Consider the following 72,089-nt stretch of genomic DNA (forward strand, 5'->3'; position numbering starts at 1 on the left):
AATAAGTAGGCCGTTAACTGCCGATATGATCTAACAGTCAGTTTCTCCTTACTGTTTCGATAGATAAGGTACGACCATTGACTATTTTTCGAATCAAGGAATAACCCTAGATACGACTATAAGATTTAATTCTCCAATTGCATTAGAACTAGAGAAACCCTACTCTAATCAATAAACACGCTACGAGAGTTTATTTAAATTAGATTGTACGTTTCTCCAACACATACCCAATTATGCCAGTTGCTACCGGGATGAGAGTAATCAAATAATTACGGATTTAACTACTCTCAATTAACAAATAAACTACGTGAATAATTAAATATTGCGCAACTATGCAATCATACATAATAGTCATAGCCACTAAAAGCAGAAAACATACAAATACCAATGAACGAAAGAAACAATTAAAATAATTTAGATCTCACAGTTATTGTTGAACCAAATCTTCAGTTGTCCCCTTGACTAGAAATATGAAATTAGTTCTCCATTAATGGAGAACAAGCCATCCAAAAATCTATTCAAAGCTTTCAAATTGTTTTCCTCTCCCAAAATCGGCTCAAAAAAAAAAGAAAAAGTCAAGACAAGAGCACTATGCTCCTTTTTTTTGTCTCCGGCCAAAAGATGATGTCTACCCAATTTGACTTGGCTCAATTACCTAATTGATTGGTTTCCTAATACCAATCCAACTCCTAAAAAGATTCCTATTACAAATCAATTTCCTCCAACTTTCCTTTTCCTTGAGAATGATCCTCTGAAATAAGAAAAGTCCTGGCAGCTAACAAATTAGGAAGTTGACTCGGATTGGGAAACTGCCCAATATCAATCCCGACTTTCTGGCTTTGAGCAGTGAGTTTATGTGACGGCCCCACCTCCCCCTAAGGTGAACAAAAGGGTTCGGCGGACCGCCTACCCAACTCTCGCCGGGACTCACTCACTTACTATAGACAAAATAAGATAAAATCTCGAGGAAAAATAAAACAAAACCAATTCCCAAACTTAAAACGCATACTTACATTCATTTCTTTCCCGAAATAAAATACAACCCAAATATAACAAGAGTTTTAAGTTCCCATACTTCCAATCCCTATTCGAGCACTAGAGCGAGTACAAGTTGCAATAAAATTCGAAAGGACTAGACGATGTTATTCTATACAGGTCTCTCGCCCTTACTCGCATCCCCTATAAGGAGTACAAAACTAACGGAATGAGCTAAAAGCCCAATAAGGTCTCGTACGTACAATTAAAGCAATTAAACAAGACATTAATCAGATAATAACAAGTCATTTAGAAAACATTCACAATATAAAGCAATGATAATACATTCATTAAAAGGATACATGCTCACATGAAGCCCTTCGTTCTTTCATTCACCTTTCATTCCCTTATTCCTCCAATCATTTTAAAATGCATTTTGTAAGTGAAAACCCCTCCATTTATATTGTCACTCGTTCATTCGTTTCTTTCTTCCCCCTTCTGGACATTGGTCAGACTCCACCCGACAACGTGGTAATACTCGAGCATATAAATAACGTCCAAAGTATTCGTCCGGGTGATACCCTCAATCACCAAGGAACCCTAATATAATCAAAAGAACACATTATGCTTCAATCATCAAAAACCTAAGTGATTCAAAGAGAATCCAAAGACGTACTAGTGCAATATATAAATATGAGATTTAAAGTAAAAAGTGTACATTTAGATTTTACGGCCGAGAAAAGAAAAATAAAGAAACGCTAAATGCACACCTAAAACCTCGCTTGATAAAATTAGGTTTTGCAGCCGAGAAACCCTAGGCAATTCTTATTTGTTTCGGAAAGAAAATGAGTAAACATTTGAAATTCAAAACTTGACATTTGTAACTAAGTATCATACTTAAAACGGTTGTCACATTCACCATGCGAAAAGGTACAAGTTCAAATGGAATCTAGTTCAAGTAACACCATTAAAGTGGACCTACGTAAGTCTAAGAAAAGTAAGTCCAACACATCCCCAAATCACATTTCAAATCTCGCTTTTACTTATTCAAACTTCAAGAAAATAAACGGACAGCATTTCCCCTTAATTTCTTCACTTTCCATCTTACAATCAAATACCAAATCTCATCCCAAGTCAAATACAATTTCACATACAAATCATAGGCGATAAAACACCATTCGGCATAACAACCACAACCGAAGCTATACTTATCGGATTGAAACGAATCTTATGGCATTTCGAAACCAAAACATAAACCTACATTTATTATGAAGACCTCCAAAGCCAAATCATGCAGTTTCATGGTCAACAATGGAAATTCCCACGAAAACAGAAATCTGTCCGCGAAACAGGGTTCATAGGCAGTCAAGGGTATTTCGGTCATCTAACCATATCAAGCCATCATTCATGGCCAACCAATAACTATCATATAAAACAGAAAAATTCCAAAAAAAAAAAAGAAATTTATCTAACTCTACCTCAAACCATAAAATCTTCCATACAATAACATATTTAACCACCACAAACCACTAATTTGACATTAGCATGAACAAAGAGGAAGTTTGTAAGCAAAGTACCTTAACACCTCAAGAAAGATGATAACTTAGGATTTTTCTTTCACAAATCCCTCCACTATAAGCTTTAATCCTCCTTATCTAGCAACTTTGATGGTGTATTTTGCAACTTACTTGGTTAGAACTCAAGATTGAAGCAAACTGAAGTTTGAAAATGAAGTTTTCTTCCTTGGTTTTTCTCTTCAAGAAGCTCAGCCAAGAAGGTAAAGAATGAAGTAAAATTTGGTCAAAATTAAGGTTTTAGTAAAGGTAAAGAAAGTTAGGCAAGTCCAACTTTCAATCGTGTCGCGACACATGGCACTTTTAATGGTTCAAGCTTATCTTCTTTCTTCCAATGGTTAATCTATCTAGTTAATCTCGAATTATCTCCTAACACCTTGTAAAATAATATCTCTGTATAAAAAATTCAATTAATCGCCAAAAATTTTATCGTACTAAGCGCACTTGCGGGTCCCACGTCTAGAATACACTCCAAATTAATTTACACTAACTCATACTAGGAAAAATGATTTTAAAACTGTACTTACTTATAAACATGCATCGAAAATTTAATATTTCCAAGGAAAGTATAAAATGTAGGCAAAGAAATAAAATAATACTGAGCAAATGTGAAAATTTTTGGGTTCTCACACTTTCTCCTCCTTAAGAAATTTCGTCCTCGAAATTTTTACCTTCTGTTGCCTCAGATGACCCCGGAACTTGTTGCTGGTCTACGGCATAAATCTGTGCTGATACTTTCGTTCGATTTCCTCTTTCATTAGTTCGTTTCGGTTTGGTTCCTTCCGCTTGTTGAGTACTACCCTCTCGTGGCTGTTTCTTCGGGCAATTGCTAAGTTGATGATTGCTACTCCCATAAATCAGCACTTTCCCCCTTTCCGCCAGCAAGCATTCTCAGTGTGATTTGCCTTTCCACAGTATCCACAGGCCAATCAAGGAGTTACTGTTTGACCTTCTCGAGAAATTTCCTTTGATCCGATCTGACTTCCTTTCGTAGACCCTTCATCTAATGTTTCTAATGTCCAAGGTGGGCGAGGTATATGGTTCACTTTTTGCACTTTGGAGGGCATTATTTTTTCTCCAGATTCCTCAGGTATGCTGCTAGATGTACCTCTTTTCCGCGTTTGAAAGGCTTTTACTTGTGCTTTCGCATCCTCAATTCTTTGAGCCTTCTCAAGAGCCTCCGTAAAAGTATTTAACTTGCACCGCCGCTAATGCCTCCTGGATTTTCAAATTCAATCCCTGGATGAACCGTCTTACTTTTCGCCGTTCCGTGGCTACCAGTTCAGAAGCAAACTTGGATAGTTTCATAAATTTTGTTTCATATTCGGCCACACTTTGAGTTCCTTGTTGTAGCCCAATAAACTCCTCCTCTCTCCTTTCTTGGACTAAAGGTGGAAGGTATTTCTCGTTAAATTCTCTTATGAAATTCACCCATGTCCATGCAGTCTGTTCTCTCTCTCACTTTGCCCTAATAACGTTCCACCATGCTCGGGCCGGTCCTTCGATTTGTTTACTTGTCCTTGTTTAGTGTAGTTTAAAACTGTGAAAATATTAACCATGGCCTCTAACCATTGTTCAGCTATGTCCGGATCAGGCCCTCCAACGAATTTTGGAGGTACAAATTTTTGAAATCTCTCAAGAGCCTTATCCTCACCTATCTCCAGATTCTGGGGTTGGTTCACGGCCATTTGGCCTTGTTGATCCACCAGTCTTGCTAAAATCTGTGTCATTTGTTGTAATGCCGTTGCCATTTGATCTCCGGTTTCAACCCTCGGTCCTTGTTCTTGCTCAGCAACTGTTTCTCTTTCTTCTCTTGGTTCCCGGGCTTGCTTAGCTCCACGGCCACGACCACGTCCACAACTACGTCTTCCCTCCATACTTTTTTTTCCTCTCTCTCTTCTTTTCTTTCTAAAAGGTAATTTAAGAAATAAACGAAGTAAATTGACTAAAATCACAAGATCTAACGCACCAAATACGCAGAAAGATATATATACGACATAACACTCCATATATACAAAGGGACATATCAAGTTAGACAGATAATCAAAACCAGTCACTATCACACATGTAGGTATTAACATACCATAAACAAAAGTCATGTAGTAACGATACAAGGCAAATCAAGAGAAAAAGGTGATATCGTCCCAGTTTCAGGGAAAAGAACCCCGTCCGGTCTCTCACGTCACTTTCTATCCAACTAGACGTCCATTGACCTCTTGTAATCATTCTAGCCAAACAAAACCTGTTCCTGTTCCCAAAATGCAGGTCACAAGTACTTAGTATAGCCTCAACTCTGGAGTACTCGGGCATGAGAATCCGAAATAAGATAATTCACATCTCGAGCTGGCCAGTCCCAAGAGTAAACTATCTACAATCGAAATTCCTACCTGACGTACCTATCTATGATTTTCAGATACGATGAGAAAGATTTAAGACCTATAACATTTATGATTCATAGCTTATGTTCGAACGAGCACTGAGTCCATTATACATATTCACAACTTAGCCCAAGCTCACTCCGCGCTGAGACCACGCGATGCAGGTTCTGATACCAACTGTGACGGCCCCACCTCCCCCTAAGGCGAACCAAAGGGTTCGGCGGACCGCCTGTCCAACTCTCGTCGGGACTCACTCACTCACTACAGACAAAATAAGATAAAATCTCGAGGAAAAGTAAAACAAAACCAATTCCCAAACTTGAAACGCATACTTACATTCATTTCTTTCCCGAAATAAAATACAACCCAAATATAACAATAATTTTAAGTTCCCATACTTCCAATCCTTATTCGAGCACTAGAGCGAGTACAAGTTGCAATAAAATTCGAAAGGACTAGACGATGTTATTCTATACAGGTCTCTCGCCCTTGCTCGCATCCCCTGTAAGGAGAACAAAACTAACGGAATGAGCTAAAAGTCCAGTGAGGTCTCGTACGTACAATTAAAGCAATTAAACAAGACATTAATCAGATAATAACAAATCATTTAGAAAACATTCACAATATAAAGCAATGATAACACATTCATTAAAAGGATACATGCTCACATGGAGCCCTTCGTTCTTTCATTCACCTTTCATTCCCTTATTCCTCCAATCATTTTAAAATGCATTTTGTAAGTGAAAACCCCTCTATTGATATTGTCACTCGTTCATTCGTTTCTTTCTTCCCCCTTCTAGACATTGGTCAGACTCCATCCGACAACGTGGTAATACTCGAGTATACCAAACTTTCATCCAGGGTCACCAAATCGCCCGATCGAGTCCGCTTCTGGCTCGAGTCGACCGGCAACGAAGGGCAAGAGCTCAATTCAGCCACAAAGCTTACATTCATGCACAACTAGCGCATAATCAAATAATCATTGAAAATTTCACATTTATTTAGGTCGAGTGCGATAAAGTACACACTCGCCTAGCAAAACTCAATTTCAGCAATCATTGAAAACATTTAGCAGTTAATCAACATCCACAATAAGTCACATAGTCAATGGAAACATAACGTACAAAAAACACTCACCTATTTAAGCAAAATAACGTCCAAAATATTCGTCCGGGTGATACCCTCAATCACCAAGGAACCTTAATATAATCAAAAGAACACATTATACTTCAATCATCAAAAACCTAAGTGATTCAAAGAGAATCCAAAGACGTACTAGTGCAATATATAAATATGAGATTTAACGTAAAATGTGTACATTTAGATTTTGCGGCCGAGAAAAGGAAAATAAAGAAACCCTAAATGCATACCTAAAACCTCGCTTGATAAAATTAGGTTTTGCGGCCGAGAAACCCTAGGCAATTCTTATTTGTTTTGGAAAGAAAATGAGTAAACATTTGAAATTCAAAACTTGACATTTGTAACTAAGTATCATACTTAAAACGGTTGTCACATTCACCATGCGAAAATGTACAAGTTCAAATGGAATCTAGTTCAAGTAACACCATTAAAGTGGACCTACGTAAGTCTAAGAAAAGTAAGTCCAACACATCCCCAAATCACATTTCAAATCTCACTTTTACTTATTCAAACTTCAAGAAAATAAACGGACAGCATTTCCCCTTAATTTCTTCACTTTCCATCTTACAATCAAATACCAAATCTCATCCCAAGTCAAATACAATTTCACATACAAATCATAGGCGATAAAACACCATTCGGCATAACAACCACAATCGAAGCTATACTTATCGGATTGAAACGAATCTTATGGCATTTCGAAACCAAAACATAAACCTACATTTCTTATGAAGACCTCCAAAGCCAAATCATGCAGTTTCATGGTCAACAATGGAAATTCCCACGAAAACAGAAATCTGTCCGCGAAACAGGGTTCATGGGCAGTCAAGGGTATTTCGGTCATCTAACCATATCAAGCCATCATTCATGGCCAACCAATAACTATCATATAAAACAGAAAAATTCCAAAAAAAAAAGAAATTTATCTAACTCTACCTCAAACCATAAAATCTTCCATACAATAACATATTTAACCACCACAAACCACTAATTTGACATTAGCATGAACAAAGAGGAAGTTTGTAAGCAAAGTACCTTAACACCTCAAGAAAGATGATAACTTAGGATTTTTCTTTCACAAATCCCTCCACTATAAGCTTTAATCCTCCTTATCTAGCAACTTTGATGGTGTATTTTGCAACTTACTTGGTTAGAACTCAAGATTGAAGCAAACTGAAGTTTGAAATGAAGTTTTCTTCCTTGGTTTTTCTCTTCAAGAAGCTCGGCCAAGAAGGTAAAGAATGAAGTAAAATTGGTCAAAATTAAGGTTTTAGTAAAGGTAAAGAAAGTTAGGCAAGTCCAACTTTCAATCGTGTCGCGACACATGGCACTTTTAATGGTTCAAACTTATCTTCTTTCTTCCAATGGTTAATCTATCTAGTTAATCTCGAATTATCTCCTAACACCTTGTAAAATAATATCTCTGTATAATTCACTCCAAATTAATTTACACTAACTCATACTAGGAAAAATGATTTTAAAACTGTACTTACTTATAAACATGCATCGAAAATTTAATATTTCCAAGGAAAGTATAAAATGTAGGCAAAGAAATAAAATAATACTGAGCAAATGTGAAAATTTTTGGGTTCTCACACTTTCTCCTCCTTAAGAAATTTCGTCCTCGAAATTTTTACCTTCTGTTGCCTCAGATGACCCCGGAACTTGTTGCTGGTCTACGGCATAAATCTGTGCTGATACTTTCGTTCGATTTCCTCTTTCATTAGTTCGTTTCGGTTTGGTTCCTTCCGCTTGTTGAGTACTACCCTCTCGTGGCTGTTTCTTCGGGCAATTGCTAAGTTGATGATTGCTACTCCCATAAATCAGCACTTTCCCCCTTTCCGCCAGCAAGCATTCTCAGTGTGATTTGCCTTTCCACAGTATCCACAGGCCAATCAAGGAGTTACTGTTTGACCTTCTCGAGAAATTTCCTTTGATCCGATCTGACTTCCTTTCGTAGACCCTTCATCTAATGTTTCTAATGTCCAAGGTGGGCGAGGTATATGGTTCACTTTTTGCACTTTGGAGGGCATTATTTTTTCTCCAGATTCCTCAGGTATGCTGCTAGATGTACCTCTTTTCCGCGTTTGAAAGGCTTTTACTTGTGCTTTCGCATCCTCAATTCTTTGAGCCTTCTCAAGAGCCTCCGTAAAAGTATTTAACTTGCACCGCCGCTAATGCCTCCTGGATTTTCAAATTCAATCCCTGGATGAACCGTCTTACTTTTCGCCGTTCCGTGGCTACCAGTTCAGAAGCAAACTTGGATAGTTTCATAAATTTTGTTTCATATTCGGCCACACTTTGAGTTCCTTGTTGTAGCCCAATAAACTCCTCCTCTCTCCTTTCTTGGACTAAAGGTGGAAGGTATTTCTCGTTAAATTCTCTTATGAAATTCACCCATGTCCATGCAGTCTGTTCTCTCTCTCACTTTGCCCTAATAACGTTCCACCATGCTCGGGCCGGTCCTTCGATTTGTTTACTTGTCCTTGTTTAGTGTAGTTTAAAACTGTGAAAATATTAACCATGGCCTCTAACCATTGTTCAGCTATGTCCGGATCAGGCCCTCCAACGAATTTTGGAGGTACAAATTTTTGAAATCTCTCAAGAGCCTTATCCTCACCTATCTCCAGATTCTGGGGTTGGTTCACGGCCATTTGGCCTTGTTGATCCACCAGTCTTGCTAAAATCTGTGTCATTTGTTGTAATGCCGTTGCCATTTGATCTCCGGTTTCAACCCTCGGTCCTTGTTCTTGCTCAGCAACTGTTTCTCTTTCTTCTCTTGGTTCCCGGGCTTGCTTAGCTCCACGGCCACGACCACGTCCACAACTACGTCTTCCCTCCATACTTTTTTTTCCTCTCTCTCTTCTTTTCTTTCTAAAAGGTAATTTAAGAAATAAACGAAGTAAATTGACTAAAATCACAAGATCTAACGCACCAAATACGCAGAAAGATATATATACGACATAACACTCCATATATACAAAGGGACATATCAAGTTAGACAGATAATCAAAACCAGTCACTATCACACATGTAGGTATTAACATACCATAAACAAAAGTCATGTAGTAACGATACAAGGCAAATCAAGAGAAAAAGGTGATATCGTCCCAGTTTCAGGGAAAAGAACCCCGTCCGGTCTCTCACGTCACTTTCTATCCAACTAGACGTCCATTGACCTCTTGTAATCATTCTAGCCAAACAAAACCTGTTCCTGTTCCCAAAATGCAGGTCACAAGTACTTAGTATAGCCTCAACTCTGGAGTACTCGGGCATGAGAATCCGAAATAAGATAATTCACATCTCGAGCTGGCCAGTCCCAAGAGTAAACTATCTACAATCGAAATTCCTACCTGACGTACCTATCTATGATTTTCAGATACGATGAGAAAGATTTAAGACCTATAACATTTATGATTCATAGCTTATGTTCGAACGAGCACTGAGTCCATTATACATATTCACAACTTAGCCCAAGCTCACTCCGCGCTGAGACCACGCGATGCAGGTTCTGATACCAACTGTGACGGCCCCACCTCCCCCTAAGGCGAACCAAAGGGTTCGGCGGACCGCCTGTCCAACTCTCGTCGGGACTCACTCACTCACTACAGACAAAATAAGATAAAATCTCGAGGAAAAGTAAAACAAAACCAATTCCCAAACTTGAAACGCATACTTACATTCATTTCTTTCCCGAAATAAAATACAACCCAAATATAACAATAATTTTAAGTTCCCATACTTCCAATCCTTATTCGAGCACTAGAGCGAGTACAAGTTGCAATAAAATTCGAAAGGACTAGACGATGTTATTCTATACAGGTCTCTCGCCCTTGCTCGCATCCCCTGTAAGGAGAACAAAACTAACGGAATGAGCTAAAAGTCCAGTGAGGTCTCGTACGTACAATTAAAGCAATTAAACAAGACATTAATCAGATAATAACAAATCATTTAGAAAACATTCACAATATAAAGCAATGATAACACATTCATTAAAAGGATACATGCTCACATGGAGCCCTTCGTTCTTTCATTCACCTTTCATTCCCTTATTCCTCCAATCATTTTAAAATGCATTTTGTAAGTGAAAACCCCTCTATTGATATTGTCACTCGTTCATTCGTTTCTTTCTTCCCCCTTCTAGACATTGGTCAGACTCCATCCGACAACGTGGTAATACTCGAGTATACCAAACTTTCATCCAGGGTCACCAAATCGCCCGATCGAGTCCGCTTCTGGCTCGAGTCGACCGGCAACGAAGGGCAAGAGCTCAATTCAGCCACAAAGCTTACATTCATGCACAACTAGCGCATAATCAAATAATCATTGAAAATTTCACATTTATTTAGGTCGAGTGCGATAAAGTACACACTCGCCTAGCAAAACTCAATTTCAGCAATCATTGAAAACATTTAGCAGTTAATCAACATCCACAATAAGTCACATAGTCAATGGAAACATAACGTACAAAAAACACTCACCTATTTAAGCAAAATAACGTCCAAAATATTCGTCCGGGTGATACCCTCAATCACCAAGGAACCTTAATATAATCAAAAGAACACATTATACTTCAATCATCAAAAACCTAAGTGATTCAAAGAGAATCCAAAGACGTACTAGTGCAATATATAAATATGAGATTTAACGTAAAATGTGTACATTTAGATTTTGCGGCCGAGAAAAGGAAAATAAAGAAACCCTAAATGCATACCTAAAACCTCGCTTGATAAAATTAGGTTTTGCGGCCGAGAAACCCTAGGCAATTCTTATTTGTTTTGGAAAGAAAATGAGTAAACATTTGAAATTCAAAACTTGACATTTGTAACTAAGTATCATACTTAAAACGGTTGTCACATTCACCATGCGAAAATGTACAAGTTCAAATGGAATCTAGTTCAAGTAACACCATTAAAGTGGACCTACGTAAGTCTAAGAAAAGTAAGTCCAACACATCCCCAAATCACATTTCAAATCTCACTTTTACTTATTCAAACTTCAAGAAAATAAACGGACAGCATTTCCCCTTAATTTCTTCACTTTCCATCTTACAATCAAATACCAAATCTCATCCCAAGTCAAATACAATTTCACATACAAATCATAGGCGATAAAACACCATTCGGCATAACAACCACAATCGAAGCTATACTTATCGGATTGAAACGAATCTTATGGCATTTCGAAACCAAAACATAAACCTACATTTCTTATGAAGACCTCCAAAGCCAAATCATGCAGTTTCATGGTCAACAATGGAAATTCCCACGAAAACAGAAATCTGTCCGCGAAACAGGGTTCATGGGCAGTCAAGGGTATTTCGGTCATCTAACCATATCAAGCCATCATTCATGGCCAACCAATAACTATCATATAAAACAGAAAAATTCCAAAAAAAAAAGAAATTTATCTAACTCTACCTCAAACCATAAAATCTTCCATACAATAACATATTTAACCACCACAAACCACTAATTTGACATTAGCATGAACAAAGAGGAAGTTTGTAAGCAAAGTACCTTAACACCTCAAGAAAGATGATAACTTAGGATTTTTCTTTCACAAATCCCTCCACTATAAGCTTTAATCCTCCTTATCTAGCAACTTTGATGGTGTATTTTGCAACTTACTTGGTTAGAACTCAAGATTGAAGCAAATTGAAGTTGGCAAATGAAGTTTTCTCCCTTGGTTTTTCTCTTCAAGAAGCTCGGCCAAGAAGGTAAAGAATGAAGCAAAAATTGGTCAAAATTAAGGTTTTAGTAAAGGTAAAAAAAGTTAGGCAAATCCAACTTCCAATCGTGTCGCGACACATGGCACTTTAAATATTTCAAACTTATCTTCTTTCTTCCAATGGTTAATCTATCTAGCTAAGCTCGAATTACCTCCTAGTACCTTATAAAATAATATCTCTGAATAAAAATTCAATTAATCGCCAAAAAGTTTATCGTACTAAACGCACTAGCGGGTCCCACGTCTAGAATGCACTTCAAATTAACGTACACTAACTCATACTAGGAAAAATAATTTTAAAACTATACTTACTTATAAACATGCATCGAAAATTTATATTTCCAAGGAAAGTATAAAATGTAGGCAGAAAAATAAAATAATGCTGAGCAAATGTGAAAATTTTTGGGTTCTCACAGTTTAGGCGCGCCCACGTGCAACCATTAGATGTTTTTTACTAGAAAATCTTCATTTAAGCACTTTTCATTCTCGCTTCTGAAATAAGGACAAAATACCAAATATAAGTAGAAATCGACAATTAAAACAATATTTGGTTAAAATCAAGGGAAAAATAATTATAAATTTAGCAACAAATTATGTCCTATCAGCCAACGAGGGAGTTATTGAATAAAACAAGAGTGCTGGTGTAATCTCATCAAGTTTTTGGCATCGTTGCCACGAAACACGGCAATATTAGGATCGAACAATTTTATTAATCTAGACTTTGATTGTAGTGAGAGTTTGTATATAAGTTTTGGTATAAATGATTACTATTATTAAAGTGATTGCATTTATATTGGGTAAAATTCATCTTGATTTATCTTCTTGGCTTTTTGTAGTGTATGCACTGAGTCTTAAGGACAATTGTATCGCTAGAGCTAAAAATTGAGAGGACTTTTAGGAGAACAAAAAGGTGTACACTACAAGATAACACGAAAGATTAACAAGGAGAGACACTTTACATTGAATTTCTCCAAATAGAGCAAATGGCACAAGAGATTAATAAAGGAGCATTAAGGGATTTTGTATTATCAGGATGCAATGGTCTACAAACAAGCATCACACAATCCACGGTAAATGCTAATAACTTTAAAATTAAACCTACACTAATACGAATGGTGCAGCAATTTCAATTCGGAGTAATGCTACCGAGAAACCTAACTCTCATTTAGTCACTTTTCTTAAAATTTGTGATACCATTAAATTTAATGGGGTTAGCGAACATGCAATTCAGTTGAGATTGTTTCCATTTTTACTGAGGGAAAAGGCAAATTTGGTTAAATTCACATCCACCTAACACTTTCACTAGTTGGAATAACTTGTCTCGCTCATTCTTAAACAAATATTTATCACCAACAAAAACTACTAAATTAAGAATGGATATAGCTAGTTTTTGCCAGTAAGAGGAAGAATCTTTATATAAAGCATAGGAGCAATTGAGGGAGTTACAACAAAGATATCCACATCAACGTTTTTCCGATTGGCTCATCATGAGGACATGCTACAATGGATTAAATTTCACTATAAAAACTTATGTAGATGCTGCAGCAGGAGGAGTATTAATGGATAAACCCAAGCCACGAATTGATTGAAAAAATGGCCATGAATATTATCAATGGACTAACGAGAGAGGTAACACTAGAAAAGTGACATGTACGTTTGAACTTGATAGTCTTAATTTATTGAATGCCAAGATGGACAATGTGAAAAGATGTTAAAGGCACTTGTGACTAATGTTGGTTCTAGTTTGAGTTCACATGTTAATATGAGTTGTTGTACTATGTGTGGAAGAAATCATGATAATTCTAGTTGTATGAATAAACAGATGCAGTTTGTTAATAACTACTATCAACCTCCATAAAATACCCTTACTCGTGTACATCCTGGGTCTAGAAATCATCCAACTTTTAGATGAAGGGATCAAGTAGACCAACCAAGACCACAAAATCCATTAGGTTTTCAATCAAGACCTATGAATATGGAGACTAAGCTTGCTTGGAAGCTTGCTATAGAAAAGCTAGCCAATGCTATAAATGATAAAATTGATAGGTTAGCTAGTGCAACTTTTGAGAGATGTGAGAGAATTGAGAGAAGATTGGACCAACTTAATACAATGCATAGAAATATTGAGATCCAAATAGGTTAAATGGTTGGTGCCTTGAATCCTAGGAATCCAGGGGGAGCTACCCAACAAAGTCGAAACAAACCCGAAAGAGCATGTCAATGCAATAAACCTTAGAAGTGGTAAGCAATTGGAGGATCCTAACCTTGGTGTGTCTTGTGAAAATAAGGAAGAGGAAAAGAGTAAAAAAAAAAGAAATTAAAAAGAAAGATCATGTAATTATTGTTATGAATTTACCTATTCATACAATTTTTCCTAATGTTAATACTAATGTTTTTATTCTTTTTCCTCACAGGTTTAAGTAAGAGAAACAAGAGTAGGAGTATGATAAATTTTGGAGATTTTTAAGCAATTACATATTGATATTCCTCTCATTGATACTATTGTACACATTCCTTCGTTTGCTCGATTTTTGAAGGATCTCATGTCCAAGAATTGAAAGCTTGTAGATAATGAGATAATTGCATTGATGAAAGAATGTAGTGTGGTTATCTCGAGTTTTTAAATGTTTTATGTGATTTAGGTGCAATTGTATCTTTGATCCCTTTGTCTATTGCTAGAAAGTAGGGGATAACTAAATTAAAGGCTACCAATATTACATTTCAGTTGGTGAATAGTACATTCAAATATTCTATAGGTGCACTAGAAAATGTACTTATGAAAATTTAAAAAATTTATTATACCTGTAGATCTCGTTGTCCTAGATATAGATGAGGATATGAATATACCTACAACATTACATAAACCATTTTTTGCCACTGCTGGTATATTAATTGATGTATAAGAATGGAAACTTTTATCTAGAATGAATGGTGAAACTATGGTTTTTTAATTTGTTTAATGGAAAATGCATTCGCTCTATGAACTTTAGTTTAGAGGATTCACAGGTGACTACAATCACCCATGAAATGGAGCAAAATGAAGAAAGAAGCACTCTTTGTCATCATGAGAAGCATGAACAAAACATGAAATGATCGAAAGATAACATTTTCATCAAGAAAGTTGAGAACTTTCCTCCATTTGATAAAGTGAAAAGTGAAACCTTAAGGGAAATTGAGAACATTACATATTCCCAACCATATAATATTGATAAACTTATTTTGATCAAACTAGCAATCATCCCAGGCCTTTGATGTTATTAGATAATGGAGAGCAATGCCCTATTTATCACAAGGAAAGATGGTTTGGGAACTTTAACCCTTGGAGAGGATTTAGTTCTCCTTTTTTTATTTGAGAAGTTTGAAAAATAAAAGTCGACCTTAACGACCTTAAACAAAGCATTGGTTGAAAGGCAACTCAATGAATTTTAGGTTTTATTGTCATTTAGGTAATAATTGACATTTTGTTTGCTTTTGCAGATTGCAATATCAAGGGAACAAAACAGAAAATGCAACAAGTGTTGAAGAGATAACGAAGTTTTCATTCATTTCTATGCATCATTTCGTGTTTCATGCTTAAGCTACATGAATTTGGATGTTAATTTTTGTGTGAAAGATACCTTTTGAGATGATGTCTTGAGAGTGGAGAGCACAGTACCAATAGAACAAAGATGAGGGGTAATAGATACACTTTTTTGGTAAGTAGCTAGGCTTATATCTAGTGCATTTATTACTAAATGGGATCGAATTCCATGCTTTTCAATTTCTCAAAATTTTTAAATATTTAAGTAAACGGCCACATAATGTGTTCATCAGGTCATATACATGCCCCTGGTAATGGATAGAGTAAAGCACCCTTTTTGACCGGTATATGTTTCCAAGATGCGAGTCTCAATATATGTCACCTAATATCAACTTACTACCTGGCCTCGTATAGCTATTTTCGCCCCAAATAGTGTTCCAGTTATTATTACAATTTTGGCATTAGATTTAAAACTCTCGAGTCACTATCCAATCTTACATCTGGAGTGTAGCAACAATGTATAGCATCGGGTACTTCCAAATCTGAGATTAAAGTCACTTTTCAAATAACAAAATTTATTTGTTCTCTTCTTCTTCTTTTGTGAAGTCAAGCCCACCCTATACCATATCTTTAGATTCTCCATTTCTGACCATTTAATCTTCAAATTCTTCCCTCAAAATCACTCCCTAACCATTTGTAACTAAGATCCACAGATCCAAACTCATAAAAATGTAATTCAGTTTGAGGATTCATCCAGGAACTCTAACCTCTGCAACTATGTGTCTAGGTCGATTGGTGCTTATTTTTTGCATAAATTTTGGGGATTCTAGCATATTTTTCATCGTCAATCATCATCTCATTCATTTGAAGTAAGATTATTTCCTCAACTTTTACATTTCAATTTTCGCCATTGTTGAATATTGTATAATCTTTCTATGATATTATGAAATTACAATGTATTTGTGATGGGTTATGATTCTTACTATTTAGATTAGTACTGTTGTATGAATTTAGTGAATATAGTTTGGGTAGATGATGTTTTTGGTGAATATAACTTAGATGCAATTTTAGGTATTACGATGACAATGCTGAATTGAGTTGCTTTTCTTGTTCATGACAATTTGTTTGGGGATTTCTAATTATCTAGTAGTCATGGAGCAATTTCTAGCATATGGTGGGTGATTGCTCAGTAGACATGTTTGATATTTTGGTAAATGTGAGATTGGGTTATTGATCATTGTTTTAATTCTGGCCATGTCTAAATTAATATCTTTGATTCTGACCATGTGAAGAGGGATAAAATTACAATGTTAGCAACGAATTTATTCCTTTCCTTTCACAGGGTAGCGAGAGCATTATGCCTCCTCGTAGGAAGCTAACTACGATAAACATAGCTTCAGCATCTAGGCTACCTAGACGCCCTTCTCCCAAGAAGGCCAAAACTCAACAACTAGGGCTATCTACTAGGAAGGGAAAAGTAGCAACGACTTCTCAGACCCCTGCAAAATAAGGACTTCTGTTAGAAAATTAGTTGATAAACCAACCGACTCTGAGGAAGAGGAGAAAATCTTTGAATCTCAAGAAGAAGCTGAGGACTCTGAACAAGAAGAACAAGCAGAAGAAGAGGGTCAACAAGATGGGGAACCAGCCTTCAATTCATCCAAGTTCACATCCACAGCTAACCAAAAGTGGTATAATGAATGTAATCATGTTAAGGTGCTAGTGGAGAGAGACATAACAGCGGATGTGGAAGGACATTACCATTTAATGGCCTTTTTCAAAAGCTAAATTGGCATGGTTTCAAAAGGCTAAATGAGTGGATGAATGTTACTTTTGTACTTGCTAGTTCATCTAAACTTGTTTGAATATTTGTGAATGGTTGATCATCATTTACAAATCATTTTAATTGTTATTTATCAATAAAAATTGGTAGATGGTGATGGAATCAGCATAAATAGAACTTAGGACCTTAGCACACAAAAGTAGTGTTGAGACTAAGTGGCTTTTAGTACATTCTTGAGTTTAATGGCACCATACTTCTTGTTTCACCATGAAAGTAGGGAAATGAATATATAGGTGACACTCAATCCTTCGTGAAAGTGAGTTTCGGATACTACATGTGAATGAGCCTTTAGCAAGACAAGTAGCGTAGCATTTGTGACTCATTTGAGTTGTTGTCAAGGACACTTGGTTGATTCCAAACCCTAGAACTTGTGTGTTAGTTGAGTTCATCCATTTACTTATAGCTGTTACATATTTACACTTGGAATAGGTTTATTTCGTATATTGTTGCTTGTCTAGATAATAAAATAAGTTAAAGTTCTAGTAATTGTGAGTGCCTTTTGAGGAATCAAGCTTAACTTCCATATACTGGAGCCCTTCATAGAAGTACTGGATCAATCGTTATTCACTAATTTGATGCTGCGGGTATCTAGTGTACAACTTATTGAACCTTTCTCAATAATCATACAAGGACTTCCCGGGGTACTGTTTAATACTGCATATTTCCTTCCTCAAACTTGCAGCCCGGAATGCAGGGAAGAATTTTTCTAAGATCTTCTTTTTCAACTGTGCCCATGTGGTGATACTACCTGCGGGTAGGTAGTATAGCCAATCTTTCGTTGCATCCTTGAGAGAGAAAGGGAAGGCTCTAAGTTTAATTTGCTCTTCAGTGACCCCAGGAGGTCTCATGCTAGAACAAATCATTTCGAACTCTTGGACGTGTTTGTGGCGTTTTTCACCAGAGAGACCATGGAACGAGGGTAAGAGGTGAATCAACCCTGATTTCAGCTCGAAGGAGGTATTCTCAGCCAGAGTTGGAAATGTAATGCACAAAGGCTGGTGGGTCAACTCCGAGGCAGCCAACTCCCTTAGTGTTCGGTTATTGGTCATGCTAACTTCGTCTTCTACTGACTCGTTTGCAGTAGATGACTGCCTTTCTTTTCGTCTCTTGGTCTCTTGCTTTCGCCTATGCGCTGCCTTCTCAATCTCAGGGTCGTATATCAATTCTCCTGTGCAAGAAGAGCAGGGCATAAACTAACAAGAATACCACAAATAAACTAAACTAAAAAAGACACAAATAATTCAAGCTCCTGTCCCCGGCAACGGCGCCAAAAATTGATAGGTGTCGAGCCTGTGCAATAATAATAAAAACCTAACTACCACCAAAAGCAGTTAATAATCAATTCTAGGTACTGGAGCAGAGACTCTAGGTGTACAATGGGTTATTTGATTCACTCCATTCCTGCAGAGTTTGCTTAATCCGATATACCAGAATTAATTAACTGATAAAATTTACTAACTAATAGACAGTGGCAAGCAGGGTCGTCTCCTCAGGGACTGGAGAGAAATTTGTTTCCTTTCAAGTCAAGACAAATGGGGGTTTTAGGATTAAATGCTAATGAATTGCTAACTAAATAAATCAAATGCAAAAAATAATTAATTGAAAGAAATAATTGGGAAAACTCTAGTCAAGGGTACACTTCAGAGATGGTTCATGCAACTGATCATCGATTCAAATATAATTTCAACATTTATTAATAGATTGGTTATAGTTGTCTTGCACGCGATAAACAACAGTCTTTACTTAATTTCTCGATAGTTAAAGTACGACCGTTAACTATTTCTCTAACCTGGAAACAGCCCTAGGTACGATCATAGGATGTAATTTTTAGATTGCATTAAAATTTAGAAAAGTCCAGTCCTAACTAACAAACACGTTACGAGGGTATGTTTAAATTAGATCGTATGTTTTCCTGATATAAATCCAATTACGCCAGTTGCTTCCGGGACAGAGATAATCGAACAATTACGGATTCGACTACCTCAATTAGCAAAATAGCCTACGTGAGTAATTAAATGTTGCGCACTATTCAATCATACACAAAACCTATAACAATTAAAAATAGAAAACATGTAAATACCAATAAATGGATGAAACAGTTAAAATAATTTAGATTTTACAGTAATTGCTGAACCAAATCTTTAGTTGTCCCCTTGACTAGAATTAAGAAGTTAGTTCTCCATTAATGGAGAACACGCCATGTAAAGCAATTGAGAAAAAACTGTCAACTCTTGTCTCCCCAAATTCGGCCAATTAGAGAAAGAAGAACAAGAAAAATTTGTTGCTTTCTATTGTTTCCCACAAAAGCATGCGAGAGAGTCTGATGCTTTTCTTCAATTCGGTCAAAACTAAAGGAAAAAACAAATTCAACCAGTCAACAATTGTGGCTCTCTTCAAATTCTTCCCAAAAAAGTAAGAAGAGTCAAAACTAAAAAAAAGTACAACCCACTCTAGGTTGGTAACCACCCAAAAGAGTCAAGGAAATCCTTTTTCTTTTTTGGTCAGGCCACCAAAGAAAGAAACGCATCCTGGTCCTAGTTTTCCTCCTCAAAAATTGGTATCCGAATACCAAACTTTCTAAATAAAAGAGATCCTATTACAAATTACTTTCTTCAGTTTTAGAGTGGCCCCACCGATCTCCAAATTTGTAACCAGCCACTTCACTCAGTTTTTGGAAGCTTCCACATGTGCAAATCATCCGGAGAATTCGTCCTTGAAGGCTGGAGTTAGGCGTGGGCACGCCTAACTATCAGGAAGTGTGCTGGAATGATGATTTTCAGCACTTTTTCTTCACCACTTCCTGCAATTAACCCCAAACACAAACCTGAGTAAAATCTACTAAATAGTGCGATATTTAGTCAAAACAATTATGTAATATTAGCAAAATATCTCACTAAAATACACCCTATCAATGATCAATTATGTTTATATTTAAACAAAATAGATATGATTCTTATGGTCATTGTTTCATGATTGACTCTGTTTGATTTGTGTTGTGTAATGATTTGACTGGATGCCGACTTCGTAAAAAAAAATTTTAACTAGTAGTGCGGTGGTATACTTGCGGTGGTATACTTGAATTGTAGTTGAGTGGAATTTTTGCCACTTATGTGGACTATTGCGGATTGCTTTTTTCTTTTGGTCAGAACTAGAAGTGATCTTATTTTATCGTGTGCTACGTAATGACTTGAGCGGTTTTAAAATTTTTTTGCTTCTTTTAGCCAATCTTGCAGTCTAGTGTTGCTTCTTTTATGAAGATTTATGTTTCTGCGTTTTGATAAATAATGCTAGCCAGTAGACATGATTAAAACTATTGACCATTGTGTTTGATTAAAGCTGTTGACCATTGTGTTGTCTAGTTTATTTGCTTCAAATCCCGATTTGCTATTTGACATCCTGGAACTATTTTTTTTATGATTTTGAGGTTGGAAAGATTGTGATTCTAACTTACGAACATGGAAAATTTGTGAGAGAAGGATTTGGTTCCAGCTTCTCGATAAAGTATTCTTCATTTCCATTATGATATTCTTTGTATATGCTTAATATTGTACAGTTCTTTAGCTTCCTTGGTTTTTTAGTTCCTGGTTCGGTGCTATTTGATGATTGTAGTAGAATCTACTGCACCTTATTGTGATCAATTTGGCTATGTTTAAGTTGACATAGAAACTGCTGCTTATGGCCATAGTTTTTTAAGTGACTTTTTATTTGAAGTTGTGCTGTTTCGTGATTGGACTGGATTTTGACTTTGTGAATTATTTCTGTTACCACTTTGTGTGGTGGTACACCTGAATTGTACTTAATTCAGATTTTAAACAATTATGTGGACTATTTAAGGTTGCTTGCTTCTTTGTCAGAGTTTGGAAGTGTTTTTTGTTCATTGCCAAGCTAATAATTCGCCTCATCTTCTCCATGCCTAATAGACTATGGTCATCTGATGGTTGCAATAAATTCTATGGTACTTTTATGATTGTGATGGATATGGTTAATTTTGAGTAGATAGTCAAATTTCTTCTTGTGGTCATAATTTTTTGAGTGACTTGTTTGAAGTAGTGCTGGTTAATGACCTGATAGAATTCTGAACTTGTCAATTTTTTTGATAACTAAAGGTGCAGTGGTGCCCCTCAATTGTAATATGTGAATTATGCCATATTGCTTGTTTCTTTCATGAAAGTTTGGATGGATTTTTGTTCACAATGGAGTAGTGACCACACTTTTGTCATTGTGATCAATTTGGTCATGTTTAATTATACTGACAAATTGCTTCATATGGTTATAGTTTCTTCAATGTCTCTGGTGTGCTGTTTAATGATTTGACTAAATTCTGAAGTTTCTGATTGTTTTTTGAAACCACTGATGCTGTGGTGCACCTTAATTATGTTTCTTTTATGATTGAAAAATCAGTTATGCCTGCTTTGTGCTCTAAAGTGATGCTTGTTTTACAAGTGTGACCAAAGTACCTTTTGTGGCTGTAGTTTCTGATTGGCATTTTTCTCTGTTGTATAAAATCTGAATTTCCAATGTAGCATTGGTAAATCAGTTGTACTTTAATGGCAATTTACCAATTATGTGGATACTTTCATATTTCTTGCTACCAATTATGTGGATACTTTCAGATTTCTTGCTACCAATTGTGTGGATACTTTCAGATTTCTTGCTTCTTTTTGGTAAATGTGAGATTGTCTCTCTTGTATATTGCTGGTTTTATCACATTGACTGTTGTTCATGGGGATATTTGTATCTTCTTTATTGGAAAAGTTTCAATTTCATCCTTCGAAATACTCTAAAAGTATCAATGTGGTCTCTATCACTATAACACAAACCTTAATTTGAGTTAAAGACTTCAGTTTAATCACATTGAGAAGATTTTTTAATATGGTCTTTCAAATGTAGGAAAATGTTATTTGGATTCCATATTTTGTTATTTGCACTCCCATCATTTGTTATATCATATAGTCTAATAAATAAAAACTATATAATAAAAATGATAGTGGGAGTGCAAATAATAAAAAGGGAGTGTAAATAACATTTTCCAAAAAAATATGGGTAAATATTTTGTATGTGACTATATAGGGAAAACGACGAGTTTCATCCCTCACATTTTACAAAAATATTCTTTTCGTTCTTCATTTTTAAAACAAAACGGATTTGTTCTTGATATTTAAAAATAGAACCTATTACATCCCTCAAGTCAACTTTCAATCTGAATTCAGCCACCCAGCAACCCGGTTGTAAATTTTGGGGGTATAATTGATAGATCATTTGGTTAATTCAACTTGATATTCACGTGAAATTTAATGAATCAAAAAAAGGGGAAAATAAAAAATTATAGCATACAAAAGAAGGATTTATCCAATGTTTTTCAGTTTAAATTTAAACAAAAATCACGCAAGCCAAATATCCAATGTTCTGCATATCCGCCAATAAATAGAGAGTAACACCAAAAAAATTTACTAAGGTAAACTGGTAAATTCCATAATTTCCGCCAAATTGATAAAATTACATCAAAGTTTCACTTTGTTGGCCTCGTGTATTTACATACATAGATGGAGCCCAGGTGATGAGGTGCCATTGTACACGATGCTAGGCAATTTGGTCAATAAAAATTCTTAAAACCAAACTCCCCCTCCAAAAAATAAAAAAAAAAACCTCATAAATTTGCATGGGAGCGCCTCTAAACCCCAATTTACTAGTGTTTGGATTGCAGTTTTCTATCTAAAAAGTTCTATATTTTCAGTGAACACATTTTTCTATTACTTTTTTATCTCATATACATCAAATCATTACAATATATTTTTCTTTAAAAATTCTAAAATATATCAATCCAAACACTAACCAATTGCTACACTAGTTCAAAGGGAATTTATCTTACTGGGTAGTAGCCAGTTTTATCTTACCGGCCACTACCCGTTAGATTTCACTAAGTCAAGAAATCTTTGAGGCATGTTAAGTACTGCATGGTAGCCAACTGAACTAGACAGAGTTGGTTCCTCTAACCCTCTTCAACATTTAATTGAAATTTATGACCCCTGAAATCCAACTCCTGTGCTGTACTAAACCATACTCATTAAAGCAACTAAATGCGCTTGCTACAGAAACTATTGAACAATTGATTCTTTCAACATCCTTTCTCTTACACTCAACTATCTTTCTTGAACCATATCTTTGATCTCATGGGTGAACCATATCTTTGATCTCATGGGTTATTCTAGTGGGCAAATCGTTGCTTGCCTAATTCATTCCCAGGACAGATTTGTAAGGTGGCTCTTGCTAGATGATATGTTGCAGAAAGTTGGTTGGTCCGTACAACATTGCTAAAAGATACATGCTAAGAACACACCTGATTATTGAATCCAAGGACTAAAATACAGTCTCAGAAAGAAATCTTCAGCCACCTGATATTAGTTTTACAGTCTACAATCAGGTGTAACTGTGTGCAATCAGAAAAATATGAAGTCGGCAACAAGATATTAGTTATACATGCGTAATATTAGGTGTGCTATCAGTATTTGTCCAAATGCATGACAAACAAGTAATCAATATCGATACTTGGTAGAGTAATCTTTGGGTGCAATGACTAGACCACGACCTTTTCTTGCACCACGATACACAGTTTCGACAATGTCAATGAATTCCTGTTTGTCCTTCATTGCCCAGTTGATCTTGTTGTTGTTTCCAGTACCAAGATCAATCATGATGTGCTTGTTCCTAAAGAAGAACATAATTGTGGATGGATCATACAACTCATACATTGTATTAAAATCAGGCACCTCAGTTATATCAACCAAGTATAACACAGCAAAGTTCTTTATTGTCTCAGCAACTGATGCTAACACTTCATCCATCTGCAAACATGTAGGCAAATGGATAATCAGAAGAATAAAGGACTAAAAAAGGGGCCAACTCTAATAAGATCTCACATCATTGCAGAAAACCCAAAGCAACAAACAAGATAATGAATAGAGCAACTGAAAAGTCCACAAACCACAAAAATGGACTACCCAAAGCATTTCCTAAGACTGAATAAATGCAGGAAGCCTAAGCAGCTAAGACACATCTTACACCATTAGGACACAACCTCCACCTGTGATTTCAAAAAAAAAAAAAACTAGATTATTTGAATGTTTTTGCTGTAAGTCTTGGAGATCCCATTAATGACAGAAGGTCTGGGACAGGGGAACATAGTGAGGCACACAAAAGTCAGCTGAATTGCTTGCCCAGTACTTAAAGTTAAATTTGCCTTCCTACTGTTTTAGACAATTTGAAAGCAGTTCCAGAAAAAAAAAGGAAAAAGGATAATTGAAAAGATAGAGAAAGCAGCTCCAAATTCCTGATTGCCCACCAGCTGATTGTAAGCGCCGCTCAAAAACCAAGCAAGCAAGTCAGACTGATCTCTGACTTTTGCAAACTGCCAGGGACAGAGATCTTTAAAGAGGACAGGGGGCAAGGAGTAGAGACTGTAGATATGAATGACCCAAAGGAGAAGAGTATTAAAATAAATACAAGAAGAAACTAGTAATGATTACATTAAAAAAAATTAAGCATAATATACCATACTACTGTTGAGTCTGTTGACTGATTTGTTAGGAAGAAGATACTACATGCTACGAGTCAAATAGACTAGAGCTCATAAGTTATCTTAAATATACTAAAAAAGGAATAATTAAAAAATTGTATTTAGCACCATAATAATGGCACAGCAAGAATTTGATTTAAATAAGAAACTCGAAGAACAATGAAAATCACGACTCAATTATTTATCAATTGAGAATAACATTTTAAAAGTATATTTAATAGTTTAATCAATGCTCAATTATAATTGGTGTAATAGTTTTTCTGCATCTGAATCAACTTATGATGGGTATATTTGACATCATCATTCTATTAATTTTCCTGTGACAATAGTGATTATTATACTATTTTCTGTTAGACAAAAAGCAAATAGTTTTGAAACACTTCATAATCTTTAAAACTTGTGCATAATCCTATACACAATTGATATCAGAGATGGGAAGTGACATCCTCAACCACGACTTTGAACCACAGCATGTATTATTGCACTAACCAGGCGGTGCAGTGTCAGCAAATCTCACTCTAAGCATCAAGTACTAGCAAACTAGATTAGGACTCTTCAGAAATAATCTAACCTGAACTACTCATCAATGGGCAACTAAAATTTGATGGGATTCAACACGAAATATGTATGCACTGCTGTGGCATCATATATATGAAAACTCAAAATATGTATGCACTGCTATGGCATCATATATATGAAAACTAACCAAAACATGAAAAAACCAGGGGCAGGAAAAAAAAACAGAGTTGACACCATAGCACTGCTATAGTCTACCACCGCAGTCAACTCATCATGACTCTCAACATGACACGTAAAATACAGCATGACACGTAAAATACAGCATACCACACATACAAAGACCAAAGACCATCCTCCCTGCTGCCATGATCAATAGCTCATAACTCTGTTAGCCCGAAAAAGAAAACATCTAAAGTGACTGTTCATTTAAGCTAACTAGTAGTAAACTAAGACTAATAATTTGAGGGAACCAGTGCAACTTCTATTGAGACTAACATAGCCAGTTTCAGCCAACCTCAGCTTTGACTTCTAATGACATTTGGAAAATACCATAAGAGGGCATTAGTCTAATTGGCCTCATTTTTCACCAGAATCCTTTTTGGCAACCATTTACAACTATTCTGTTCCTTCTCTTTGAACTATTTAAAACTTTTAATCAACCAACAATTGCAGTGCAAAAGAAAACATTAAAATCCAAAGCAGAACGGTAAAAGAAATGGGAACAATTCCCTCATCCCAAAGTTTAATCAACTAGAACTAGGACTTTTCACAAGTTAGTAATTCTTTTTCTGCTTAAAGACAAGTCATAGGCCCCTTAATATTCAAAAAACTTTCAGATAAACCACTGTAAACTGGAAAATGCACAGAAAGACAGAATTAATTGAAGGAAATTCAGGAGGATGCCTTACCTGCATACAGGTCTCATCCCAATCATGTCCGAACCTGATGAGAACAAGTCGTTCCTCTTCAGCAAGGATAGCCTGGTCAACAGCCCAGCCGGAATGAAGGTGAGGCAGAAGGTATGACATCTCTTTTCTTCTCTGTGACAAGAAAGGGAATGTAGGAAAAAATGCTTAAACCGCAAACAATCCTCTGTGAAGCTACCATATTCTTAACAAAACATCCAAACACTATTGAGGTACGGAGGACAAGAAATCATTGGAATTCATGTAAGAAGAAACAACACAAGATGATAATCTCCTCAATGAAACAGCAATCTGCATAAATCAAATCTCTAAAACAGGTATAATCAATCCTGTAATCTAGACCAAAAAAAATAAAACATTTTTAAAGATTTCCAGCAACATTAATAGACTGTCTAACAGGTAGAAAAGACTTCCGAAATTAAAGTACAACAAATTTGAGGGAATCTTTAAATTTTGGTCTCTACTTTATTTCCGAAATCAAGACCCAATTGTTAGTTCGATTGTTACATTGCACCAACAAATTCGAAGCCCTGATTATAGATATAAACCCTAAAAGTAGCATCAATCTTAAACTTTTACAAGAGAAGTTACAGAAGCCAATTCAAAACCATGAAACACAAACCTGCTGCGGCGGTGGCGGCGGCGGCCTTAAACCTGGAGCTTCAGCTGGCGGGGCGTTGGAATTGGGATCTGGTGGCTGTCACGCGTGGAGAGTAAGCGAGTGATGTATTTTTTTGGTATTTGTAGATTTCCAACAATGCCCAATTGACACTTCGCGGTTTTTCTTTCTTGTTTTTCTTTTGGAAGTTTTAACTTTTAATAGCCCGTGTAAATTGAAGTTTAGGAAATTCTATCGTTCCTTTTAGGTGCGCTATTGATAATATTAAATTTACCATTAGATATAGAATAAAAAGTTATTAACTTTCAAATTATTTCAAGAATTTAAATTATTAAATACTATGATAGGATATAAATGAGTTAGAATCGTGAGTATCATACTCAAAAGGGACGGTAGCATTTTCCTAAAGTTTATAGGGGTTTTTATATTAAAAAAAATACACCATAGCTATTAATACTAGTGTTTAAGGTATACTCTAACGTGTGTACAATTAACAAAAAATATATTTATTACAATTATCTCTTTAAAAAGTTTATTTTTTATGGATTTTATGGGTCAAATTCTATTATAGTGTAGATAATCATACACGAAACAAAAATGATCAGGGTAGAGAAGAATCTGTGGAAGTTAGAAGTTAGCCTGAGGAAGCTGTAGTTAGTTGATTATTGAATAGATAATTGCCTTCTGATTCAAATATTTATCTGCAATTGAGATAAATTTGCCCTTATAATTAAGGGTATATTATGAATTTTAATGAATGACACCATATGTTTAAATGTTCTCTAATGACTTTCATCATTTTTATGATTCTGAGAATTTTGCACGAGTTTGTTTCGCAGTTTAAACTTCAAATAACTGCCTCCAGATGCATTAAGAAAATGGGAAAAGTAATCCTGAGAAAAGTATTAGTTAATCAAGCTGGTACTCAACCATTCGTAGCCAGAAGCTTCAAAAATCTGTGACTCATAACTCTTTGCTTTTATTTTGTCAAGATTTCAAGAAGAAAAGAGAACCTTCAATGTGCAATCAGCTGGTGGTGTCTTTTTACACCACTGCTTGCACATCTGAAAGATTGAATAACTCAGCCTTATTAATTTTTCTGGGATAAAATATTACACAAAAAAATTGAAAAAGGATTCATTAGAATTACTTCTAACTTTCACTATTCTTTCTTTCTTCATATTCATGCAATTTCTTCTAATAGGGTGACACAAACACACACACACACATATAATTTATTCCAAGTTGAAATGTATCTGCACCTACCAATTGAATGGGACCGACGGATCCTTTCATTGGTTGGACATATTAATATATAAAATGCGGTCCACGGTCTTAATTAAATGGTAAGAACAAAGTGGGGAATACGAAATATCAATTTGACAAAAAAAAATGTTTTTTATACATGAAATGCTTTGCATTTAATAGAAGGAGTTGCCTCTTTTAAAAGTGACTTATTGGATTTATGGGTATTTTCACATGGTTGATTTTTTTTTTTTGATATTTGATATCTTTAGTGAATAGAGGTAGTCTGAGGCTTTGAGCTGGATTGTAGATATTTCTGCAGATAAATGACTAATCTATGTTTTCTAACTTGAATTCTATAAATTTCGTGGCCATTATGGCATTAACGTCACAGTTAGTCTAATACTGATTAAAAGGAATTTCAAGTATTAATCTCTACAAAAAGTAAAATACTTCCTCCGCCCATATTGATAATTTTGTTTTCCTTTTTTTTTTCGTCCCAAATTGTAATTTACTTTCCAATTGAAGAAGATAGTTAATTTATAACTTCTTTAAAATATCCTTATTTAGTCCTTTATAATTACAAAGTATGCGCGTACATTAAAGAGCTGAATTAAAATTCCTTTATAACGGGTTTGAAAAGTTTTATATTACCATTTGCATGATATCTTATTGAATTAAAGTTGTCGGCATAGAGGAAATCCGAGGTGAGCTTGCAGTAATGACTTGTCCGTTAAACTGAAATAGAAGAGAAAATGCACATCAATGTGTCGGAAAAGAAAAGGAAGCATAGTACGATATAGAGAAGATTAGCATGCCCCTGCGTAAGGATGACACGAACAAATCGAGAAAGAAAGGGAAGCATAAATTAGAAACAGTCAAAGAAAACATGACATTTCGAAATAGAAATTGGGACGCAATGTCACAGCAATTGCAGTTGACTTATAGAAATATTCCTTGAAAATCACACGAAGACCCATAAAGGTTCCTTTATTAACAGCCAAAGTCTATATAAATTGAAATTTTAAAATGGATAAAAAAACTATTAATTAACAGAAATAATATTCTCAATATCAATAAGAAGTTCTTTTTTTTTTGTTTTCTTTGATTTCGGAATTATAACAAGCATTCAATGTGAATGACGTTAACATAAATTGAAACTTAATTTACATTGGTCTTTGTGTGTTTTCACAAATGTTTTCAAAAGTCAACGATAATTGCTGCAACTTTGCTTCCCAAGTGTCTTGCTTTCTTTGACTTTTGTTAATATGTTTTTACATTGCTATTCTTGTTTAGTTTGTAATATTCATAAATAAAATCATATTCTATGGTAACATTTAGTTCAATACAATCTTATGCAATTTCTAATCTTATACTTCTACCTCGGTATAATACGGATTTTCCAGCGTTGAACAAATTGTAAAGTTAATGCCTTAATGGCCAAAAAAGCTGCAATATTCAAGTTTAAAAACATAGATTATTCATTAATATCAGTGTCATAAGGGTATTATCAAAGCCTCAAACTACCTCTGTTTCAATAAGATAGGTTGATGGAAAATGATTTTTTTCTCAGTTTTTTTTTTTTTTGGAACAATAAAGTATTCTCGTTCTACATGATTTTATACCAGTGCCATTGTTATTACTGCTTCGAATCGAATTCATGAATTTGTGGCTCAGTCCTAAGAAAATAAGTTTAACTACTAAAATAGAAGGAAATGGGTCACTGAAACTCCAACTTTCCATACCCAAATAAATGAAAGTGGCTTTAACCAAACAAAAGATTAAGCTTTCTTTGAATTTTTTGGATGAAACAGGATTGGAGGTTAAAGGTTGTAGTAGTGATAGCGGCTTTACTGTTGTGGCGATCATGATGATCAAAAATCAAATATTTTGTAGTTGGGAACAGGAAAAGGAAAAAAAAAAGTTTGTCATCGGGTCTCGAGGATTTAGTTGAAGTAATGATCTTTAATATAAAGAAGGGCAAAGTTGTGTCATGAAGTGAAATTTGCTCTAGCAGTATCATCTGCCTTATTTACTTGTTCTTATTGTGGTCAAGGAGGCCCTAGTTTAATTTACTAGCTAAGGTTAAAATTTCAGAATTTAGAAATCACGGGTTCCATTTCCACTTTCCATTCTCGATTTCCGTACTTCATAAATCCGCATGGATCTTTAGTTCCAAATCCTGTCTTACTTCCTATCTCATTCCTTCTTATCATGCCAAGTGTCTTTTAATAAACCAATCCTAAAATTACTCGGACCACATTGAGTTAACCGACTAGCCAATCGAGTAACCAAGTAGAGAAACAAAATCTGTGTAACTAGAACCTATTAACATAAAAACCCTCTTCCCCTACTCTTAAAAGATAAAAAGAAAAGAGTCTGCCAGTCTCAATGCTCATCACTCTAAAACTTTAGATAGTAGAGATTGCCCAAGGCATATTATTATATAGTTGGGCATCGATATTTTAATTTAAAACTTTATAGAAAGTCACATACATCTTGTAGAGAGGGAATATAAAATATATCTAACCACCATTGTCCAAATACTTATTTAAATCCAATTTCGTGTAGGTTCCTTCAATCAAAATTCGCATAGAGCCTCCTTGGCCCCAGAGATGCCAGTTTGTTTTTATATTATCTATAAATGCCTTCTAACCTATGTTTAACCATCAATGTCAAACCGTAGAGTAGGTGGATACTCACAATCATATACATAAATTAGACTAGGGACCTTAGTTGGTGAACAAGAAAATGGGGCTTTTTCCATCACAAAATCCACCATAAATACATAACCAACAATATTGCAAAGTTATATCATATATGGTTCGTGTATACCATTCTTTGAAGATATCAAACATCAAAATAAAAAAAAAATAAAAAAAGAAATCAATCATGTGAAAATAACCAGTAAATACTGTGATTCTCGCCTATAAAAGAGACAAGTCCCACCAACCAAAGGATCCGTATCATTCGATTGGTAGGTGCAGGTACATTTCAACTTGGAATAAATTAGTCATATACATATATATGAGTTGAATTTGGGATCTTACTTAGAAATTGTCGGCATGGACTTCAACACGCCATCCCTGAGTGCATTTTAAGAAGAGGAGAGGTCTATCCATTCACAGAGAAAAGAAGAAGGGTTTATCTGATTATACATCTTCACCAAGAATGGAAAAGTTTCAAAAGCAACTGAGCATTACAATGGGGGAGGAGAAGTCGTGCAATAGTATAGGATCAGCGGTTCACGAGTCTGGTACGTGGTTGGTTTTTGTGCTTTTCTTTGCAAAGTTTTTGCATAATTTTTTGTCTGTTTCATAAACTATGTTCAATATTCTCTTTGCTCTTTCAAATGTTTAGTTCAACTTTATGAAGTTACTGAAGTTGCAGCACATTTTCTGATGCTAAAAACCCTTTTATGGAGTATAAGGCACCCTAGCTGAAAAAGGTTAAATTGTTGGTTGAAATAAGTAGACTCCTATCTTTTGATCTCTATTCTTTCTTAAAAATGATCATTCATGTCAGTTTTAGAAGATGCTAATTAAAAGTAAAAATACAAAAGCCTCATCAAGTTGCATGCTCGTATGAGTTCAAACTAGATTGGATAACTTGACTGAATCTTAATAATCACCCTTCCTTGATCTGAGCTCGCCAAATTTTGAATCCAATTTGAGTTCTTGGCACAAATTGAGCTTGAACTATTCTTTAAGGTCTCAGATTATTAAAAGTGTCATCTTACAGGTGAAATGAATATATGAAGTTGCATTGTTGGGCTTCTTATCTTGTCTAGAGCATAGTTGTCAAAATCGCGATCCGGATCGTAGGATCGTACGATCCTACGATCCGGATAACCAAAATCGATCCGGATCGTATGCAGCGTCGCAAATCATATTAATCTTTGTAGGATCGCATAGAATCGTAGCAGGATCGGTAGGATCGTATAGGATCGTAGGATCGTAAGATCGTACGATTCTACAATTTTTTTGTAAATTTGTGAAATACGAAGCTCCATTTTGCAAGTAAATGAAAATATTTGTGGTATATTTGTAATTTATCAAAGAATTGCAACCTTTAATTGCAATTAAGAGCTTTTGGTAGGATCTTACGATTCTACGATCCGATCCTACGATCCGATCCTGTGAAACTAAAATCGATTCTATGTAGGATCCCGATTTTACAAACCTTGGTCTAGAGTCGATAGTGCACAACCAGGCAGGTTCTCCATTTGATCAACAAATTAGGGGGAAATTTACATGAAACCACCAACACAGAAAATAACAAAAACAATCAAACAAGGGGTAAAAAAAAAGAAAGACTTTGACTTTGAATTGGTTGCCTAGGCCACCAGGCTCATAGAGATGGGATTTGAAACTCCCTCCCCTTTTCCTGTCTCTCTCTAGTATAACCCTTGTACCAAAAGAATAGAATAACAAAAGAAAAATAAAAAAAGACTTTGACTTGATATCCATATTTTCGCCAAAAAAAAAAGCAATATTCTGCTATATGTAACAGGATAGCTGTATGATTTTCTGATAATAAATTATGATCGAGTATATGCCCAAACTTAATATGGAAATAATCTACTATATTCATGCCACAAGAGGAATTGTATTCCTAGTCCACTCTTTAAAACGAGTCTCATATTTGGCTTCCTGTGATTTCTCGTATGATCTAAGAGACTAATCGAAGAAGGAAATACAGAGTCATGTTGATAGCCTACTACTTCAACGTTATAAGAACTTATTCTATGTATGCATGTGCTTCCCCTGGTTTTTGTCTTCGATTTGTGGGCAACCTCGTGGTTCGATCAGTACTAAATGCAGGAACAAAGACCTTTTATGTTCATTAGCCTGTTTCAAGTGGTATTTTTATAGAACTTGAAGAGTAGATATGCATCTTATTAAAAGAGTAAATTTTATATATACTAATACTAATAGTATATATATTATTACCATTGGATTCATGACGTATGTGTAGAAGTTGAATTTTAAATTCAAATTTTACATAATTTTCATTTATCCAACACTGACAGCGTATACATTGTCAATATAAAAAAGATTAAACCTTATTAAAATATTTAGTATAGTGTTTTTAATGTGTTTTTGGCGATAATTTTAAACATGACAGTGAAATTCTTCCTCCACTCCTTTGCCACCCTCCGCTGCAATCTCTCCCTCCCTCCCTGCCCTCCTTCCCCTCACCCGCCACCTCTTTCCCCTTCACTGCATCTGATCTTCTTCCCCACTCCTTAACCTGCCACCCTCTCCCTCTCCATCCCCTTATTTTACTTCTCCATCTTCCCCTTCTTCTCTCCAAGCCCACGCGTGTCCCCTAATTTTTACCAAGATTGCTTGAATTTAAGATGAAAATAAAGTGAAGTAAGAAGTAATTCCAGTAAAGCTTCTTGAATCTGCACCATTTTTTCCTTTCCACAAAAATTAACAAGGTTAAGTTGTACAATTTTTTAGATGTTGTGCAAGCAGTGGTCAGAAAGACACCTCCAGCTGACTACACATTGAAGATTGACTCATTCGCTTTTCTTCTTGAAATGCTCGAGAAAACAAAAGCAAAGAGTTATAGTTCAAGGATTTTTGAAGCTTCTGGTTATGACTGGTAGAGTCGATTAACTAATCCTTTTCTCAAAGTTATATTCCCATTTCATTTATACATCACACAATTATTTGAACTGCAATCATACAACATACTAATTTTTAATTTCTTAAATTTTCTCAAAATTACTATTCTCATTTCATTTATACATCACATAATTATTTGAACTGCAATCATACGACATACTAAAAAAAAAAATCATACGACATACTAATTTTTAATTTCTTAATTTATTTTCCGAATTTCATGAAGGCAATCATCTCTATGTATATGTATATGGACTATTCATTTCATGTATGCTAAAAATTAAATCCATTCTATTCAAGGAAATTACATCTTTACCCACGCGGTGATGAAAAGAGAAATGGAGAGGGATACATATCTTTTTACGTTAGTATCCAACGCAATGCTACCCTTCCTCTTGGCTGGCAGATCAATGCAAACATCAAGTTCTTTGTGTATGATCAGATTCGAGACGAGTACTTAGTATTCCAAGGTATTTTTCTTAAATTTTCTAAATTATAATGTTCTTTTACTTCCATTATTAACTTTTTTTTTTTTGGGTTGTGTAACATTTTGTCAACAATGTTTTTACGTGTAGATGTTAGCGGAGAAGCAATACGATTCCATGAAATGAAGAAAGAATGGGGCACTGCCCAATTGCTGGATCTCAAAATTTTTCATGATGCCACAAACGGTTTCCTTCTTCATGACAAATGTGCATTTGGGGTGGAGATTTTGGCCAAAAGATACTCCGGCAGAGGAGAGTGCTTGTCTCTGCCTGTGAACATATTCAGTACTTACACTTGGAAAGTGGTCAAATGCTCAAAGACTGGAAATGTTATATATTCTGATGTTTTTGTTATGGGAAATTTAAAATGGTATGTGAATGCTCAATTTATTTCTTTTTATTATGCTGGTTAATAATCTGTTCATTTGTCACATATTCACAATTTCAAAATCAGCTTCTTTTTTTTTTCAATTCTGATGGTTTCAATAATTCCTTCTTTTGTTTTTTGTGCTTCCTTTTTCTTTTCATCAAATTTCAGGAAGATAATGCTTTATCCGAATGGAGGCCAGAATCAAGAAGGGAAAAACATTTCCCTCTTTCTAGCGTCAGCTATTGAAGACACTAATTTCAGAATATTCGCAGAATACAAATTGTGCATAAAGAACCAGAAAAATGACAAAGATTTGGAGCGTACAAGTAAACTTATTTATGGTTTTTATTAAATTGATATATGAATTTTATTGAGTCTAGATATTAAATTTACTATAAACTTGTGTTTCATTTGGACATTTATTTTTATTTTTATTTATTTAATTTTTGTTTTTGCAGCTAATCATTTGTTCACTCATACAAAAAAGGATTGGGGTTGGTCTGCGTTTCACCCCCTGATTGACATTAAAGATCCTTTCAAGGGCTACCTATTGAAAGATACTCTAATTGTCCAAGTTGAAATCACCCGTATCTCAACTGCGAAAGATTTCTCCTCAAAATGAAAGGGCTGATCAAACCACGTCTCCTGCATAGTTGTATGTTTTTTCTTAATGGTTTGTCATTATGCACTCAATCACAAGTCAATGCTGATATGTTCTTCTCAACATGGAATGTGTACATTGTCTTCCATGATTATCCAACTTTGTTGTTTTATTCCATGTTAGTATTTTCCAGAGATGTTTTCTTGTTTCTGTTTTTTTCTTTTTTTACTTGTTTCTGTTTCGATTATCAAATCTTTGTAATTTCCATATTTCAATTTTTCCAAAGAATGGGTGCCGAGAACAATGTAAAGAGATAAGTATTTGTTCCCCTTTGATTTTGGAGCCATAATAACTACTCTTGTTGAAAGATGTTAACTAGACAAATTAATTTATGGGTTATTATCACTTTTTCCCCTTAACGTTTGGTGCTACTATTAAATTTCTTCATTAGCGTTACTTTTTGGTTACTTTTCCCCACTACTAAACTAACTTAGTAAGTTAAAAAAAACTTTAGAAGAAAGTTCCATCCTCTTTTTATAATAAAAAATTTAAAGTGACCCTTCTCTTTTTTAGTAGGGATAATTGCAGAAACCTCCCCTGAGGTTTCTGACACTTGCACTGACCTCCCCTCTAGATTTAGAAATGGCATTCAACACCCCTGAATAGGAACAATTCGTTGCAGAAACCTCCCCTGAGGCTTGATGTCCCATTAAAAAATTATTTGTAGAAGTGAGATAAGAAATTTCTTCCAATTTTGCCCTGATCTTGCTTGACAATTAGTATTAACAAGGGAGGGGCATAGGCATTAAGGATCAAACAAGTTCAGGGGGTATAAATGCAACATATTTTTCATTTCAATATCTAGCTTGGTTTGATGAGTGTTTCGGAATTAAATGCAACTAAATTTCAAAATTACCCCTAATATAACAATTCTTATAAAACAAAAGAATTACACATACGACAAATTAACATCTCCATAATTGTAACTACAATAGTTATTAACTTTTTTGATAAAATATAAGAAAATCATAAACCATAACAAAAATTAATACTAGAAAATAAATATAGTGGCCGTATTAATAAGGAGTAAATTCCCAAAAAGAGAGAGTTTTTAAACTAACTTTCTAAAGAGTGGCATTTTTGAGTCTCTTCCCAAAGGGTGAAAAACGCATCGAAGGAAATGATTTCTTCCAAATAAAAATGCAACTTTCAAATACGTTATTTTAATTTTCATAAATTTGTTTAAATATAAAAAATTGGTTAAATAACGCATAACATACCAGCTCTTTATGGGAAACTGACAGGTTTTGTAATATGTTTTATATCAGCTCTTTATGGAAAACATACCTTTATGGAAAACATACCAGCTCTTTATAGAAAAAATTGGTTAAATAGCGTCCAAAGTAAAACTAGTATGTTTTGTATTTAACATAAATTAAATATGTGAAAGTTAAAAAAAAAAAAATTGCCCATAACATACCAGCTCTTTATGGGAAATTGGCAGGTTTTATATTTAATGCGCTATTTAACCAATTTCATTGGCCTGTGGAGCTAATTAACCAATTAGCGCATTAACTAATTAGATAAACAGAAATTAGTTAATTAATTAATTAATTAATTAGATAATTACTTAGTTAACTAGTTAAGCAGTTAATTAGTTTAACATGCAAATAGTTTGTTAGTTTCAGACAAACAACAGCTTTAGTAAATTAGTTAATTAATTAATTAGATAAACATAAATTAGTTAATTAAATAATTAATTAATTAGTTAATTAGTTAATTAATTAATTAGTTAATTAGTTAATTAGATAATTAGTTAATAGTTAATTAGTTAATTAGTTTAACTATGCAGAAATAGTTTGATTAGTTAATTAGTTAATTAGATAATTACATAAATAGAAATTAGTTAATTAGTTAATTAGATAATTAGTTAGTTAATTAGTTAAGCAGTTAATTAGTTTATTAGTTTAACATGCAAATAGTTTGTTAGTTTCGGACAGACAACAGCTTTAGTTAATTTGATAAACAGAAATTAGTTAATTAGTTAATTAGATAATTAGTTAATAGTTAATAGTTAATTAGTTAATTAGTTTAACTATGCAGAAATAGTTTGATTAGTTAATTAGTTAATTAGATAATAGTTAATTAGTTAATTAGATAAATAGAAATTAGTTAATTAGTTAATTAATTTAACTATGCAGAAATAGTTTGATTAGTTTAATTTGTTTAACAAATTAAACGTTGGTTTTGATGAAAGTACTCAAACCTTTCATCTGGTAAAGTCAAATACAATGGGGGTACTCTAGTAAATTCACACACTTTTACCTTTTAAATTGGTTCCAACTTTTTCTAGGGGAGGTTAATGCTGTTTCAAATTGATAGGGGAGGTCAGTGCAAATGTCAGAAATCTCAGGGGAGGTTTCTGCAATTTTCCCTTTTTAGTATCAAGGAAAAAGTCAAAACATTAATCATTTTTTCTTGTCAATCTTATTAATATTAAAAAATATATAGAAAAGGAGAGAAGGGGGCAAAGACAGCTCAATTCTTTTTTTAAAAAATACAAATAAGAAAGAATTCAATATTGTTACCATTTTAAAACTACTTTACCTTGCTTTTTACCACCCAATTTCAATCTTAATCTGGATAATATTATATTCTTTCTTACAAAATCTAATTTTCTGTCGCCTTCTCTTCTATCTCTTTTTCTTTTCCTAGTATTAATAAGTGTGCAAAAAGAAATTTGAGAAAATCCTTTTATTTTTATATTTTTTGAACTTTTAGAATGAAAAGAAAGGAAGAATAACCGTTCCACCTTTTTTATTTTTAATTCTATATATAAAAAGGGTAAATATATTAAAAATATTTTGAACATACTGGTTAGGTTAACAATGCTCTAAAACGCCTAGAAAATAATGTTAGAGAGTAAAGCAATTGTATCACTATATTTTAATGGGATAAAGTGATAATAACAATGTGGTAATGTTAAAAAATAAGGTATTTTTATCCAAAATTTATTAACATGCTAAGTTGAATTACCTATAGAGGTGAAATGACTAAAATATAACTTTAGGGGGTAAATTAATAGTAGCGATATAATTTATGTGGATAAAGTGATAATAACCCTTAATTTATTTAAGACATTAACACAAGTCTCAATTAATTATATAAGCCCATTTGGATTGTTATTTTAAGAATTTTTGTAAACAAATATACTTTAGTGATTTGATGCATGTAAGGTAAAAAATAATTAAAAAATATGTTAATCGAAAACATAAAAATTTTTGTGCAAAAAACTATATCCAAACAAAGCAAGTCAACGCTAATTGCTGTAACTTTGCTTCTGAATTTCTTTTTGCAAGTGTCCTGTTTTCTTTGACTTTTTTCCAATGTATGTTTCTTTTTCCTTTCTAAAACATAGACGTCGGATTCTTTGGTAAAGACACTGAATAAGCTTATCGGAAATCACATTCTGCTCCGTTGGTAAATTTAATTCAAAAAAAAAAAAATACATTCTCGATTTTATTAGAGTATCTCGGTGTATCTTCAACCCATCTCAAAGCCTCAAACTACCTCTATTACAGTACAGATATCAGATATGTTGATGTTAAGTAATTCTTTTGTCATTTTTTTTTCTTTTGCCAATAAAGCATTCTCCTACTAAATCATTTTATCTTTATTGTTATCATGTCATTTTTATTACCACTTCGAATCAAGTTCCTGAACATGTAACTTGGTCCCAAGACAATATTTCTGTTGGGGAAACATGACATAGAACCTACACTCAAGTTTCTAACCATCATTTTCAAAGTACTCGTTTAGATTTAATCCCGTGTGCCCCTTCAATCAAAACTTGTGTAATGCTCCTTGGCCTTGGAGATAAGAGTTTGTATTTTTTTTTTTGGTGATTAAAAGTTTGTGTGATTTCAGTCTCGATCACTATCATCAACACATCATTACATTGCGGGCGAAATTTAAACACATAATTTTTGTTGAGCAAATGATGTGACCTTACTAATTGATTCAATTTATATTCACGATATGAGTTTGTATGTATGCTGTGTATAAGTGCCTTCTAACCTCTTTCTAACGATCAACATCAAACCTTAAAGTGCATGAATACTCACAAGCATATGCACAGTTAAATTAGACAAGGGATCTTTACTTAATTGGCGAAAAAAAAAAAATACTGCTTCTTCCGTCACAAAAACCACCATAAATAGATAACGGCTAATATTACAAAAAATGATACATTTACGATGTACAACTAATTCACTAAAGATATCAAATGTCAAAACAATAATTAATCATGTAAAAATGCCCCAAAAAAAAATCCAGTGAGTCAACTTTAATGTCCTACATTTGAATGCAAAATATTTCGGTACACAAAAGATTAGAGTTGTCCAATAATTTATTCTTAAGATTCAATTGAAGACTATTGAACTCATTTTATATATCCATCCAACCTAAGGATCCGTATCATTCCATCGGTAGGTGCAGATACATTTCAACTTGGAATAAATCACGCATATATATATATATATATATATATATATATATTATATGAGTTGAATTTGGGATCTTACTTAGAAATTGCCGGCATGGACCTCAACACGCCATCCTTGAGTGCATTTTAAGAAGAGAAGAGGTCTATCCATTCACAAAGAGAAGAAGAAGAGTTGAGCTCATTATACATAGAAAACTTTCAAAAGCCAAGAATGGAAAGCTCTCAAAAGCCACTCAGCATTACAATGGGGCAGGAGAAGTCGTGCAAAACTATAGGTTCAGCGGTTGACAACTCCGGTATGTGGTTTTCATTGTTAAGTTTTTGCATCAATTACTATGTTCTTCATAAACTATAAGTTCAATCTTCTATTTTCTCTTTCACATTGTTTTTTCCTATTCTCTTTCACACGTTTAAAGACTTTATGATGTTATTGAATTTGCAACACATTTGTTGATGCTAAATACCCTAGCTTGAAGAAGCTGATTACTTGTTGAAATGAATGGACCCCTACCATATGATCTGTACCCTTTCTTGAGTATCAACTGATGTGGGATTTTGGCCCTTCTCTTTATATCACTGACGTTGAGATTTTGTTGAAATATACTTTACAGAGAGTTTAATCATCAAATGATCTAGTTTAAAGTGTGTGAATTCAAAGTTGTAGATTTTAAGTGTTCATTTGATGATACTATATTATGTGCTGGTCTTTGTATCCATGATATTGAACATAGACAGACCACTAGATGACATGTTTGAGAACTTACCATTTTTAAAGTTTATTACTGCTCTTAGCTTTAATGGTCTGTTGCTTCAAATTCATCCCATTTTTTAATTAAGTAGACGCAGATAGATACGGCCATCCACAAGCTGCATATTCCTATGAGTTCAAACTAGGTACAATAATTTAATTGAATCTTAATAATTACTCAAACTTGATTTGAGCTCGTCAAATTTTTAATCCAATTTGAGCCTGCAGCACAAATCGAGCTTGAGCTATGCTTTTAAGGTCTCAACTTATTATAAGTGTAATCTTAATGATGAACCAGTTGATATAAAAACAAGGAGTTGCATTTTTGGGCTTCTTATCTTGTCTAGAGTCAAAAGCCAGATACGCTATCCACTTGGTCAACAAGTTAGGGGGGAAAACTCACATGAAACCACCTATATTTTTTTTAAAGAAAAAAAAAACCAATAAACTAAACAGCAGAAGAAACAAAAAAGAAAAAACTTTGACTTTGGGTTGGTTGCCTAGGCCACGAGGCTCATAAAGATGGGATCCCTCCCCTATCTTACCATCTTTTCTAATACAACCCTTGTACCCAAAAAAAAAAAAAAAAAAAAAAAGGATTACCAAAAGTTAAATAAAAAAATTGACTTGATGTCCATATTTTCACCTCAGAAGTGATGGATTCTAATGTGGCAAGTAGCCACTATATTCATCCCAACAGAAATTGTATTGCAATTCCACTCTTTAAAGCTAGTCTTGTAATTGATTTCTCGTGATTTCTCATATGATCTAAGAGACTATCTGAAGAAGGAAATAAACAGCCATGTTGATAGTTGATTTGAGATGTTTTTTTTTTCTTTGGATACTACTTCAATGGTATATTGAACTTATTCTATGTATAAATGTTCTTCCCCTGGTTAATTTTTCTCTCCCATTTTTGGGCAACCTCATGGTTCAAGTAGTATTAGATGAAGGACATATCGTAGCCATGCCCCATCATGATGTGGATTTGGTATTAGTCAATTGTAGTTTAAACATGTTACCATTGACTTTTATGTCATTCTAACCTTTTTTTAAGCTCTCAATTAGAAGATGAAAGCTGAAACCCTTCATGGAAATGTGTGGATAAAAATCTTTTATGTTTACCGGTCTGTTTGGATGGATAATTTTATAAAAACTTGGACTATAGATGTGCATATTATTAAAATGTTTGATTTAGTGTTTTAAATAACAGCGTTTGTAATGTGTTTTTGATGGTGTTTTTTGAAAATAATGATAAAATTCCTTCTCTACCCCTCCGACACGCTCCACCCGCTGCCTCCCCTCCCGCTCCCCGCCCCTTCACTTCTCCCCTCCTCCCCCGCACCTGCCATCTTCTTCCACCTCCTCCTCCTTCTCGCCTCCACACCCTCCCTCCTCCCCTCCCTTATTTTTGCCCCTTCTCCCACCTCCCCTTCTGGACCAAGATTGCACGAGTATAAGACGAAAATAGGGTGAAGTATGAGAAATTCTAGTGAAAATTCTTGAATTTTTTGCACCAGTTTTTCCTATACACGAAAACTAACAAGGCTAACTTGAACAATTTTCAGATGTTGTGCAAGCGGTGGTCAGAAAGACACCTCCAGCTGACTACACATTAAAGATCAACTCATTCTCTTTTCTGATGTTTTCTTTATGGGAAATCTAAATTGGTATGTGCATAATTTTATGTCTTTTTATCAGAATGGTTAAAAATCTGTTCATTTATCTCATTTTTAGTACTTCAGCATCATCTTTTTCAATGCTGATGGTTTCGATAATTTCTTCTTCTTTTTTCTGTTTGCATTTGTTTTCCAATAAAATTCCAGGAAGCTGGTTCTTTATCCGAATGGATACCAGATCCAAGAAGGAAAAGCATTTCCCTCTCTCTAATGTCAGCTCATGAAGACACTAATTTTAGAATATATGCAGAATACAAATTGTGCATAAAGAGCCAGATGAATGGCAAAGATTTGGAACGTACAGGTAAACCTATTTATGGTTTTTTTTTATTGTATTAACAAAAGAATTTTATCGGGTCTAGAATTTTTCTTTGATTTAGACTACTTTTTTTTTTTCCTTTTTTGCAGCTAATCATTTGTTCTCTTATTGCGATTTTGATCGGGGTTGGCCAGCCTTTCACTCTTTGGATGACATTAAAGATTCTTCTAAAGGCTACCTAGTGAAAGATACTCTAATTGTTGAAGCTGAAGTCACTCGTATCTCGACTGTGAATGATTTCTCCTCAAAATGAAAGGGCTGATCAAATAGAGGCATGGATCCACATCTCTTGTTTTAATAAAATCGAAGTGAAATTTGAAATGTGAGCCCGTTAAGTTGTTAAATTATTAAGTATTAAAATCCTAACATTTGAAAGTATTTTGCATTAATTAAGTAATAAGTTGTTCACTTATCACTCATTGTTCTGAATAAATTTTGTCTAAATTATTCAGAATCACCTAATTAATTAAAATCTTCTATTATTTGTTATCATATAAGTCAGAACATATTAAAGTTTGAATCTATTAAATTTAATTATTGAATTGGATTATCAAACAGAAGAAGTGAATGTAGATACATTTTCTCCTTCGGCATGACAAAGTAATGATTTATTAAAACAGGAGTGGAACAAGCAAAATTCAAAGATATAACACTTAATTAATTTTTTTTTTGTCAAAATAACACTTAATTAATCATTGTGGGCAATTCGTCTTTTCACCGATTCCATCCAAGACACTTGGCCAAAGTCACAGAGAAGGGGGCTGTTTGTTATCTGGCCAAACTTCAGAGTTCATTTGGTAGTTTGGTCAAAACTCAGGGGAGATAAATATAATTAATCCATTCTTTTAAACACACCTAAAGGTTTTTTTTTTGTTTTGTTTTAAACATCCCACAAAAATATACCAAAAAGGTACACCCAATTCAAGAAATACCGGTTGTTATAAATAAAAATGTAAATCAACTAGGCAAGAGAATCCAGGCCTTGATTGGGGGTACCAAAGAGTTTCATTTACCAAGAAGGAAAAAGGGAATAACTCCATCAAAATCTTCAGGCGCAAGAAAAAAACTTACTGAAGTCACGCAGCACTAGAATGGGTGCCGAGAATCCGATAATCGGCCCAAAATCAATTATGCATGCAACTATTGGAGGTTCTGGTATCCTCTCGTTTAGGCTTTCTATAAAACTTTTTTTGGTAATTTTTTTTTGGTTCTTTGGCTAATTGAAATTGAAGTAGTTATTTACCCAGAACGATCATTTTTTAATTAAAAAAAGTATTTGTGTTCAAACAAACTCACCTTTGTCCAACCAAGAAGATATTGTTTATTATTTCTCTTCAAATGATTAATCGAGGCCTATAAAAATGCGAAGTAACGGCTTTATGAAGAATTCATCATGACAGTGTTTGGTGTGCATGTGATGGATATTTGAGATCAATTAGTTTGAGTTAAAACCTGCAACTTATGGCAATTTTATTAAGATGATTCGATGATGAATGATTGTACAGATACTGCTTATTTGTTAATAAAATAAGGATTGATATCCCTTTTTCGTGTACAGGGTTTGCCATAAAAAAAAAAAAAAAAAAGAACGGTTGTGGAAAATTCAAACATTATTGAAAGGTAGGAGGTGATATATGGTATTAAACTAAGGTATTTGGATTTGGTGTCAATGGGAGTTCTTAGTGAACATATTGTAATGATTTTGAGGTCACAATTCTTTTTAAGATCACCAAATTTGGAAGTTTAGTGCTGGTTTTAGCCTTTTAAGAGTCAATGATTGAGTTAAAAATAACTTGAGAGTTGTATCAGTTGACGACTGCATTAGAACTCTGCATGAGTGCACCACTTGATTTTAGTGCTTTTTCTTGTAGCTTGCATTTGGCAGCTAGAAAACTGCACCAAAAAACACTCTTGTTATAGAATGATTTCAAATTTTAGAAAAAATTTAGAATTTTCTGTGTTTTACTTATTAGAGAGACGGACTATACCCTCATAAATATCCTCAGAAATCATCACACCCCACCTCAAGATACTATCTACTGCATGGAAGTAGACAGACAATTTGATAATGACATTTTTTTTAAGAACTTACCGAGTTTTAAAACTTATTACTGCTCTTAGCCTATGATAGTTTGTCCCTTCAAATTCTCCCCCACACTTTTATGTAGTAGACATAGACGGATAGGGCTATCTATAAATTGAATTAAAACTATTTTTAGAATTGTCAAAGTTGAATAAGTTCTATAAATGTATAATTATTTGTAAATGGGTATAAATAAGTTAATCGAGTCAATCCACTATTCACAAATGCAATGGGTTTAATTGAATACCTATTTAGATCCATTCAAAATTAATGAACAGGTTTGAGCGAGTTATTGAAGAGTAAATTTGGATGAATTGATATAATTTGGTTGTAATTGACACCTCTAACTTGCCTATTCAACTGAGAACCGACTAGATTTGCCATTCGAGTCAATTGATTAACCCAACAAGGCAAAAACCAAAAAATACTTCATCTACTTTTTTTTATAGTTTTCTAATTTTTTAAAAAATTCATTAATTTCTCTAAACATGAGTTGGATACCAGAAAATCTTAGAGGCTTTATATATCTCTAAACTTGACTCTTTTTTAATTTCTCTAAACTTGACCTATAAACAATTTGGACAATTATAAATGTACTTATTAATTATTTCTAATTAAAATTATAATCTTAATTTCTATATTTTGTCAAATAAGTCTCATGAATTTACTTACAAACTTATCAATTTGCATTAAAAATTCAAAAAAACCATCACGAATAAAAGTAGTATATGTGTGTGCGTGCGAAGAAAGAATAAAGGGATGCGGAGGATATATTAAATGAAACTACCAATGATATCCTCCTAAGTGACAATAAAGCCCACCCACTGAGGATAAAATCGTCATATCAGAGCAGACGCACCACACCTCCACCGTCTATAAATACCCCTCTTCGGGTCCAAGACGAGTAACGCTCTCTTCTCTTCTCATCTCCTCTCTTCTCTTTTCTCTTTTCTCTATATCCTAGTTCGTTGCGTACTTCTCTTGCATCACTTAGTATCGACCTCGACAAGAAAAAACTCTGCAAGTCCCCACCACTTCAATGGCAGAGGAGTCAAAGGACTTGAGCCTAATGGTGCCTGCAGCTGTTGGCAGTTGTGGTATTCCCGTTAATCTTTCCTGTTGTATAGTTTTGTCAGTGATTTTGCTTTGCCAAGCTTTTTGTCGAAGCATAATATATTTTATGCTCTATGCGGACTGAGTTTTACGTTGAAACTGAAAGTTTTCTTTTTTTTTTTGGGGGGCAAACTGGAGGAATTGTTGATCAAGAACATTCACCAAAGAAACCTTGTTGCCTACCTAATTAACAAAATAATTTTTATTTTTCACTGATTGAATTTATTTATCTTCATAAATTTTATGGAGGAACTAGCTTCAGTTATTCCGTAACGATGTATATGGTCTTTGACAGGTTTTTAGATTAACCGTTTTGAGTGAAAACTTCTGGATGATAGCCATTAGTGTGATCAAGTACTACTCGAGTCCTGAAACTTCTATTCCTATTCAAGTGTATAAAATCAAATCAAAAAAAGGACGAATATGGTATATCTGAAACTAAGGAGAATATCGAAATATGATCTAGTGTTGCAAATTAGTTTAAAACAATCAAGCTTTCAAGTTAGTATTGGTTTAATTTAGCTTCCAAGGTCATTGAATCAGTACAAAATAACTTTGGGGTTGTAGCATTGACCACCCACTGATTTTGGTGCTTTTCTTATCATGATTATGGATTATGCCCCTGTTCATATCTTATAGGTTCCAAGTTCATACCTCACCACAATACCACAGGGCCATGAAGCTAGCTAGTCTGTTTGCGACCTTTTCTTGACCAACAGCGATCCAAACCTTTCTGTAGTCGCCAAAACTCAGTTCAATTAATGGTAGGAACATTGGTCAGGAATAGTGAGGTCCATAGCTCAACTTTTCAATCTGCCCCTTCCCCTTTTCCCTTTCTCCTTTGAAAAGTCAGTAGTCACTTTTGCAAAATATAATATGTATGAAAGCATCCATACCTTGCCTGGTCACTTGTTTTGCAAGTTAAATGCTATGTGAGACTGTGTCCTTTCCAGAAGAACTGTAAAAATTGATTTACAATCTTTTCTAGCTAATTGATTTTGCCATACATTGGTTCTTCCTTTTCTAGTCCTTCCAGAGCATGAATATTCTTTGTTTGACGGTAAACAATCAATAATCTACTGTACTTCAAACAAGTTATGCATAATTGCAATACGGTTTGGAAACCTTTTTTTTTGGCCTTTTTTTTAGCTTTCCTTCTATATTGTAGAAGTAATAAAAGGTCAGGTTCCAATACTTTTCACCTTTACCACGTCCCAAGCTTCATATGCAACTACTAGTTGACCATGAATAAACTCTCATATTTCCATTAAGAAGATTTATTATCAAAACTCATACCATAGGGCGAGCATTTATCTTGGAAGTTTTCCAGCACCTAAAAGACATCAGACTCAGAAGGACTGCATGAATAGGAGAATAACATATAGTGATACAAGGACTGACATCTGGTGCACAATTTCCAATTATTTATAGCATTTTTCCTTTACTTTGTTGTTGATTCAAATCAATAAGAAGAAGTAACCTTTCATCTAACTTTGCAGATTTAATGAATGCAGTGGTCAGAAAGGCGCCTCCAGCTCACTATATATTAAAGATTGACTCATACTCGTTTCTTCTTGCAATTTTGAAGATTAAAGGAGCAAGTTTTTACAGTACAGATATTTTTGAAGCTAGTGGTTACAAATGGTTTAGTTGATTCATCTTTTCTCTCAGAGATTATGCCTTTACAAATTATCCTATTAAATGCATCAGCCACAGAATTTCAGAAGGATAATCATTTCAAAGAATATTTCTTATTCTTTTCAAAGTTTTATAACATTAGTCATCTCTAAATAGTGATTAGGATTAAAAATTCTTACATTGTCAGTGCAAAATGTTTTAAACAACTGGCTTTAGATGCATGCCATATTGTAAATGAAAATTTTGAAATTTGAATAAAGAATGTGTCATGCAGCCATACCCCATAGTGTAAAACAATTTTGTGCTGATAGTGTGGAAATGATTAAGCGATAGCAATTATATGTACCTTACTTCTTATGCTCAAACAATTACTTATTTTCACTGGAAGGAGGTTATATTTCTACCCTGATGGTGACAAAGAAAGATATGGAGAAGGATGCATATCTCTTTATGTGAGCATTGAGGATACTAGTGCTTTGCAACTTGGCTGGGAGATTGATGCCAATGTCACATTTTTTGTATATGATCAGATTCGAGACGAGTACTTAATGTTCCAAGGTTGTGGATTTTCTCAACCATTTCCAATTGTTTTAATTTTTCTATCTTCTGTGCCAGAGCTAAACAATGGTTTTAGGAATGATTTCTTTGTAAATTTTCTTGTATGTACTATGTAGACACAAAACGGTTGCATGAAATTAACAAAGAATGCGGCATTGCCCAATTGCTGGATCTCAGCTATTTCAAGAATCCCACAAATGGCTTCCTTTTTCATGACAAATGTGTGGTCGGAGTGGAAATTTTTGCAAATATATATACTGGTGTGGGAGAGTGCTTGCCGGTGCCTGAGAAATTCTACTACAACCCCTACACTTGGAAGATCAATGACTATTCTAAGTGTGCAAATGTTCTCTATTCTGAAGTTTTTGTCCGAGGAAACCACCACTGGTCTGAACTCTGTTATTGTTTTTTGTCATCACAAGAACTCACTATTGTACTAATGAAAATTGGGATTTAAAATGGTTTAATTCTACGACTTCATCTGCAATTTCAGGAAGCTAAGACTTTGTCCCAAAGGAGACTTTGGGCAGGAAGGTAAAAGCCTATCCCTCTATCTGGAACTGGTTGAATCAGAACCTGCTACAAGAATTTACGCAGATTACAAGTTTCAGCTAAAAAACCAGGAAAGCGGAGAAGATTTTGAGCTCACAGGTGAACTTCATGATACTTTGTTGTGTTCAAGATAGATGTTACGTTTATTCAGTTCGAATAAATACTACAAAATTTCTGTTTGATTAGACAACTCTGCTTCTCCTTGCAGGTCTTGACGTATTTTCTTCTTCAACCCCTAGTTGGGGTTTTTCTGAATTTCTTTCCATAAATGATGTTGAAGACTCTTCCAAAGGATTCCTCGTTGAAGATGCTTTGATTATTCAAGTCGAAATCATCCATATCTCAGCTGTTAAAAAGTTCTCCTAAGAGTGCTTAACATACAGATATGAAAGGGGTAATTGACAATCGGACAGTTCAGGAGTACTGAATACCTCTAGTTAGAAGGAAACTCTCTCCAATAGTGTTTAGATTCAATATTCTTTCTTGGAGCAGGCTCAGGTTTTTCATGATTTTTCACTATGCATAATTATCTTCAGTGATTGTACTTCCACCTAATTGGTGGCTTTATCCATTTGGGAGCTTTTTTTTTTTCTTTTTTTTTTTTGAGTTCCTTTTCATGTCACCTATAACATTAGTTCAACTGCCCCGAAAAATGATTGAGCTATTGCATATTGCCGAATTCCTGACTCCACTATGATAGGATCATTCGTTTTGTGGTTTGTTATATTTGTAATTATATAGATTTCCGGGGACAAAAAAAGATTCCCACGGCATGATAGTCCATTCTTCTTCGCCTCATTTTACTATCTAAAGCTTCTATCATGGTATCAAGAAATCACAACTCAATGAGTTATAGGTATCATTGTGTATCTACTTGCTACACACCATCATATGAATGCTCAAACAATTAATTCTTAGGTGATAAAGAAAAAAAAAGAAACAACAATGTGAGCTTCGAATTCTTCGACTATGATAACATTCCAGAATAGCGGTTAGAGTCTTGTTTTTTGTGTGTTTGCGTGTGCATTTTGGTGGGGGTGGGTGGTGGAAGCTTACAAGATACATTAATTAGAGACAACTTATCTCCAAGCGTGAGGAAGTTCTTTATTCTGATGTTATTCTTCAGGAAAATTGCAACTGGTGTGTATTGATTCTTTCTTTTTCTTAAAAAAAATATCTGTCTTCATATTATTGCTTCATAATTTGTTAATCCCAACTAGTTTTTGACCAATTGGGAGTCTATAATTTCTAATATTATAGTTCAAGAGCTTTAGGGCAAGAAGCCATAAGCTTTTCCTCTGTACATCTAGAATTAGCTGAGCCAAGAACTGCCTTAAAATATATGCATAATTCAAGCAGTTGAAATGGACCAAAAGAATGGCAAAGATATGGAACGTAAAGCAGGTGAGCTTCATTACATATGTTTAGTATTACCTACTTTTCTTAGGGGTAATTACCATTGTTATCCCCTTCCTTTTGCACAATATCCTAATTTAATTGGCTTGACCTCTAATTTGGCGAGTCTACTCGGAATACATTTTGAAGACAAAGGGAAAAAAAAAATTTTACGGCACTTCATTAGAAAGTGAAACAACAAACCGAGTATTGCTGGGATGGATGTAAGGACCTCGCTTGTGTAAATATATGAAAGGGCTACACTGTCTGGCCATAAATCAGTTTTGATGCATGGCTGATCAGGTGGTTATAAAAGCATGTGTGACAAGGGGAGAGGGGCAGGCCATCCATTCCTGAACGGTGTAAGAAATTTTTAACAGACTGTAATTCATTGTCAATTACTTGTATATCTTTGTAACAGAGATGTTATATTCAACTACTGTTCATGTGGATCTGTATATGTTGGTTGAGTCAGAGTTAGTGACGTTTTCTGGTTCTTAAATTTTAAATTCTTGCTTTGTTCACGAAATCCGAGCCATGAACCTTTAGTCATATCTAAATTGATCTCCAATTTTCACTTGAGATGGCATGAGGGCAGGAGGAGGAAAGCTTTACGTACTTAAATTAATGCAATCTACTCCTACTGGCTTTATTCTTTTCAGTGATCAGGTGGATGATGTGATCTGACAGCCTAGCAAATCTAACCCTTTTGTCATTATATCTGGTCCTATGTCGAAGAAGGTTGGATACTTCTGAGTTTGGATAAATTGCGGCATGGGGTATTGTGAATAGAGCTGAGTGTGTCTTATGCAATCAAAGTACTAAATCAGTTGATCACTTCTTGTTTCAGTGCCGGCCATGAATATGGTTTATTTCCGTTATGGGAATGTCGGTCTGAACTAACTACTTGACAAAGTTGATTAACCAGTCCTATCCTGAAGTTTAACAGACAATCTCAGAATTGAAAATTTTCAGCATTTGCATGTGCTTTACCATTTCAATCTGAACACAAGTTTATCCATCCCGTCAGTACATCTCGAACATGGACCGACCAATTTCCTCGAGTCAAGAGGTACAACTTGCCCCTTGATAAGACCCTCAAATTTAACGTCTCTCAGATCATTCTCCCAATCCTTATTGTCCCCTCGATTGCAGTCGTCTGAGTTTCTTCTATCAATCAGCCTCTGACAAAACAACTTCACAAATTGCTTAGCATAAAAAATTCCAAATTAAGGAAGATGGACTCAGGTCGGCAAATCAGGAATAAATTATCTATAAGAGTTGAATGGTTTGACTGTGATGAAGATGGTGCTAATGAACAATAGGTGGACAAAGTCAGATCCTCCACCTCTCCTCCAGGCTCCTCGACAGAATTAATTTGGTGGTAATTTCTTTAACATCTCCCTGAGCTGGAGAGCCCAATCAGCAGTACCAGAGCTAATACTGTCATCTAAGCGTATCTTGTACTTGCATCTACTTGATGAAGTAGTGGTAGTGGGCAAAGAGTTGAAATATGGGATCTTGTAACCATCATGCTTAAATGAAACCATGCTTGGAGCGTTAATCGGCCCTCCTTCTAATGCTTCGGGCAAGAATTCTAAGTTCGTAAACTTGATCGTGTTACTTGATATATTGATTCTTCTATCAATGTGGCAGCATATAATACTCAAGTCCTTGAGGTTTGGAAATTTATTTACGAGATCCTGGAAAAAACTGTCTTCACGAACTGTTAGGCCAGTCAAGGTTAGCTTTTTCAGATGCAGACACGAAAGCAACTTCAAATTGAATCGATAGGGACAACGGAGGCTAAAAGATTCAAGGTTCGGTGCTTCGACTTCGACAGCTCTGGTGTCATCACATGTAGAAACAACAAACTCCTCGAGACTATCAAGCATATTTTTCACCACCTTAATTTTATACAATCCTGAACAGTCAATGAGATGCATGTTTTCAATCAAGGGACAACTCGATAATATGCTTTGCAGGGTAGCTTCATCCATATGTACCTTTTCTAGGGATAATCTCCTGAAACGATAACAACGGATCTTCATTTCACAGGGAATTGACTGCTTCAACTTACACCCCTTAAACAGAAAACTCTGCAAGTGCTTCAGCTTCAAGAATTGTAAAGAATTCAGGCAAAGCATCTTCCTTCCCTTCTTCTTCGTATGAAGTATAGCAAAAACGAAGCTCTTTAACTACTACACTGGCTGTTTCAATTTTACCTATTAACTTATCTATGAAACAAGATGGATCAGGGAAAGAAAAGCACCACATAGACAGATGGAGCTGCTGAATGCACGCATTATGGAAACGGTATCTCCTCAATGATTTATTTGCATGATCCATCAATTCTAGTCTAATATGCTCAATAGGTAAATGATACTTTTCAGGGTCATTCCTTAGGGCTAGTATTTTACTGCAATCTTTATCATCAAGGTCAAGTTTCAAGACAGGACAAGTATACCATGCACCATACCATGACTTGGAGAGCAGGCTCATCTGGGCTGCTTCGTTTGTGATTAGAAACCATAGAATGTGTTGAATAATGTCTTCTGGGAGCTCCAATGAATGACCATGACCTCCTCCTACACGAATTTTTCGCCTCCTACACGAATTTCTCCTAAACAGGAAGTAAGATAATTTGCACTTTATTAAGATTGAGTCGGTGAAGGCTGTTAATGAACTAGGCCGGGATTTTGTGCATTTTTGGATATGGATCTGCAGAATACTTACTCGGATTGGACCCAATCCGATTGGGTTACCTTTGTGAGCAGGATATGGATCATTAAAACATGCTTCCACCGTGCCTACCGGACTGGTCTTGGTTAACATAAATGTTGAATTCAAAGGCAACATTTGAATTCAAAGCCAACATTATTGACTATCTCAAGCCAATATTGTTGATTTTTGGCAAAATTTACAAATCCCACATTGGGTAACTTAGCATTTGAGAGGTTGCTTGAGAGCTATAAATTAGCTCTCAAGCTTCCCAATTGAGATGTACCAAAAGAAAAAGAAAACAAAAGAATTACACCAAAAAGGATTTTGTAATTCTTTTGTAAGTTTTTCTTCTCCCAAAATTTATAAAAGCAGGCTGCTTGAGTGGTGCTCGGAGAGTAAGCAAAATTGGCCGAACTCCGTTATCAATTTTCGGGTGCGTTCGTTCCTTATCTCTTTTATTTGTTCCGCATTTATTTATTAATCTCTTTTCTATTGTAGTATAGTATTCAATATATTTGTCTATATTTGTCGGGTATATTTGTAGTGTTTTATACGGTTCATTTGGGTGTATTTTTCTTATTCGTGTGTACGTATTATTTATGTATACACGAGTATAGTTGTGATAATACACCGTGCATGTAAATTCTGTCTAGGAGATTGGGTTTTAAGTGGGACCGCTTGTGACCCCTCCAACCTTTCCTGGGAATTTACTTGGAATGGTAATTCTATCTAAGGAGATTGTTTCGACGATCTTTCCTGGGAATTACTGAATCGGTTTAATCACTAGTTGTATTTTTTTAGTGGAAAATTACCCGATTTCCCCAACAAGTGGTATCAGAGCCGAAGGTTCGTCCTTTGGCTTGTTTGTAGTTTGTTATATTGAATACTATCATTTGAGTCTGTAATGGCATCTGACAATTTCACGTCAAGAATTGTATCTGGGGCATCGGCTTCCTCGTCCACATGGTCGAGGATTCCAATGTCAAGTTTGAAGGTGGCAGTGGACACATTTGACGGTACTGGCCATTTCGGCATATGGCAAGGCGAAGTCATGGACTCCCTTTTCCAACAGGGTCTTGACATTGCCATTGAAGAAAAGAAACCAGATGACATAGAAGAGAAGGAGTGGAGTACCATAAATCGGTTGACATGCGGAACTATTCGATCGTGTTTGTCCAAAGAGCAAAAATATACTTTCAAGAACGAGACTTCTGCATGGAAATTGTGGAGGGCATTGGAGGAGAAATTTCTGAAGAAGAGTGGTCAGAATAAACTCCTAATGAAGAAAAGATTGTTCCGATTCGATTACCAACCAGGTACTACTATGAATGAACACATCACTATGTTTAATCAATTAGTAGCAGACCTGTTAAATTTAGATGTAAATTTTGAAGATGAAGATTTGGCTTTGATGTTGTTGTCATCCCTTCCTGATGAATTTGAACATTTGGAAACTACGTTACTTCATGGGAAGGAAAATGTGTCTTTAGATGCTGTATGTTCTGCTTTGTATAGTCGTGAATTGAGAAAACAGGATAAAATGAAAAAGAAAGTAGCTGCAGCAGATGAAGCGTTAGTGGCAAGAGGTCGTCAACAAAGCCAATCAAAGGGGAGAAGAGGAAGGTCCAAATCGAAAAGCAGAGTTGCCAAAGATGAGTGTGCTTTCTGTCGTGAGAAAGGGCATTGGAAGAAAGACTGTCCAAAGTTAAAGAAAAAAGGGAAAGCTCCGCAAGACGTAAATATTGCAGAATGCAAAAATGATGCGGAATCAGATTTCTCTTTGGCTGTATCACCTTTAACATCCCATCCAGATGAGTGGATTTTGGATTCAGCTTGTACCTACAATATGACTCCCATGAGGGAGTGGTTCTTTGAATTTGAAGAACTTGATGGTGGAGTTGTGTACATGGGAAATGATAATCCATGTAAAACAGTTGCGATAGGTTCAATCAAGCTGCGTAATCATGATGGATCCACCAGAATCCTGAAAGATGTTCGGTACGTGCCGAATTTGAAGAGGAATCTCATCTCCTTGGGACTCTTGGAGTCAAAAGGCTTGGAAGTGAAGATGCGAGATGGAATTCTTAAAGTAACTTCGGGAGCACTTGTGATGTTGAAAGGTGTGAGGAAGAATAATCTGTATTACTACCAAGGTAGTACAGTTGTTGGGACAGCAGCAGCAACAACATCTTCCAGTAGCAAGAAGGATGCGGAAGCAACAAAGTTGTGGCACATGCGATTGGGACATGCTGGTGAAAAATCCTTGCAAAATCTTGCCAAACAAGGATTATTGAAAGGTACGAAAGTTTGCAAATTAGAATTTTGTGAGCATTGTGTTCTGGGAAAACAAAGAAAAGTGAAATTTGGCACTGGTATCCATAATACCAAGGGTATTTTGGATTATGTGCACTCAGATGTGTGGGGACCTGCCAAGACTCCATCCCTTGGTGGCAGGTATTACTTTGTCACTTTTATTGATGATTTTTCCAGAAGAGTTTGGGTGTTTACTATGAAGAGCAAGGATGAGGTGCTAGGGATTTTCCTTAAATGGAAAGCTCAGGTTGAAAACCAGACGGGAAGAAAGATCAAGATTTTCCGAACAGACAACGGTGGAGAATACAAGAGTGATCCCTTCCAGAAGATATGCCAAGAATGTGGCATAGTTCGGCACTTCACAGTTAGAAAAACACCGCAGCAGAATGGGGTGTCAGAGCGTATGAACAAGACACTAGTGGAGAAAGTACGTTGCATGCTGTCTAATGCTGGGTTAGGCAGAAAGTTTTGGGCTGAGGCTGTGACATACACTCAACATCTCGTCAATCGCTTGCCATCATCTGCAATCGGTGGCAAGACTCCATTAGAGGTATGGTTTGGAAAACTTGCAACAGATTATGATTCTTTGTGTATTTTTGGTTCTACTGCATATTATCATGTAAATGAATCAAAATTGGATCCACGTGCAAAGAAGACTCTCTTTATGGGCTTTAGTGCTGGAGTTAAGGGATACCGGTTGTGGTGTCTAGAAGCAAAGAAAACCATTATCAGCAGGGATGTTACCTTTGATGAATCTGCCATGTTAACTAAGGTAACACAAGATGGAACCAGTGGTACTCCGCAACAGGTGGAGTGTACGCCGAAGCAGGTGGAGTTTGAGCAGATCATGGTGAGCCCAACAAACAGCACCTTCAGTGACTCTCCCATGACGGAAGAAGAGTCAGATGAGGAAGAGGTTTCAACCCAAGAACCTCAACAGCAGCAAGAGTCAATTGCCATCAATAGGGCAAGACGAGAAATTCATAAACCTGCTCGTTTTGTTGACATGGTGGCCTATGCACTTCCAGTTGTTGATGATGTTCCATCCACATTTTCTGAAGCAGTTCGAAGTACAGAAAATGATAGATGGAAAGATGCTATGGAAGAAGAGATGCAATCTCTTCAGAAGAACAATACGTGGAAGTTGACACAACTACCGAAGGGCAAGAAGGCAATTGGATGCAAATGGATATTTGCAAAGAAAGAAGGATTTCCTGACAAGAATGATGTTCGTTACAAGGCAAGATTGGTGGCTAAGGGCTACGCTCAGAAGGAGGGAGTTGATTATAATGAGGTATTTTCTCCAGTTGTTAAACATTCCTCTATTAGAATTTTATTGGCCTTGGTAGCGCAGTTGAATTTGGAGCTAGCTCAACTTGATGTAAAGACCGCGTTCCTTCACAGTGACTTGAAGGAGGAAATCTATATGGCTCAACCAGATGGATTTAAAGTTGCTGGTAAAGAAAATTGGGTTTGTAAACTGAGCAAATCGTTGTACGGATTGAAACAATCACCGAGACAATGGTACAAACGATTTGACCAGTTCATGATGGGCCAGAAGTACACAAGAAGCAAATACGATCACTGTGTGTATTTGCGCAAGCTACGAGATGATTCCTACATCTACTTACTCTTGTACGTTGATGATATGCTGATAGCATCAAAGAGCCAAGTTGAAATTGATAAATTGAAGGCTCAGTTGAGTAAAGAATTCGAGATGAAGGATTTGGGAGAAGCCAAGAAGATTCTCGGCATGGAGATAATCAGGGATAGAATGAGCGGCAAGCTTTGTCTGACGCAGAAGCAGTATTTGAAGAAGGTACTACAACGTTTTGGCATGAATGAAGATTCAAAACCTGTAAGTACTCCGCTTGCTCCTCATTTGAAACTTAGTAGCCTATTATCTCCAAAAACGGATGAAGAGCGAGCATACATGGCAAAAGTCCCGTATGCTAATGCAGTTGGTAGCTTGATGTATGCAATGGTGTGTACGAGACCCGACATTTCACAGGCAGTTAGTGTGGTAAGCAGGTTTATGCATGATCCAGGCAAGGGTCATTGGCAAGCTGTGAAATGGATTCTACGGTATATCCAAAATACCGTAGATGTTGGATTAGTATTTGAGCAGGATAAATCACTTGGTCAATGTGTAGTTGGATATTGTGATTCTGACTATACAGGTGATTTGGATAAGCGACGCTCTACAACTGGCTACTTGTTCACATTTGCCAAGGCGCCAGTTAGTTGGAAGTCTACTTTGCAGTCAACGGTGGCTTTGTCAACAACGGAGGCAGAGTACATGGCGATTACAGAAGCTGTGAAGGAGGCAATTTGGCTTCAAGGATTGCTTGAAGACTTGGGAGTTGGTCAAAAACACATTGACGTATTTTGTGACAGTCAGAGTGCTATTCACTTAGCAAAGAACCAGGTCTTGCACGCAAGAACGAAGCACATTAATGTTCGCTATCACTTTGTGCGGGAAATTCTCGAAGAAGAGGAGATTTTTCTCCAAAAGATTTAGACTACGGAGAATCCTGCAGATATGCTGACCAAGGTGGTTATAAGGTCCAAATTTGAACATTGTTTAGATTTGGTCAATATCCTGCATATTTGAGTTGGCGCCTGAGGGCGCAAATTTGGAAGCACAGCAAGGACCGTTTGGGTGAGAAGGTTTGTATTTTTGGTGGGACTAGAAATTATGCCAAGGTGGAGATTTGTTGAATTCAAAGGCAACATTTGAATTCAAAGCCAACATTATTGACTATCTCAAGCCAATATTGTTGATTTTTGGCAAAATTTACAAATCCCACATTGGGTAACTTAGCATTTGAGAGGTTGCTTGAGAGCTATAAATTAGCTCTCAAGCTTCCCAATTGAGATGCACCAAAAGAAAAAGAAAACAAAAGAATTACACCAAAAAGGATTTTGTAATTCTTTTGTAAGTCTTTCTTCTCCCAAAATTTATAAAAGCAGGCTGCTTGAGTGGTGCTCGGAGAGTAGGCAAAATTGGCCGAACTCCGTTATCAATTTTCGGGTGCGTTCGTTCCTTATCTCTTTTATTTGTTCCGCATTTATTTATTAATCTCTTTTCTATTGTAGTATAGTATTCAATATATTTGTCTATATTTGTCGGGTATATTTGTAGTGTTTTATACGGTTCATTTGGGTGTATTTTTCTTATTCGTGTGTACGTATTATTTATGTATACACGAGTATAGTTGTGATAATACACCGTGCACGTAAATTCTGTCTAGGAGATTGGGTTTTAAGTGGGACCGCTTGTGACCCCTCCAGCCTTTCCTGGGAATTTACTTGGAATGGTAATTCTGTCTAAGGAGATTGTTTCGACGATCTTTCCTGGGAATTACTGAATCGGTTTAATCACTAGTTGTATTTTTGAGTGGGAAATTACCCGATTTCCCCAACAATAAATACATACGTAAATAATTAAATGGGTTTGGCTAACAAGTCCACACACCATGGTACACTTGTTAAGTGTACCATGCCCAGTATTTTATCAAAACCTGGGGGTTTTGGGGATTCATATAGAGTCATATGAATTATATTTTCAATTATACGTTGTCCCTTTAGGACTGTTTTCTTAGAAGCAGTCCCTTAGGACTCAAGTAACAATTGATATTTTTTTTTTATTCTATTGTGACTGAATGGTTGAACGTACAGGCAAACTTGATTATCTTTAGTACCAGCAACTTTTCTTTGGAGTAATTACAGTTGTTACAGTCCCTTCTTTCCGCTCTTGTGGAACAATGTCGAAGGGCTACATTGTCTGGCCATGAATTGGATTTGATGCATGGATCATCAGGTGTAAAAGATAAAATGATATCTATCACCACATCTTAAAGGAAGTACAAACTTTAAAAATAAAAACTTAGCATATTAGAGGATCGTTTTGTCTCTTAAGGTGGTTAAGTGACAAAAATTAAAAATTAGGAGGTAAAGCGGGAATCAAGATATACTTTAGGGAAATAAATTGCAATTAACCAAAAAAATAAAGAATGGCAATATTTTAGGTAACTTTTGCCAATATATTGAGTTGGAATTCCATGCAATCAAATACACATAAGCGATGGATTGGTGACGCGCATAAACCGGTGATATACAGTAACCCATATGTAAAAATTGTTTTTGGCAAAAATGGAAAATCTCTGAGGAATTGCAATGCCATCCAAACAAAGGAATGCTTGTTTCTCAACTTTTTAAGGTATTCTTGCTATGTTACCACCACATGGGCACAACTAAGAGGTGCATTTTCATACATGAAACTTGATCATTTGAAATTTGGGATTATATCTTGTATTACACAATAAAACTTGTAATACAAGAAAAAATAAAAACTTGTGTTGTTAAAAAAAAGAGAAAAAAGGACGTTGTGTTTTGGACAATATCTCTTATGTGCAGCTATACGTAGTTGAATCATACCTGTTTTGTTAAAAAATTACCCGCACTATAAGTTAGATCTGGCAAATAAACTCAAAATCCAACAAACCATCCAACTCGCTTACTAATTTTAAAGGTTGAGTTGGTTTAGTTGGGTGATGACTTTTGGTGGATTGAGTTGAGAAAACCCAAGTCGTTGATTGGGTGGGTTGAGAACCCAAAATTTAACAATCCATCCAATGCGCACACTAATTTTAAGGGTTGGATTGAATTAGTTGGGTGATGGTTTTGATAGGTCGAGTAAAGAAAACTTAACTTGTCCATTGGGTGGGTTGGGCTTTTTCCCCAAGAGAAACTAGCAATTTATTTTAGTGACTTAGCATGGTATAGTAGTACCGTATTCATCCGGAAGAAAAGCGGATTATTTTAGAACTCTGATTGCAGAATAGACACTGCGCTTGAGAAAATGACAAGCCTGCAGATTCATTCACCAAAGGAAAACTGTAACTCGCATGGTATTCATCCAAAAGAAATTTAGATTCACAAATCAAGAACGCATACTATTCATGAACCAGCAGTTACAGCCATGATTCAAAGTCGTGGTCGCAGTTGCAGTCGCGTCCCAGACCGTGCCACATCGGTGTGGGTATATCGGTCGCGGTCTCGGCTTGAAATATTTAATATTCTAAAACTTGTAAAAAAAAATGATAAAAAAATAATTAAAAAATTAGCAAAAATAATAAAAATTCGAACTGACTCGAGATGACTCGGGATGATTCGAGTGACTTGACCATTTCTATCCGTCTCGGAGACGTCTAGGCCGAGTTCTCGACGATTCAGTAACTCAGAGTCATCTCGTCCCGGTAGCGGATCGGAAAGCCCTGTTCCAAAGACGACTCGGCCGAGTCTTTGAACCATGGTTACAGCACCTAGCTCTTTCTTGAGGAAATTTATCTAGATGATTAATTTTTCATGATTCTTCTCCAACCTATGCATCAATCTCAAAACTAAAATTTTCCATCATTTTAACATCCTTTACCATTTCAAATTGAACAAAATTTCCATCGGCAGCATGCCAGGATGTAATCTAGAGCATGAATCAGCAAATTTTCTCGAGTCAACAGCTGCAAATTGCCCCTCCCTCTCCTTACTACCCTCAACTTTTACTTCCTTCAAATCTTTCTCCCACAACTGACTGTCCCCTGGATCACAGTTGTCTGAGTTTCTTCTACCAATCAGCCTCTGACAGAACACCTTCGCGAATTCCTTATCACAACTATTGTTATCCAAAGCAAGAATGATGGAATTTGGTCGGCAAATCAGGGACAGATTATCTATAAGAGTTGAATATGATGACTGAAGAAGCGCAGACGCTTCCCCGAGGAGAGCTGACCTGATCAGCTCGGGGTGTCGATGGGAGAGCTGATCCAAGACCTGCAAAACAGAGAAGATGAGCTAACAAAGGGGGCCCGAGGGTTGTCCCCGAAGGCGCTCCGACGGCCAAGTTAGTTTTCCGGTGAGTAGGGTTCACGGGAAGTAGCAACTGTCCAGAGTTAATTGCCAAATAATCAGCCCCCCTTTGTACAGTAGATGTGTGCTATTATTTATACCTGCGAGGGAGTCCGACCTCCGCACGACGCGGGACTTGCCCGGTATAGATAGTATCCCGCACTCGGGGGGGGACTTCCCCCGACCTCTTCGGGACGGACCTTCGCCTCCCCTGGGAGCCCTAGTCGGTACGGCCCGGGGCTGCTCCCAGGGGTCTGGGGGCCAAGGCCCAGCTCGGCCATTCCTGGGCTGCCACGTGTCTGGGCCCGGAACGGGGCCTCTGCACTAGCCCCCTAGATTAGGTAGGACTGTCAGGCAGACCTAATCTACCTCCGCCACGTGGAAGGCCAGAGCCGCGCACTACTCTGCCGAGGTCACTTCTGGTAAAGTGCTGTCACAGGGACGCTGTGCCCGCGTCCTTTCAGCTGTCCCGCCTCTTCGGTTTTCGTACCAGCATTAAGTGCGTTCACATGGGGGTCGGTTCAAATTCACGCAACCGTTTTCCCTCCACTCTTCCCCCTATAAATAGGGGATGCCAAATTCTCATCTGTCCCATTTGCCATTTCCGCTTCTTCTTGTGCATTTCAAGTTATCACGCTCCCTGTGCACTCACATTTCCATTTTCCAGCAACCTCCGGCGTCCTGTGCCCAGATTCCGGCGAGCCTTCAGTCCTTCTTCTGCCGTTCTCAGTAAGTCCTTTCTGCGATTCATCTTCCCCCTCTGCAGTGTCTTTTTTGCCCTCTGCTACCTCCTACTTTTTATGTCGGATCATTCTTCCTCCTCTGTTGCTATAGTATCAGTCCGCCGCAGAGCTCCCCGAATCATCGCTCTTTCCTCGCCTTCACCCTCATCTTCGTCACCATCTTCTCCTCCCCCTCTTTCCCCTTCTTCTGCTTCTAGTCCCAGCTTCCACACCTCAGACCTGCCCGAGCCTACTGACACCATGAGCTCTCCTCCACCCCAGTCTCCTTCATCCCATCCTTTTTCTGCCCGCGCTCTAGAGGAAACGGCTGAGCTCGACGCCTACCTCGAGCGAGAGGCCGCAACCACCTCCTCTCCCCAGTCCCCCCATGATTCCCCTGGCAGGGCCCAGGGCGGAGCTGGGGAAGACAGGGATCCCTCTGAGGGGACCCCTACCTCGGAGCAGGGGGAGGATCCCGAATTCTCCTACGGTTACCCAGACCTACAGGAGGCCACCCTATTGCCCCAGGACGTGGCCGAGCTGGCCGAGTCGTACTCCATCCCTCCGGCCTTCGAGCCGAGGGCGGCCGGGCCCGACGACCGAGCCTGCCGACCTCCCCCAGGCTTCGTGGCCATCTACAGGGAGCAGCTCATCGCAGGGCTCCGTCTCCCCATCCATCCAGCTCTGACCCATATTCTGACCTACTGGGGGCTCAGAATCACCCAACTTCACCCTACCTCCATCAGGATCATCACCGGATTCCTGATTTACTGCCTTCTCTGCGACATCCCCTACTCTCTCTCCCTTTTCCGAGCCGCCTTCATTCTTAAGTCCTCCCTTCCGGGATGGTACTACTTCTCCCGCCGGGGCCCCCAGACCAAGGGAGGGAAAGGGGCCCAGGAGTTGTTCTTCGGCCTCCCCTCCTCCGTTAAGGATTGGAAGGAGGATTTCTTCTTTGTCAGATCCACACATTTTCCCCCCAATGTGTGGAAGGTTGGGGGGGTCAAGGCCGACCCCTACCCAAAGGACCTGGACTACGAGACCCTCAGCCCGCTGTTGGGCTCCAAGGTGAAGCTCGATGTTACCAGGATCTCTACCGAGCAGATCTCCGCAACAGGGCTGATGGGGACGTTGTCCGGATCCTCTGGGGAAGTGGCGACCCCCCAGCCCAAACTCGACACCTGTAACGCTGGCTCTGACCCTGTCTTTATTCATAGTGTATAGACTTTCCCTTTTTTGCCTTTTACTGTCTTTCGTCTGGCTGACCTGGTGTTCATTTCAGTGAGGAAACTCTCCCAGCTGTTGGGCGCATCTCTCGAGGAGGCCACTCCCGACCCCCAGCCGGGAGCTGCTCGGGGGGCCCCAGGTGGGGCTTCCACCCCGGGGGGCGGCTCAGCCCCCCAGAAGGAGACATCACAACCATCCCCCTCCAAGCAGGCCGCCAGCAAAAAGAAGGCGGCCGGTCAAAAGAGGGGCAGAGGGGACGAGCCCTCTCAGACTGGGCAGAAGAGGCTCGCCCTAGTCTCCGCACAGCCTCCTCCTCTTGCGCGGGTCTCCGGGGGACCAGTCCACCTGGGCGTGGGCTCTGCCGAGGAGCAGGTCCAGGAGTCGGCTCCCCCGAGCTTGTGGCACTTCCGCCACATAGCTCCCCTGAAGCCAGGCCAAGCCCCCACGATGCATGACCCCCGCCACTTCTGTCCATCTTGGAAACTCTCCATCAACGACCGAGCCCAGTTCCCCGAGGTGGCTCGCGAGCTGATGGTGGGCTCGGTCCTTCCTAGGGACAGGAAGTGGATGGAGCTGGCCAGCCCCTCTGAGCTCTTGGACGCGTACTACACCGCCCAGGCCCAAGTAAGTATCGCCCCTGGGTTGATTTCACCCCCGTGTCTGGGTTAAGTGATGTGGCATGCTGATCTGCTCTCTCTCTTTTCCAGTCCAACGCTGCTGGTGCCGCCCTGGCTACCCGCTTCTCCGAGCTGTCTCCCGACCTGGAGAAGTTGAGGAAGAAGAACTTGGAGGTGGAGAGGAAGCTTTCCCAGGCCCTCCAGGAGGCCAGCTCCCTTAAGGCCAAATTAGACAAGGCCGAGAAGGAGATGGATGCCGCCCAGGTCCAGCTCGCCTCCACCAGGTCGGAACTCGACCAGGAGAGGGCTGGTGTGGCCAGGCTGAAGGAGGAGCATGCCGTGGAGCTCTCCGGCACCGTCAGCCGAAAGCGGAAGAAGGCTGTTCGGGAGTTTATCTCCTCCGATCAGTTCGAGGTGGACATCGCCCTCCTCAACCAGCCCATCCTCCAGGTTGGCTCTACGCGGGCCCTGACCCAGGTGCAGGGCCTCAACCTACCCGGCTTCAACGTGGCGGACTTCAAGGACTACGATCCTGCAGCCGAGGATAGGCTGGACTGGCTCTTTGATGGGTACCGGAAGGGGCATGCCCTGAAGAGCCTGGTCCGCCGAACCGACGTAGGAGCAGACCTAGAGGAGGTTCCCCTGGAGGAGGACGGGTCTCCAGGCAGAGCTGCCGGGAAAGAGCCGGTGGCCTAGGGCGGTGGCCACTCCAGAAGCCCATTCTGTCTTTTTGTAAGGATGTGACCATGCTCCAGTTGAAAATGCTCTTGGAGGTCCATCCAGGACGGAATGGGTTCCCTGCTCCCGGGCTCCTGAATAGCCTTCACCATACGCCTCTCAACATGCTTGAGGTGTACTTTCAGCTTCCACCCCGGTCGGGCCACCCGCAGGTAGAACAGACATCGAAGGAGATTACCAACTCGGAAGTTTTACGGTAGATAGGCAGGGCGTTTTGTAATAGATAGGCAGCTCGAAAGCTCTGTAATAGATAGGCTTGCAATGTATACATAAGATTTCGAAGAGTTATTTTCTTCTTTCCTTGCCCACTCGCAATGCTATGTGCCGACCTCCGGGGTCGAACACCTCATCCCTCGGGGCTGAGTGCTTTAAATATTAAGCGCGTCCTTGCCGACCTCCTAGGTCGAACAATTCGCACTTCCGACCGAGTACTTTAAGCATTAAGTGCGTTCTTGCCGACCTCCTGGGCCGAACACTTCACACTTCATTAAGTGCGTTCGTGCCGACCTCCTGGGCCGAACACTTCACACTTCACTAAGTGCGTTCGTGCCGACCTCCTGGGCCGAACACTTCACACTTCATTAAGTGCGTTCGTGCCGACCTCCTGGGCCGAACACTTCACACTTCACCCACTACCCCAAGCCTCCCACTAGGACGTTGAGCGAGGGATTGCTGAATGTGCTAGTGTATGTGCTGGTTGTAAAAGTGGAAAATAAAACAAATACAAATGAAAATGAAAACGAGCTGTGATTGAATGGAAAAACAAAAATTCGGATTTCCGAGGACAAGCCACTGAACCCCCTGGTTTAACCTACGCTACAAACAACCGCAAATTGGAGAAGTGCCAAGTCCGAGGTACTTCAGATCCATCCATCCTTGCGAGCTTGCAATAACCAGCTCGACTCGCTTCCAGGACCTTGTAGGGGCCCTCCCAGTTTGGGTCGAGTTTGTTGGAGCCGCGTACTCTGCTTGTCGAGTTCTTCCTCAGGACGAGGTCTCCTGGCTGGTATTGTATAGTCTTTACTTTGGCGTTGTGATAGCGAGCAAGCTGGCTTTTATACTTAGCCATTCGAATAGCCGCTTCCTCCCGCCTGACTTCGAGCATGTCCAAGTTGCACCTAAGCTCTTCCTCGTTGGACGGTGCCACGAAGTTCTGCGTTCTGGGTGAGGGAAGACCAACCTCTGCGGGCACCACCGCCTCTGCTCCGTATGTTAGGGAGAACGGGGTCTCGTGAGTAGCCGCCCTGGGCGTAGTGCGGTAAGCCCAGAGGACACTTGGGAGCTCATCCAGCCAGCTCGATTGGGCGGACTCCAGTCTAGTCTTCAACCCTTGCAGGACAGTTCGGTTGGCGTTCTCCACCTGGCCATTGGCCTGGGGGTGACCAACCGACGTGAAGTGCTGGTTGATTCCGAGCTCGGCGCACCAGCTCCGGAAAGGGTTCTCGGCAAACTGGCGGCCGTTGTCGGATATCAGGGCATGCGGAATCCCAAACCGGCAAACTATGCTCTTCCAAAAGAATTTCTGAATTGCCTTCCCTGAGATAGAGACCAAGGGCTCCGCTTCCACCCATTTTGTGAAGTAGTCTATAGCTACCACGAGGTGCTCATATCTTCCTAGGGCTCGGGGGAAGGGACCCAGGAGGTCTATTCCCCATTGAGCGAAGGGCCAAGGACTATGGATGGGAATCATCTCCTGAGCTGGCTGATGACGCAGCGAGGCGTGTACCTGGCAAGCTCGGCATTTCCGGACCAGATCCGCTGCGTCTCGGAAGACAGATGGCCAGTAGTAGCCCAAAAGGAGGCACTTTTTGGCCAACACCCGAGATCCCACGTGTGCCGCACATATTCCTTCGTGGACTTCGCGCAGGACGTAATCACCTTCTTCGGGAGTCACGCACTTTAACCAGGGGGACAAATACGACCTCCTATAGAGGGTACCCCCGGTGTAGGCGTACTTGGCAGCCCGGAGCCGGATTCGGCGTGCCTCAGCTTTGTTTTCGGGGAGGGCACCCGAGCTGAGGAAGTCAATGAGGGGCGTCATCCAGGTGGCCGAGCTGTCTATAGCCAGGACCTGGACCTGATCGATACTTTTCTGCTTTAGCACCTCCACCAATACCTCCTTGCTCAGGTGGGCAAATGAGGAGGATGCCAACTTTGAAAGGGCGTCTGCCCGCTTGTTCTGGGACCTTGGCACCCGCTCGATTTCGAACGTTTCGAACAAGGCCACCGCCTCTCGAACTTTGGCCAGGTACTTCTTCATAACCTCGTCCTTGGCTTCATACTCCCCAAGGACTTGAAGGACGACGAGCTGTGAGTCGCTCCTGACCTGGATCGCGGTTATGCCCATCTGGTGGGCCATCCGCAACCCTGTGAGCAGGGCCTCGTACTCGGCCTCGTTGTTGGACGCGGGGAAGTCCAACCGGAGGGCGTAGGTCAGTTCTTCCCCGGTGGGTGAAATGAGTAGCAGACCCGCCCCGCTTCCTTCCTTGCTGGAGGCCCCGTCCACGAACAACACCCAGGGCTCCTTCGGCAGCCGCTCCTCGTGTTGGGGGCTCAGCTCGGTTAGACTCAAGCTAGCCCCTTCAGCCAGGAAATCCGCTAAGGCCTGGGCCTTGATAGCCTTGCGGGGCTGGTAGCCGATGTCGTGCTCGGCTAGCTCGACAGCCCATTTGGTCATTCTGCCCGAGACCTCTGGCTTGGTGAGTATCTGACGCAAGGGCTGGTCAGTCAGGACTACAATGCCGTGAGCCTGAAAGTAAGGGCGGAGCTTGCGTGCCGCATGTACCAAGGCAAGGACCAACTTCTCGGCTGGCGAGTATCGTGTCTCTGGCCCCTGTAGAGCTCGGCTTACGTAATACACCGGCCTCTGAGCCCCCTCATCCTCCCGCACCAGGACCGCGCTGACGGCCTCGTTGCAGGCAGATAGGTATAGGAATAAGGTCTCCCCCGGCTCTGGGGCTGTCAGAGATGGTAGCTCGGCCAAGTATGTTTTTAGGTCGATGAAGGCCTTCTGGCACTCCTCAGTCCAGTGGAAGTCCTTCGGCGCTTTCAGTACTCGGAAGAAGGGCAGCCCCCGGACCGCGGAGCGCGAGAGAAACCTATTCAGGGCGGCCATCCTTCCTGTTAGCCGCTGGACCTCCTTCACGCTCCTCGGAGGGGCCATGTCCATGATGGCCTGGAGTTTATCCGGGTTGGCCCGGATTCCGTCTCGGGACACCAGGAAACCGAGAAACCTTCCCGATCTGACCCCAAAAGTGCACTTCTTCGGATTTAGGCGCATCCGGCTCTTCAGTAGGATGTCCAGTACCTCCCGCAGGTCGGGTATGAGACGCTGGTCAGTCCGACTTTTGACGATCATGTCGTCCACATAAACCTCCATGCTCCTGCCGACCTGGTTTTGGAATAACTTGTTCACCAGGCGCTGGTAAGTTGCTCCCGCGTTCTTCAATCCGAAGGGCATGGTCCTGTAGCAGTAGGTTCCCTCCTCGGTGATGAAGGAGGTCTTGTCCCGGTCCTCCTCGGCCATCTCTATCTGGTGATATCCCTTAAAGGCATTCAGAAAGCATAGAACGTCAAAGCCCACAGTGGAATCTACTAACCTGCCAATTCGAGGCAGGGGAAAGCAGTCCTTTGGGCAAGCTTTGTTGAGGTCTGTGAAGTCTACACACATCCTCCAGGTCAGGTCCTCCTTCTTGACCAGGACGGGGTTGGCCAGCCAGGTCGGGTAGTAGACCTCCAGGATAATCTTGGACTCCAACAACTTGCCGACCTCCGCCCTGATCACCTCATTTCTCTCGGGGGCGAAACTCCTTCTCTTTTGCTTTACTGGCTTGAAGTGAGGGTCCACGTCGAGGTGATGGACCGCCAGGTCCGTAGGGATCCCGGGCATGTCATCCACCGTCCATGCGAAGACCTGGGAGTACTCCCTCAATAAGGCCTTCAAATCTTCCTTCTCGTCCGCTGGCAGCAATGCCCCGATGCGGATGACCTGGTCGGGACGTTCCTTCCTCAAGGGGAACTCCTCAATCTCATCCGGGGTGCCCAGCAGTTGGGCCTCATCCCCTGGGATGTAGGGCTCTAAACAGGTTGTCTGGGCGACCACCTTCTCCTGCCCCCGGAGAGTGGCCAGGTAGCAGGCCCTGGCTACCTCTGGGTCGCCGCGCACCTCGGCTATCCCCCCAGGGGTGGGGAACTTGATTCTGAGGTGGAAAGTAGAGGAGACAGCTCGGAGGGCGTTCAGAGCGGGTCTCCCCAAGAACACATTGTACGGGGACGACTGCTTGACCACCACGAAATCAACGAGAATGGTCCGGCACCTGGGGGCCTGTCCCACGGTGACCATCAGGGTGATCATTCCCTCCGAGCTGATGGGTGGTCCGGTGAAGCCCACCAGGGGCGTCCGGACCGGGGTCAGCTGGTCATCCCTTAATCCGAGCTCCTTGAACACGCGATAGAACATGATGTCAACCGCGCTACCCTGGTCGACATACACCTTCTTCACCCGGTAGTTATTGGTGACAATGTCTATCACAATAGCTTCATGGTTCCCGGAAGCCAAGGGAACCGCATCCCTTGGTCCGAAGGTAATCTCCTCGTCCATGCGCAGACGCTTCAAAGAGTCGTCCCCTTCGGGAGGTGGCCGCTTATTCTTCCGAGCTGCATGACTGTCCCCCCCCGTGGGGCCTCCCGCGATGGTGTTTATCACTCCCACCAGGTTCTGGGTGTCCTGGTCGGGAGAGTGGTTCCGAGGAGCCTCACGTCGTTCTGGACGGTCGCGACGCTGTCCCTCGCGCCTATCTCCGTAAGGGTTGCGTCCGAACTCCTGTCCTGGTCGGCGTACGAACCGACCTAGAAAGCCACGTTGGATCAGGTCCTCGATCTCCTTACGCAGGGCCCAGCACCCCTCCGTGTCGTGTCCGACGTCACGGTGAAAGGCGCAATATCGGTCCTGGTTCCTTTTGTTCCGGGGCGTCCCCATCTTGGGCGGCCGATCTCCCAGCCCTTCCTCCTCCATGACGGCCAAGATCTGAGCTCTGGGCCGTGTTAGAGGGGTGTAGGTCTTCTCTGAGAGTGGTGGCAGAGCAGGGGCCTTCTCCTTCGAGAGCCGATCAAAGACATTTTTCTTGGCCGGGGCCTCCTTCACCTCCAGGGGGTTGGTCCGGCCTTTACGATCTCCGATCTCCCGATCTGACTCTTTCTTTAGGCGACCCGCCTCCTCCGCGTTGGCAGCCTCGTGAGCCCTGCGTAGGAGCTCTTCCAGGTTTACGGGAGGCTTCTTGGCCAGATCGTAGAAGAGCTCCTCCACCCTGAGCCCGTTCGTGAAGGCGGCCATCACCACTTTTTCGTCCTTGTCCCTGACCTGCAAGCTCTCCGCGTTGAAGCGGGTCATGAAATTCCTCAGCGACTCGTCGGGCCTTTGCCTGATGGACATCAGGTGGGTTGCGTTTCTCGCGTAAACCTTCGAGGAGACGAACTGGGCTGCAAACTGCCGGGCCAGCTCGGGAAAGCTCCGTATAGATCCCGGTTTCAGTCCCTGGAACCAGAGCCGCGCCTTCCCCTTTAGGAACATAGGGAAGGTCTTGCAGCGGACCTCATCCGCGGCGGTTTGCATGCGCATATGCGTCAGGAATACCGAGAGGTGGTCCTCCGGGTCTGTAGAGGCATCGTACATCTCGATGCTCGGAATCTTGAACCTCCGGGGTAGGGGGTAGTCCTCTATCTCCCGGGTAAAGGGCGAGGTTGCATAGTTATCTTCGTATGACCGGGGCCTCAAGATCTGCTCGAGTTCATCCCGAGCAGGGTCCGGATGATCGCGGGGCCGGCTTTTGACAGACCGAGCAGGGGAACGCTCGAACCCATTCCGTGTGGGCTTCCTCGGAGAGGGGTCTCTGGGTTGGCTCCTCGCGGACCTGTCGCGGGAATACCTCTCGCTGTCCTCAACCACCGAGGCTCGGGGGCGGGGAGGAGTCCGGGGTCGCTTCCTCCTAGGGGGCTGGTCACGCGAGTCATCCTCTGAAGGATCAGTGGGTAAATCCTTCTCCTTTCCCTTGGCCTTGGAGGTCTGTGCACCTCCAGCCCCCTCTCCCTGCTTGGCCTGCCGAATTATATCCTCCAGCATGGGGAGATTCTCCGTCACGAACTGGAAGATCTGCTGCCTCCGTTCCCCTGAAAGGGCCGAGCCACCGACGCCCTGGGACGCCCCGGCCTCTTTCCGCTGGGACCTCTCACCGCCCTCAGGGCCGGCGCTCTCTGCCGTACGCTTGGATCGCGTCCGGGCCATCAACACAATCTTACTTACCTTACGGTTCCCACAGACGGCGCCAACTGAAGAAGCGCAGACGCTTCCCCGAGGAGAGCTGACCTGATCAGCTCGGGGTGTCGATGGGAGAGCTGATCCAAGACCTGCAAAACAGAGAAGATGAGCTAACAAAGGGGGCCCGAGGGTTGTCCCCGAGGGCGCTCCGACGGCCAAGTTAGTTTTCCGGTGAGTAGGGTTCACGGAAAGTAGCAACTGTCCAGAGTTAATTGCCAAATAATCAGCCCCCCTTTGTACAGTAGATGTGTGCTATTATTTATACCTGCGAGGGAGTCCGACCTCCGCACGACGCGGGACTTGCCCGGTATAGATAGTATCCCGCACTCGGGGGGGGGACTTCCCCCGACCTCTTCGGGACGGACCTTCGCCTCCCCTGGGAGCCCTAGTCGGTACGGCCCGGGGCTGCTCCCAGGGGTCTGGGGGCCAAGGCCCAGCTCGGCCATTCCTGGGCTGCCACGTGTCTGGGCCCGGAACGGGGCCTCTGCAATGACAGTGGTCGTGATGGAGAGGTGTGCAATGTCAAATCTTCCACCACAACTCCAGGCTCCTCAACCGGGAGATGTATTAGAAGATTTTCAGTGTCGAGTGTACAGGAAAAATTGATAGAGAGTGACACTTGGGACTTATGTAGCAGTATTTTCTTTAACATCTCGTTGAGCTGGATCGACCAATCAGCAGTACTAGCAACAAATGTGAATCTACTTCACTGCCAACGTATACTTGTCTTGTACTTGCATCTACTTGATGAATTAGTAGTGGCGAAAGAGCTAAAATTTTGGTAAGTTATCACCTTCGTATGCAAACTAAGCAATGCTTGAAGCGTTAGTTTCAACCTCATGCCCATCTCCTAGCTATTACTGCAGACGAATATCCTAAGTTCGTAGACTTGATCGAGTTACTTGATATACATGCTGATTTTTTTTCTGTAAACTGAGCATTCTAAAACACTCGAGGTCTCCAGGTTTGGGAACTTATTCGCGAAATCATTGAAAATCCATCCTTATCAATTGCTAGTGCATAAAACATTTAACTTTTTTCAGATGCGGACATGGAAACAACTTCAAATTCGACGACTTCCAAGCAAAATATCTAATGTGAAGAGATTCAAGGTTTTAGTACTACTTCAAAGCATGTTATTCAGCATCTTTATTTGATTCAAACCAGAACAGCTAATTAGACTTGCGTTCTCAATCAAGGGACAACTCGATAATATGCTTTGTAGGGTAGCTTCATCCTTATGCACGTTTTTTAGAGATGATTTTCTCAGGCGACAACATTGGATCTTCTTTTTACAGGCAATTTACTGCCTCAATTTACACCCTGCAAGAAAAAACTCTGTAAGCGCTTCAGCTTCAAGAATTGTAAAGACTTCAGGCAAATCGTCTCCCCTGTGAGATAAGTGTGAAGCATTAAAAAACCGAAGCTCTTTTGCTACACCGGCTGTTTCAACAATATCTAGTAAATTCTTAATCAAAGAAGATACATCACTCAAAAACAAGCACCGAAATGGAAAGTTGGAGCTGCTGAATATATGCATTCTGGTTACGGTATCTTTGCAGGGATTCTTTCACATAATCTTTGAATTCTTTTCCGATTTCCTAAACAAATGCAGGGTTCTCTCATACTTCATGCAAATGTTGTAATCTGCAATCATCAAGGTGAAGTTTCAAGACAGGAAAAGTAGACCATGCGCTATACCATGTCTTGGAGTAGAGACTCATCTGTGCTGCTTCTTCAGGGCTTAGGAACGATAGAATATGTTGAATAATATCTTCTGGGAGCTCCAATACATAATCACTTTT

General features: G+C 38.7%; 3 protein-coding genes, 1 non-coding gene and 1 pseudogene across 4 annotated transcripts; 3 read left to right on the forward strand and 2 right to left on the reverse strand.

Moving 5' to 3' along the window:
- Positions 1-13,161: 13,161 nt before the first annotated feature.
- LOC113781763 lies at positions 13,162-13,268 on the reverse strand. The gene has a single exon (XR_003469669.1). It is a non-coding gene; the product is annotated as a small nucleolar RNA R71 (small nucleolar RNA).
- Positions 13,269-23,472: 10,204 nt separating this feature from the next.
- On the reverse strand, positions 23,473-26,906 carry LOC113779645 (thioredoxin-like protein YLS8). The gene is made up of 3 exons (XM_027325309.1): positions 26,801-26,906; positions 26,161-26,292; positions 23,473-24,002 (listed from the first exon to the last, which is right to left on the reverse strand). Exons 2-3 carry the CDS (start codon positions 26,278-26,280, stop codon positions 23,694-23,696), a joined length of 429 nt encoding a protein of 142 aa, XP_027181110.1. The 5' UTR covers positions 26,281-26,292; positions 26,801-26,906; the 3' UTR covers positions 23,473-23,693.
- Positions 26,907-28,830: 1,924 nt separating this feature from the next.
- On the forward strand, positions 28,831-28,913 carry LOC113781844 (annotated as a pseudogene).
- Positions 28,914-31,195: 2,282 nt separating this feature from the next.
- Positions 31,196-35,285, forward strand: LOC113781554. Its single transcript, XM_027327511.1, has 6 exons — positions 31,196-31,298; positions 33,511-33,655; positions 33,979-34,148; positions 34,254-34,533; positions 34,702-34,859; positions 34,992-35,285. Exons 1-6 carry the CDS (start codon positions 31,214-31,216, stop codon positions 35,153-35,155), a joined length of 1,002 nt encoding a protein of 333 aa, XP_027183312.1. The 5' UTR covers positions 31,196-31,213; the 3' UTR covers positions 35,156-35,285.
- Positions 35,286-41,353: 6,068 nt separating this feature from the next.
- On the forward strand, positions 41,354-48,694 carry LOC113780230. The gene is made up of 8 exons (XM_027326042.1): positions 41,354-41,377; positions 42,213-42,369; positions 42,474-42,602; positions 47,095-47,224; positions 47,607-47,776; positions 47,893-48,163; positions 48,270-48,427; positions 48,537-48,694. The coding sequence occupies exons 1-8, from the start codon at positions 41,354-41,356 to the stop codon at positions 48,692-48,694; spliced, it is 1,197 nt and encodes a 398-aa protein (XP_027181843.1).
- The last annotated feature ends 23,395 nt before the right edge of the window (positions 48,695-72,089 follow it).

This window comes from Coffea eugenioides, chromosome 8 (genome assembly GCF_003713205.1).
Source record: "Coffea eugenioides isolate CCC68of chromosome 8, Ceug_1.0, whole genome shotgun sequence".
Classification (NCBI taxonomy): Eukaryota; Viridiplantae; Streptophyta; class Magnoliopsida; order Gentianales; family Rubiaceae; genus Coffea; species Coffea eugenioides.

Coding starts and splice junctions, on each gene's coding strand:
- LOC113779645 (XM_027325309.1), bottom strand. CDS start 26,280: ATGTCATACCTTCTGCCTCACCTTCATTCCGGCTGGGCTGTTGACCAG. Junction 24,003..26,160: donor GGGATGAGACCTGTATGCAG/GTAAGGCATCCT, acceptor ACATGTTTGCAG/ATGGATGAAGTGTTAGCATC.
- LOC113781554 (XM_027327511.1), top strand. CDS start 31,214: ATGGAAAAGTTTCAAAAGCAACTGAGCATTACAATGGGGGAGGAGAAG. Junction 31,299..33,510: donor ATCAGCGGTTCACGAGTCTG/GTACGTGGTTGG, acceptor ACAATTTTTTAG/ATGTTGTGCAAGCAGTGGTC. Junction 34,149..34,253: donor CGAGTACTTAGTATTCCAAG/GTATTTTTCTTA, acceptor TTTTACGTGTAG/ATGTTAGCGGAGAAGCAATA.
- LOC113780230 (XM_027326042.1), top strand. CDS start 41,354: ATGCCCCATCATGATGTGGATTTG. Junction 47,225..47,606: donor GAAGCTAGTGGTTACAAATG/GTTTAGTTGATT, acceptor TTTCACTGGAAG/GAGGTTATATTTCTACCCTG. Junction 47,777..47,892: donor CGAGTACTTAATGTTCCAAG/GTTGTGGATTTT, acceptor TGTACTATGTAG/ACACAAAACGGTTGCATGAA.